The following is a 72,089-nucleotide window of genomic DNA, read 5'->3' on the forward strand; positions in this document are numbered from 1 at the left end:
TATTACCTCCATATACTAGTAAAAGATCCTTAGTCCTTCTCAAGTACTTAAGGATACACTTTACTGCTTTCCAGTGCTCCAAGCCTGGATCCGCCTGATACCTGCTCATGACACTCAGAGCATATGCTATATCAGGCCTAGTACATAGCATGGCATACATGATAGACCCTATTGCTGAGGCATAAGGTGTCATATCCATGTTCGCCCTTTCTTCTGGAGTCTTTGGAGACATACTCGTAGAAAGCGAAATCCCATGTCTCATCGGTATGAGACCTCTCTTGAAATTTTCCATGCCAAACCATTTGATAATTGTTTCTATATACCTGGACTAGAACAAGCCAAGCATCCTCTTAGATCTATCTCTATAGATTCTAATCCCCAAGGTATAGGATGCTTCCCCTAAGTCCTTCATGGAGAAGTGCCTAGATAACCAAGCCTTTACTGTGGATAGCATTCCTACGTCATTCCTAATGATTAGGATGTCATCCACATATAACACCAAAAAGGTGATAATGCTCCAACTTACCTTCTTGTACACACAAGGCTCATCTTTGTTCTTAACGAAGTCATAAGATATGATTGCCTCATCAAATCTTATGTTCCAATTTCGGGAAGCTTGCTTTAGTCCATAAATGGATCTAAGCATCCTACACACCTTATCTGGGCAGTTCTTAGATACGAATCCCTCAGGTTGCATCATATAAACCTCCTTCTCGAGGTTCCCATTGAGGAATGCGGTTTTCATATCCATCTGTCAGATCTCATAATCATAGTGTGCTGCAATAGCTAATAGAATTCTGATGGATTTTAGCATTTCTACGGGTGAGAAGGTTTCGTCGTAGTCAACACCTTGCCTTTAATGATATCCCTTAGCCCCTAGCCTTGCTTTATAGGTCTCTGCCTTTCTATCTACTCCGATTTTTTTCTTAAAGATCCACTTGCAACCGATGGGTACAATACCTTCGGGCGCATCAACTAGGTTCCAAACCTTATTTGAGTATATAGAATCCATCTCAGAATTTATGGCTTCTTGCCACTTCCCAGAGTCTATACTCATAATAGCCTCCTCGTAGGTCTGAGGATCAATATCCTCAACATCCTCTCCTCTAATATGTGCCACATATCTCTCAGGAGGATGGGATATTCTATCAGACTTACGTAAAGTTAAAACTTGTGTATTAGGTATCTGAACAGACTCGGATTGTAGAGTGGTGCTTGAGCTTGGTTCTCCAACCTTGTTCAACTCTATCATGCTCCCACTATCTCCGCCAAGAATGTGTTCCTTCTCAAGGAACACTACTCTCTTAGCTACAAAGACCTTTTGGTCCTCGAGATGATAGAAATAATACCCACAAGTTTCCTTGGGGTATCCTATAAATTTGCATCGCTCTGTCCTCGATTCTAACTTATCGGGGTTGTGTCTTTTAACGTGGGCAGGGCAGCCCCAAATCTTAACAACTTTAAGATCAGGCTTCTTCCCTTTCCATATCTCATATGGTGTAGACACTACCGACTTAGTTGGAACTCTGTTCAGAAGGTAAGCTGCGGTCTCTAGGGCATATCCCTAGAATAAGATGGGTAGGTCAGCGAAACTCATCATGGACCGTACCATATATAATAGCGTACGATTTCTCCTTTCAGATATACCATTGAGCTGAGGTGTATAAGGAGGTGTTCATTGGGATAATATCCCATGGTCCTTGAGGAACTGAGTAAACTTTGTACTTAAGTACTCACCTCCTCGATCTGATCGAAGAGTTTTAATACTCTTTCCAGTCTAATTCTCTACCTCATTCTTATATTCTTTGAATTTCTCAAAGGCCTCGGACTTGTACTTCATTAAGTATACATATCCATACCTTGAGAAAGCATCAGTAAATGTAATGAAGTAGGAGTAACCACCAATGGCATGAGTTGACATGGGTCTACATACATCACTATGTATGAGTTCCAATAGCTCAGTGGCTCTCTCTCCAGTTCCACTAAATGGAGAGTTGGTCAGTTTTCCACGAAGGCAAGGCTCACAAGTTGCATATGACACATAGTCGAATGGATCTAGATATCCATCATTTAGCAACTTTTGAATCCTTCTTTCATGGATGTGACCTAGCCTACAATGCCACCGGTATGCACTGTTCATCTCATCTCGTTTCCTTTTGGACACATTTACATTCATGATATGTGGAGTAGTGTCTAACATAAATAAACCATTATGCAATGTTCTTTTCGTGATGATCTTATTATCTAATAATATCGAACAACAATTGTTCTCAAAAACTAATTTATATCCACTAACTATCAAACATGAAATGGAGATAATATTTTTGATAATAGAAGGAACAAAATAACATGCATCTAATGCAATAAAAGCTCCACTAGGCAGATGTAGGGCGACCTCGCCAATAGCTACTACAGCAACTTTTGCTCCATTACCCATCTTGAGGTCCATCTCGCCTCTCTCTAGTCTCCTAGGCCTTACCAGAACCTGCAACGAATTGTATATATGATAAGCACTACCGGTATCCAATACCCATGTGTTATCATAAGAGTCTGACAAATGAAGAATGATCATGAATGTACTTGAAGCTTCATTAAGCTTTTGTTTTGCCCTTTCTGCAAGGTACTCTTTGTAATTCCTCTTCCAAAGCCCATCTTTGCCACAGTGGAAGCACTGGCCTTTGTCCTTCGCTGGGTCTTTCTTAGCAACTTTTACTTTACCTGGTCTGCCCTTGTCCTTTCCCTTCTTAAGGGACCTTTCTGCTTTCCTTTTCTTTCTGGTCTCACCAGTATAGAGAACTGGCTTCTCTTTCTTAATAGTACTCTCTACCTCCCTCAACATATTGAGGAGCTTTGGGAGAGTCACCTCAAGCTTGTTCATATTAAAATTCATTATGAACTGTGAAAAGGAATCTGGTAGGGACTAAAGCACAATGTCCACACACAAGTTATCCTCTAGGACCATTCCTAGACTTGTGAGTTTCTCTATCCACTCAATCATCTTTAGGACATGGTTCTGAATCGGTGTCCCCTCAATCATCCTAGTGCAGAAGAGGCTCTTGGATATCTCAAATCGGTAAGTCCTTCCCTGTTCCTCAACCAATTTACGGACATGTAGGAGAATGGATATGACATCCATCTTTTCATGTTGTCTCTGTAACTCAGGAGACATAGAGCCCAACATATAACACTAAGCAAGAGTGGAGTCATCAATGTACTTCACGTAGCGAGCGATCTCATCCTCACTTGCCCCTTCTTCGGGCGTAGACATTATTGTTTCAAGGACGTACATGATTTTCTCCGCCGTGAGAATAATTCTCAAGTTACGGAGCCAATCCGTATAATTTGGACCAGTGAAGCGGTTGACAACAAGTATACCACGTAAGGGATTTGAAAGCAACATTTTCTAAAAATAAAGATGTAGCAGAAATGAATAACATGCAGATTTTGCAAGAAATAAACTATCAAGATATGGACTTCTTTCTTAATATACTCCCACTATTCTACTAATGAGTCACGCGACACCCTCAGCACATGAAACGGAAGTCTCCGGCAGACTTCTAGTGGGGATCAGGATCCAATTAGCGTCTTAGTGTAACCTCAAGGGACTCGACCAATCACACTAAGTCTAAAACGTAGGCAACTCTTACCGATCACAACTCCTTGTAATTCCCATCCTGTTCGGCCTCCGAATCACCATAGTCTCGAGGGACTCGACCAACCATGATGCTCGGTTAAGTCAACACCTTCGTTACAAGATGAGTCTGATTTGATGATATACCCTCGAGGGACTCGACTAAGCATACCATGCCCTCAGGTCATCGGTGACATCTCTATGTCGTAAGCAAGATAGGGAATCGCGATATAGGTGAGTCTCGAGGGACTCGACCAACTCAACCTACACCGAGAATCGATTCCTACTTATAACGATGGAAGGCCACGTGGGTCAATCTAATTGCCTCACGTTTACCGACTTAATATTATCTAGAGAGATATTTTTATGATTTGATCTTCTAATATGACATGTCACACATATACATATTTAATATATATCTACATCACATGCAAATATATATACATATCTAGTCGGTGTATAAGCAATCACACCAGATGATCATGGACCACAACCTAATGTGATTAGGCCCGAACCAGTAGGCCTAATCACTCACATCAAGATCTATATGTGCAACGGTGCATCTCCATGCCCTGTGATCGTCCATCTCGTCCTCGTCGGTTCCGTCGACATCTTGATGCATCGCGATCGTCCGTCTCATGGGTCCCGCTATCGCATCCACACTCCCGCTGCGCCTCCTCATGTGATTACAACTTAATCATAGGCATGCAGACCCAACAATAAACGAGAAATATAATGGAGGCTTGCAGACCTCAATAATAATAATCACAAGTACACACATCACACGGTCCATGATCATCCGTCCACACATCATACATCACATGTATAAATAATCATCATCATGTAGAACTACTAGATAATGATAAAAAATAATAATCAACTAAACCTTTTAATTAATTAGTATTTTATGAAATCAGGGATATATTTCTGAATTTATAGGGGTATTTTCATAATTTGGATAAAAGATAGAAACTGAAATTTCTCAAATTTCGAGGGGCAAAACTATCTTTTGCCCAGAAAACCCTAATGCCCTACTCCCCTTTGCTGCTGCCGCCACCCTGCTGGCGGCGGCCTATGCGGCGGGGCGAGGGCGCTGCCCTCGCCTGCAGGGTGGCGCAATGACCGCAAGCGGTGCTGCCCCTGCAGGTTGGCGCCCCTATGGGCGTCATTGCCTCCACGGGCGGTTCTGCCTGCGGGGCAACGCCCACAGGCGGTGCTGTCCCGCCGGGCGGCCGCCCCTACGGGGGGGTTTCGCCCGAGGGAGTAGCGGCGGCAGGCGCCGCTGCCCTGCGGCACCTCACCCCGTGGGAGAAGCGACCGTAGGCACCTCTGCCCGCGGGCTGCCAGCCCCGTCGGCCGCAAGCCTGCTGCAAGCAGGCCGCCGACCGGTTGCTGCAAACGTAGCCCCTATGCTGCCTGCTTGCGGCCACGCTACACGCACGCAGATCGAGGGCAGCAATTGTTGCTGCCCTTTCTCGCATTTGCGTCAACGATTTTGACATCAAAAGTTTCTTCAAAACACAACACACGTAGTTCAAAACCAGTCTATCGCATGAACAACTTGGCTCTGATACCACTGTTGGGACATCTTAGGGGCGACATCAGATGCATAGCGGGAGAACAAGAAAACAAAATCCCTGATGCCCAAAGAGATGTTCGTCGTCATGTGAAGATTGGTGCGTAAAATCCGCGAAACTTAAAACTGTGTATAGAGTAGATTGTTGTTAGGACTCTAGCTAGGAGAGTCCTAATTGAGAGGGACATTCTGTTAGGACTCTAGCTAGGAGAGTCCTAATTGAAAGGGACACTCTGTTAGGGCTAACTAGGAGAGTCCTAATTGAAAGGGACATTCTGTTAGGAGGTTTTTTCTTAGAGAAGAATTAGGAGTTGTAAGGGAATAGGAGTCTTGAGTATGAGTCATATTAGGAGTTGGTTAGAAGTAAGAGTCTTAAGTAGGAGTCCTATTAGGAGTTAGGGTTTAGAAGCCCTATAAATAGCCATGTATTCCTTCTCTTTTCATAAGCAATAGATGAAACTTTTCTGCAGCCTTTGAGCAGCACTTGGAGGGAGGAACCCCTATAGAGTTCCAAGGAGGCCGATCCCCTAAAGAGATCAACCCCAAGTTTAGAATCTGCAAGGGTTCTAACACCTGGTATCAGAGCAGCGTTCTTGGCATCTCGCTGCCCTTCCATTGCCATCCATCAACCCTCCACAACCATCCAAAGCAATTCCCACAATTGCTTAAAAGATCGTCGCCGAATTCCACCATCATCTCCACCACCGCAGATCAACCTTTGATCTCCCCGTGAATTGCAACAGGTTCTGGTTTCCTACCTTACTGCTGCTGCAATTTATTTATCCCTATCCGAAAATCCAAAAAAAAAAAAAAATTCGTTCCTATATTGCTGCAAATTTTCATCGTAAGTTGCTGAAATTTTTCGACAAGAATTCTGCTATCGCAACTTACACCAATTTTCTTGCTGTTACTGTCGAAATTTTCTTGATGGACATCCTTGCTATCATATAAACTGAGATATTGCTGTCAACTCTCTCCTCAAATCTCTTAAATTTTTGTGGAGATTTCGTCGAGAAACCGCTGTTTCTTCGACGATAATTCTGCTCTTACAAGACAACACAATTCTGCAGCAAACTTTCACTGATTTTTATCAAACCTATACATGCCTTTAACTCGTCAACAAAAGAGAGATCTTAACATCACAGATTTAGAGTCATATACTATGGCATCTGAGGACGCAATCAATGCTAAATTTGAAGCCTTTGAGGCACGAATGGAGGATAAGATTCGGACTCTCCTTACCGAATTCAGTTTGGACCGACCACCAAGCCCGAAGAAATCACATCAAGGAGAGAGCTCTAACCAATCACATCATGCCCAAAGAGATGACTTCCAAGAGAGGGGAGGCTCTATGACCGACCCCAACTATTCGCGCATGAGAGTGGACTTCCCTAGATGGGAAGAAGGAGACCCAATTGGTTGGATCTCGCGCGCTGAGCGATATTTTCGGTACCATAAAACTGCGGATGCATCCATGGTGGAAATTGCAGCTATACATCTTGAAGGGGATGCCATACAATGGTTTGACTGGTTTGAACACACTTATGGAGCCCTTTCATGGCGACAATTCAAAGAAGGACTACTGATCCGCTTCGGACCAACTTATTACGAGAACATTGACGGACAACTAGCAAAGATCCGACAAACCTCCACCATTCAGGAGTACCAAACTAGGTTTGAAAGGTTATCTAATCAAACTCATGATTGGTCTGAAAAACAGTTATTGGGGACTTTTATTGAGGGCTTAAAGCCGGAGATTCGGGGAGAAGTTAAGACGCGACAACCATACACGCTTATGGCAGCCATCTCTTTCGCACGACTTCAAGAGGAGCGATTGAACCATGAAGCCCGGAGGACAAGGATCACTCCACGACCTACAATACTAAAGCCCTTAGCCCCCCCTACTATCAATCGAGTCCCTGAACCGAAAAGGTTAACAAGAGAAGAACTTCGGGAGCGATCTGCGAAGGGGTTATGTTGGTATTGCGACGAGCCGTGGAGCCGCGAGCATCGCTGTAAAAAAGGTAGACTTCTTATGATTGAACCAGTAGAAGAAGAGGTCATTGAACATCTAGAAGAGAGCCTTGAACATGAAGAAGAAGATATGGAAGAAGAGCCACAGCCGACCGACATTACGGTACACGCACTAGCCGGCTATTCAAATCCGCAAACGATGAAAGTTGGAGGCCTTCTCAAACAACAGCCGATCACTGTTCTCATCGACACGGGTAGCACTAATAACTTCCTGAATAGTAAGGTTGCTGCTCGGATGGCACTGCATATTGAAGGTTGCAGCAAGTTCGATGTAAAGGTTGCCGACGGTAGAATCCTAAAGTGCGACTAAAGATGCCCGCAGGTGAAACTATTACTGCAAGACCAAGAAATTATCACCGATTTCTTCCTCCTACCAATCGATGACTATGAGGTAGTGCTTGGTATAGAATGACTGACTACACTAGGTGATGTCTCTTGGAACTTTTCTAAATTAATTATGAAATTCTACTGTAAGGGCAAACAGATCATCCTACGCGGGAAGCGCGGAAGCAACGTTACCACTGTTTCGACCCAACGAATAGAGAAAGTTTTACACAAGGTAAATGGTGCCTTTTTGATGCACCTCCAGCAGCAACCAAAGGGGAAGAAAATAGAATTTGAAGATCAAAATCTTGCCCAATTGCTTACTGAATTTGCCAACATATTTGCTGAACCGCGCGGTCTTCCTCCTTCTCGGCATTATGAATTCTTGGTAATGCCTTTTGGACTCACTAATGCTCCTTCAACCTTTCAAAGTCTCATGAATAATATATTTCGGAGCTTTCTTCGTAAATTTGTGCTGGTATTTTTCGATGATATTCTCGTTTACAGCCCTTCTCTTGAGACTCACTTTCAGCATTTACGGATTGTTTTGACGATCCTTCGAGAGAATACTATTTTTGTTAAGCAACCAAAGTGCAGCTTTCTCCAGCAAAAAGTAGAGTACCTTGGGCATATAATATCAGAAGAAGGAGTGGCGGTAGACCCAACAAAAATTGAGGCAATGCAAGGCTGGCCGAAACCTACAAACGTGAAATTACTGCGGGGGATCCTTGGACTAACGGGCTACTACCGAAAATTTGTTAAGGACTATGGGAAGATCAGTGCACCACTCACTTCTTTACTGAAAAAAGATGCTTTCCAATGGCCGGACAAAGCCTCTGCTGCCTTCGACAAACTTAAAGCAGCCATGACAACAACGCCGGTGCTTGCGCTACCGGATTTCAATAAACCCTTCATCATTGAGGCCGACGCATTTGGAGTCAGAATTGGAGCCGTTCTCATGCAAAATGGTCGACCACTCGCATACACTAGCAAGGCATTATCTCCCTCCCATCAAAATATGTCAGTATATGATAAGGAGATGCTTGCCATTGTACACGCAGTAACGAGGTGGAGACCCTACCTGATCGGCCGGCGATTTCAAATTAAAACTGACCATAAAAGCCTCAAGTACTTTTTGGAGCAAAAGATATCATCCCCTGAGCAGCAAAAATGGGTAACCAAACTTCTTGGATTTGATTATGAAATTATTTATAAAAAGGGGAAAGAAAACGTTGTTGCAGATGCACTCTCACGGCTACCTAAACAAGCTAAGGTTTCAGCCATCTCCCTTCCTACCACCGGTCTCCTCGAGGACATTAGGGAAGAATGGAAGAAGGATCCAGAGATCAGCAAGATCATAAAAAAATTGGAGGAGGATCCAAGTGCAATAGCCCACTACACTTGGGATTCGAGGGATTTACGCTACAAAGGTCGCATTGTGCTTATACCTGACTCCCCTTGCATCGCAATCATCTTGCATGAAATGCACTCTATACCTTCAGCAGGGCACTCTGGATTCCTAAGAACCTACAAAAGAGTGAAGCAAAATTTTTATTGGAGAGGGATGAAAAAAATTATTGCTGAATATGTGGCACAATGTGATGTATGTCAACAGCACAAGGGTGAAACTGTGGCAAATCCAGGGAAGCTACAACCACTACCCATACCAGACTCAGTGTGGACTGACATATCCATGGACTTCATTGAAGGGCTGCCATCTTCCAAAGGTAAAAGCACGATTCTCGTGGTGGTTGATCGACTTACGAAATATGCTCATTTTTGTGCTGTGAGAAATCCCTACACTGTTGCTAGTATTGCTCAGATTTTTATAGAAAATATTGTTAAACTGCATGGGATGCCAAGGTCCATCGTAAGTGATCGTGACAGGATCTTCACTAGTAAATTTTGGACCGAGTTATTTCAGTTACAAGGCACCAAACTCAAGATGAGCACAGCATATCATCCACAAACTGACGGCCAAACAGAGGTGGTAAATAGGTGCTTAGAGACGTACCTCCGGTGTTTCGCTAGCGACCGACCGAAAGAGTGGGCAAAATGGCTTCCTTGGGCCGAATGGTGGTATAATACTACATATCATTCATCTACAAAATGTGCCCCTTATGAAGCATTGTATGGTCGACCAGCACCTGTGATTCCAAAGTATATAATTGGCTCGGCCAAGGTAGATCAGGTTGACCAAGAATTGATTGATAGGGACAAACTCTTACAACTGTTAAAAGATAATCTCTCTACCGCTCAAGCCAGAATGAAGCAGCAAGCCGACACACGACGAAGTGAAAGAGAATTTTCAGTGGGAGATTGGGTTTATCTTCGCCTACAACCATACAAGCAACTCTCTATCAATACTCGAGCCTCCATGAAGCTATCCCCACGTTTTTATGGGCCCTATCAGATCACAGAGCGTATTGGAGCCGTGGCATACAGACTTAAATTACCTGAAGATGCCAAAATTCACCCTGTCTTCCACATATCATGCCTAAAGCCCAAGTTGGGAGAACACGAGTCACCCCAGATCCAACTGCCCAACACAACTGAGGATGGAGTTATTCAAGCCCAACCACAGGCCATCCTCGATCGCAGGATCATGATGGGTCGCCGACATCCCTCTACTGAAGTACTAGTGCATTGGAATAATCTACCACTTGAAGACGCCACATGGGAACCATATGAGGAGCTGAAGATCCGATTCCCTGAGTTCATGGAATCTCAGCCTTGAGGACAAGGCTGATTTGAAGAGGGCGGGTCTGTTAGGACTCTAGCTATGAGAGTCCTAATTGAGAGGGACATTCTGTTAGGACTCTAGCTAGGAGAGTCCTAATTGAGAGGGACATTCTGTTAGGACTCTAGCTAGGAGAGTCCTAATTGAGAGGGACACTCTGTTAGTGTTGAATCTCGGATTTTGATGATGTAATCAATTGGTGGGTTATTTGATCTAATCCATATTATTGAGTTAAGTGTGCAGGATTAACTACGATAACCAGAAAACATAAAGCAAGAATACCGGAGTCGAGCTCGATGGACGTTTAAGAGACCGAAGAATCATCGGAGATGCTGCCGGAACCATCCGAGAAGAAATCGGGAATGTGTCGGAAGTTCACCGAAGAAATCGTCGGAGGCTCGCGGAGATCACCAAGAAGGCTCGGCTACTCGTTAAAGTCATCACAAAGATTGGGAGCTTGCAGGGAGTCCGTCGGAAGAAGTTCGTCGGAAAGCTCGCCGGAACAAGACTCGACGTTCGCGGTTAAAAAACTTGCTTAGGATGTTTTTTTTGTGTTATGTAGTTCACCTGTAATTAGGATTAGGATTAAGAAATAATCCTATATCCTGGTTAGGGGCCAACTGGGCCCAAAGTCAGATTTGGTTTGGGCTAAAATTAAGCCAAACCAATGAATTGGAGAGCCAGGCGGTGGCACCGCCTGGCTGGGCGGTGAAACCGCCCAGCACCCGAGTGCTGGGCGGTGACACCTCCTTGGCTGGGCGGTTGCACCGCCCAGCACCCGAGCGCTGGGCGGTGGCACCGCCTGGCTGGGCGGTGGAACCGCCAGCACCGGGAACCCTAAGAGAATTCAAATTTTGGAGCCCAAAATTTGAATCCTCTTGAGGCCTATAAATACCCCTCAAATCTCAGCTGAGGTTACAACTTTTGAGAAGCATTTTGATTGAGAGAAAAGTCTTAGAAAGTCTTAGCAAGTCTTGTTTTCAATTTGCTAGAGAGTTCTCCTCCTTCTTTCTTATTGAAAATTTGTAAGAGGTTGAGCTGCTTGTAAAAGGTTGTAAGAGGGGTGTTTACCCTTCCATTTCAAGAGACTTGCTAGTGGAAGGTGGGAGCCTCATCGAAGAGGGGCCTCGCAAGTGGAGTAGGTCATTTGACCGAACCACTCTAAAAATCGGCGTAATCTCTGGTTTGCTTTTTATTATTGTCAATTACATTACTGCAAATCTTCTTACTGCTTTAGTTCCTTATTACTCTTGCTGCGTAACTTTAAGAACACGCCTTCAAGTTAAATTTCTCAAGTTTCGTTCTTAACGTACGAAAGATTTTATTAAAATCGAAGTTTAATCCGCTGCACTAATTCACCCCCCCCTCTTAGTGCTGCTCCGATCCTAACAGTTAGGACTCTAGCTAGGAGAGTCCTAATTGAAAGGGACACTCTGTTAGGGCTAACTAGGAGAGTCCTAATTGAAAGGGACATTCTGTTAGGAGGTTTTTTCTTAGAGAAGAATTAGGAGTTGTAAGGGAATAGGAGTCTTGAGTATGAGTCATATTAGGAGTTGGTTAGAAGTAAGAGTCTTAAGTAGGAGTCCTATTAGGAGTTAGGGTTTAGAAGCCCTATAAATAGCCATGTATTCCTTCTCTTTTCATAAGCAATAGATGAAACTTTTCTGCAGCCTTTGAGCAGCACTTGGAGGGAGGAACCCCTATAGAGTTCCAAGGAGGCCGATCCCCTAAAGAGATCAACCCCAAGTTTAGAATCTGCAAGGGTTCTAACAATTGTGTTACCTAGGGAGATCGTATATCCTTGTTTCCTTACAGATCTTTAGGAGAGGGTGAAGGAAGTCAAGCGTCCTCCTCTCTAGCGGTGATCCACACAACAGGGCAGCGACGACGCTCCTCAAAACTCTAGGCCTGCTCTGAGGTGGAGAGGGGAAGGAGAATAGAAGAGGCAAGCAAAGGCTCTAGCCTATGAGACTCTGAATCCCTCCTATTTATAGAGGTCCCCTGTCAAACCCTAATGGGTCCTCCTCTAATGGGTATTGGATCTACATCCAATAAGACAAAGGCTCCGTCGGATATCTCATATCCGAACCTCTACTCATCGCAATGCCTACCATATGTGTATGACCCTCTAGGCCCACTATCGAGCTGGTCGTGAGTCATACCTGTCAGAACTCCTTCTAACTCAATGAATTATTATCTCTGTAATAATTCACTTGACTCATCGACTACGGACGTATTAGGCCACTACGCCGTAGTCCCCAAACGATATAGGGGAATCCAATCCATTGGACCTGTCTGTCCTCAGTTATCGTGTACCTATGGTCCCTTATCCATCTAATATCCCAAAGACCGTATATCGAGCATGGTGCTGTCAGACCCATATGGTTTCTACTCGAGTCTCGCTCTAATCGGATTCTCCCGGAGAACTCTTTCTCTCTCAACCCGAATGACCTTGGCCAGGGATTTGTCTGAGCAAGAATACATGGGATATTCCTCTCATGACACCGAGAGTGGATGATCCTCTATCGACACTCAATAGCCCTCGTAAGGTCGACTACCACTCCCAATGACCAGTAGTACTAGATCTGGGACAGCCAAACCTATAAGTCTGGTATCAAAGAGTGGAGCACTCATACAGGACATCCTTGGTGTCTCAAGTCTAAGGACCAGATACACCACTAGGACTACGAAATCACTGTTTGACAATAAGGCATCATTAACCATCCAGCATTCCGTAAGCGGATCAATCAGTGAACTCATTCTCCAATGAGCACCTGTACTGTATCCCTAGTGTCCCTACACGAGCAGCTATGAGACCAGCTGCATTCATCATATGGACGGGTATACAGCACACCAGTCTGTCCGGTTATCACGATGTCCCTTTCGAGTATCCTATGACCGGGATTATTTAGGATATGTGTTTAAAGGTGAATCGTTCTCATTATCGTGATCTCATCACGATCCGATTCTCATTGCACAAATCCAAGGACATCACAATATATATATGCATTTATGCAATAGTTATAAAGTGGTATACGCCAAAATATAATAAGCAAAAAGATTCTGTATCAAGTCATATGTGCCATCACTCACGTGATTGGCTTGCTGGGCACCTATGACTAGCACTTTCTTGATTTTCTCCTTGTCTTCGGAGGAGCTCGATTCATCCTAATTTTTGTTCTTCTTCTTGCATTCAAAGCAAGTAGTTCCATTCTTTTTACTTTTTAATTTTTATTTCATTTGTAGTTTAAGTTCACCATCACTTGAGCTTATGCTCGAGTGGTCTTCAAATGTTCTATATCCCAAATCTTTCATGTCCTTTGGAAGGTTGTTTTGTTCATCATGTTCATCATATACATTGTGCACCATTTCATATGTCATCAACGAACTAATTAGTTCTTCAAGTAATACGTTGTTTAGGGTTTTAGCTTCTTGTATCGCAGTTACTTTTGAATTCCAATTTTTAGAAAGAGAACGCAAAATCTTGTTTACAAGTTCAAAATCCAAAAAACTTCTACCAAGGGCTTTTAAGCCATTGACGACATTCGTAAAATGGGTGTACATGTCTCCAATGGTTTCGTTTGGTTTCATGTGAAATAGTTCAAAATCGTGCATTAAAAAGTTAATTTTTGAATCTTTTAGTCTACTTGTGCCTTCGTGAGTGGTTTTAAGAACATGCCAAATATCGAAAGCCGTTTCGCACATAGAAACCCGATTAAACTCATTTTTGTCTAAAGCACAAAATAAAGCATTCATAGCTCTAGGATTTAAAGAAAACATCTTCTTCTCCAAGTCATTCCAATGGTTCATTGGAAGAGAAGATATTTTAAATCCATTTTCGACTATGTGCCATAAGTTCAAATCCAAAGAAAGCAAGAAAACTCTCATTTGAGTTTTCCAATAAGTGTAATCCGTCCCATTGAAAAAGAGAGAACGAATGAGAGATTGACTCTCTTGAAAGCCGAAATGAGTCATTTCTATTTGGGTGTTAAACCAAATTAGAAAATCGTGGCTCTGATACTAATTATTAGGATCAGGAGTACTAAGAGGAGGGGGGGGGGTGAATTAATGCAGCGGAAAACTTTCGACGATTAAAACTTCGTTCATACATTAAAACCATTTCCGACATAAAACCATTTTTGAAAACTTAACTTGAAAGCGAGTTCGTAAAAGTATTGAAGGCAGTAAGCTATTAAAGAGGTTTGTAGTAAGGTAATAGCAAGAATAAAATGCAAACCAGAGAAGATTGCTATTTATAGTGGTTCGGTCAATTGTGACCTACATCCACTCCTCCGATTCCTCTTCCGTCAAGGCCACCGGCATCCACTAACGATCTTCCTTTACTAGGCGAAGATCAACCTCCTTCTTACACCCCTCTTCTCCTTTTACTAGGTTTAGGAGACAACCCTTACAAGCACTCACTCTCCTCTCTAAACAGAATTCTAACACTTTGAATTTAGAGGAGGGAAATTCTAGAGATTGCAGTAGCGTTTTCTCTCTTTTAATCTCTCTGTGCTTTTATTCTTTAACCAAGGATGAGAGGGGTATTTATAGGCTTCAAGTTGATTTAAACTTGGAGCCTAAAAACATCTCATCCTGGGTTCCCCGGGCACGGGCGGTACCACCGCCTGCGCTAGGCAGTACCACCACTTGCGTTGGGCATTACCACCGCCCAGTGTCAATTTGACTAACACTGTCCTGGGCGGTACCACCACCCAGGTCTGGTGGTACCACCGCTTGGGGCGCAGTGCTGGGCGGTACCACCGCCCAGACTACCGGTACCACCGCCTGACATAGTCTCGAAGATTGTGCCACGACGGTGAGTCTTCTTGGGACACTATTTGGGCTTCTTATTGGGCCCAACATAGTTCTTATATAGGCCTAGCTGGCCTATAATTGGGTTGGCCCAATCTAAGCCCAATTACATGCTAACTACGATTCCTAAGACATATTCTAAGCTAAACTAAGTCTGTAAGTCTATTCTTCTGGCGATCTTCCGACGAACCTCCGACGAACTCTCGGCAATGTTCCAGCGGACTCCTAGCAAGCTCCTAGACTTGCGACGATCCACTTGGCGAGTTCCGACGAGCTTCCTTGGTAAGATTCTAGACTTCTCGGATTTGTTCCCCCAGAACCTCTAACGACCGTCCGAACTTCCGTCAAACTCTCGAACCCCCAACGTGATCATGGTCTTGACTCCGACGCAACTCCTGCTACATATCTTACTTCCATCGTAGTTAATCCTGCACATGTAAAATAAACTTCGATCTAGACAATTAATACTAAGCATTAATCAAGTTGTCCGGTATGTCATTGGTCCCTCGACGCTTCGTCCGATTCTTCAGCGCATCGTCCTCTCTTGTAGCCTATTGCCCAATCGGCCAGTTGACTCCGCAACTTCGATATCCTTGGCGCAATACCTGCTCTTCTTAGCCCAATGCCCGAATCCATGGCCCGAAGCATTCTATCGATACGTCGACCGATCCACCGGCCCGACGTCCAATCTTCTGACATGTTCCTCTAGCCCAACATGATTTTTCCTACTTTAATTATCTCATCCTGATCGAGACATCCTACGTCACTCAAAACGTAAATTAAAACATAAACACAATTATCAATTGGTTTCATCATTAAAATACGAGATTCAACATTTTATACCAATTATACTATTGAATAATATCCTCATCTAGTTGGATGAAAGCTATTTCCACTTTAGAATCTTATAGAGTTTTATGAAAATAAAAAAAAATTTCTGCCATAGAAATTTAGTTAGTCAGATCCCCATCTTCATATCTAGAAAAGTCTACTTTCATGCGAAGGTTGGTATTATCATGCTCTTGGTAGCATCTTCCTATGACTTCAGATCGTTCTAGTTGTTTAATTGTAAAAGCCGAATTTCCATCTTGCTGGTTTTTGTTAAAACTCTAAAGCAAACTTTTTAAAATCATTAAGAGTTTGTTACAGTTTACTCTCAATTTTTGCTTATAGGGCTTTCATAGAATTGTCAATAGTCATTGCATATGATTGTAGATCTGTAATTCCTAAGCTTCATTTTTTATTTCGGGTCAAGGGCATGAGTATTGCTTACTTGCATTGAAGGTGAAGTCACCATTGACAACGTGGGCATTGGGATCTATAACATTATCGAAGAGGGGATTGAGGGAATGTCGAAGACACATCGTAAGAACATTAGGAACACTGTGAAAACATCGAGGACACACCATCGAGGAAGCATCGATGACACACCACCTAGAAAGCACCTGAGGACACTGCACTAATATCAGATGATAAAACCCTAGTGCTTTTATCTAAGAAAATAGATAGAGATTTGATCGCTTCAAGGAGATCAAACTCCTTTTGATCGTTTTGAGAGGATCAATCTTCAAGTTAGCCAAAGGCTTAAAGTTGTATTTGATTATTTGAGATAAAATAGCCAAAGACATTATATATATAGAGTTATTAATCTTTAACCAACTAGGATAAGGATTTCTAACAAAAATAAAAATAGCAATTCCTAATTTACTATATCAAAGGATCCTAACATAATTAGGAAAAACTTAAAAACTTCTATCATAACTAAAAAAACTAAATAAAAAATAAAGATTAATATCAAATCCTTAAAATTAAGGACTCCTAAAATTAAAAAATTCATAAATTTTTTTAATAAATTACTGTTAGATTTTAAGATCAAAACCTGTTTTCACCATTTATCTTTTAAAATGATTTAATGCAAAGACTAATCCCTATAATCTTCTTGATATGGTCGAATGAGACATTACATTCCAAGACAAGAGAGTAATGACACCTTCGGCTTGTTATTGAACTCAACTTATTTGTAAGAGCATCAGCTTTACAAAGACATCGCGTGAGTGTTATGATTACAGCTTCTCTCTATAATAAAGTTCTCCCCTATATAAATAAATCTTTGCAATCATTCCTATGAAGTCGAGAGAGAATTAATTGACATGTACCATATAGTATCATCACTTACGATGGCATGTTTATTATGATTGATTGATTTGATCTGTAGTTGTTGTGCTTGCAAACAGACTTTGTTATTTCTGATCTTAGAAAAAGAGAAAAGGTTGGAAAAAAAAGTGTTATCTAAAAAAGATAGTGAATCTGTTCTTGAGCCTAAGAACAAAACATGTTTGTTTCTAAGTGCATGCAGAAAAACACATTTGATTTTGCTATCGAGCTCCTAATTAAAAATTAAAAAATTAGTCTTGCATGTGAGCAATCTGAAGGAGTCAAGGAACCCAAAAAAATATAATTTATTATGTCAGAGCACTGTAACTTTGGATGATCATATTGTTGAAAATTTACTTGGTGAATTCCCTAAAAAATTCTTCTTTTTTTTTTAATCTTTTCTAGGAGATTTTTGTTTTCATATTTCCCAAGGACATCTCACCTTTTCATAATTTCTAGAATACCCTAATATGACATAACAGCAGCTTTCCTTTTCCGAACAAATAGAATAAATACATTGGTTCATATCATGAACCATTCCATTTTTTATTTATAATATTTTTATTTATAATATTTTTATTTTTATTTTTATTCTTAAACAAATTCCAGGAATACGAACAAGCTGAAAGAGTTGAGGAACCCGAAATTGAATATAATTTATTGGATGAAATTGGTGAAAATTTACTTGCCTGTTTCACTTTATTTCCTGTAGATCCCGAAATGTTATTTAGCTCGTATGACAGTGGTCATGTATTTCCAGAATCAATCTCACATGTCGTTTGGTCTTTAATTTTTTTCCTTTATCTAATTATTTACAAACGTACACCAAAGCTGTCTTTAATGGAAAAGAAAAAGTCTCCCTTTAGAAAATCCAAAGCTTATCATCGGAAAGACCAGAACACTTTTGTCGGACTTCAGGGCAGGAGAGGGCGAGAAGATGGAAGGGATCAGCCATCGTACCTTGCTCGTGAACGGCGTCAACATCCACGTGGCCGAGATGGGCGAAGGCCCCGTGGTCCTCCTCCTCCATGGCTTCCCCGAGCTGTGGTTTTCCTGGCGCCACCAGATCGTCTCCCTCGCCGCCCGCGGCTACCGCGCCGTCGCCCCCGACCTCCGCGGCTTCGGCGACTCCGACGCCCCTCCTTCCAGCTCCGTCTACACCGCCTTCCATGTCGTCGGCGACCTCGTCGCCCTCATCCAGGCCCTCGGCCCTGACCAAGTAATCCTTCCTCTAAAACACCATTCTCTCTATGTATGACGTCTTATGTACATTGATGATGTCGACTTAATCGACACAGGTGTTCGTGGTGGGTCACGACTGGGGGGCGTATATGGCGTGGTGGCTGTGCATCTTGCGACCGGACATGGTGAAAGCGCTGGTGAATCTGAGCGTCGCTTACGCTCCGCGGAATCCCGGTCGGAGACCAGTGGACGCTTGTAGGACAATCTTTGGGGACGACCACTACATCTGCCGCTTCCAGGTAGCTATTCGATATCTTGCCGAACACTCGCTTTATCAAATGGCTACTTCTTAGACGAGACTGGCAATTTACATGGATGCTTACTGCCATCAGTTCTAGCTGCTGAAATCTGTAACTGATGTTGGACATCTAGGATACAAACTTTGTTAATTTTAATCCCTTCAATCCTCTCACTGATATGATTGGTTTCTATAACTGTGATCTTTGGTATACATGTTTCTACTATTATGCCGACCAGCCTTATCTCAGGTATTACTCATTTTGTTTAAAGGATCGGATGTTCAATCACTTTTAAGCGCAGTCTTCGCTGCCATAGATAGGTTGACTCATTCAAGGGTTTGATTAAATTGAATGGTTCTTATATCTGATTATGATATAGGGCGTCCTTCTGTTAGGTCTCTTACCTAAATCCCTGGCCCTTGTGCCTGTAGTAACCAAAAATGTTCATAACTATATTTCTGCCCTTAATTTTTCTTTCAACATTAGGGACCCTTTGGAATATTTTGAAGTCTGTTTGAATTTAAGAGCACCAATTTGTTATGTTATAGATTGAACAAATTGTTTAGCTATTAGGAACCATGTCTGGAGAGTTTAGATTTTTGTTTTGGTGGGTTCTTGTCGTATAACAAGATTTCTGGGAAAAGAAATTTTTTTTCCTGTACATCCTTTTAGTAGGCCATGTATATGAGTGATTGTAAGTCGTCGAAGCATGGTTATGTGATATTAATTTCATTTTTGTATATATATATATATTTAAGTTAGTATTTCCTTCTTATATGCAAACTTGGTCTTCTTTGACAAGGCTACTCACGTTGTAAGCTATTTATATGCCACCAATCATGTTTACCCACACTTGAAACAGGTAACTACAGCATTCTTACACTTTTCATCCTTCTGGCATGATGGTGTATATAGCATATGGCCTAATGGTTTAGAATCCCTTGTTATCTTTCTTCCATCATTAGATATATTAATCTTTTCTCTTAAAATAAGAATTAATGATATAACTCTTTCATGGCTTCATAATGGTTCTGAAGCATCTCTTCTTTCAATCCAACCTTCCATCACGCAGCTTGTCCCTCTTATGTATGAAATTTACATTTCTAGTTGCCAACTCATGAAATGGTTTTTCACAAGGTACAAAGTTTCAGAGTTTCACTAAAACCAACCCAATGCCACCATCAGATGTAGCTTGGGATTGTTAAGGGACCATATCTGGTATCATTGCATAAATGTTACAAGGCAATTATTGTTTAAAGTTTAAGCTTGTAGTTAGTTGATGTAGTTTTTAGTCAAAAGAGTGAGCATGCACCAGTTCTATTTGTTAACCTTGTTTTCTTATCTAGAATGATGTTTGCATAATGATGTATTTCTAGGAACATGGAGCAATGGAAGCTGAAATTGCACAGATTGGTACAACCTTGTTTATGAAAAAGTTCTTGACATACCGCAAGCCAGCAGCTATTAATATACCCAAGGATAAAGGACTTGAAGTTTCCCTTGAAACTCCAGTTACTTTGCCTTCATGGCTTTCAGAAGAAGATATAAACTATTTTGCTAGCAAATTTGAGAAGTCAGGGTTCACTGGAGGATTGAACTACTATCGGTGCCTGAACTTGTAAGTTCCTCTAAATTATCTTTTGAAATATTAGATTATTAGTTTTATCTAATTGACTTATGTTGGGGAAAAATATCGTTGATATTTTTGTTAGCACAACGTGGCCCTAATCTGTATGCGAGAAGTCGTCCAGAATAGAGTACGGTCTCTCCAGACTTATTACCTACACAAAAACTAAGGTCGGGAGCTACTTCCGGAGCCAGTCCCTCCAATACTTAAGTTAGTACGTAGGTCCCTCCTTAATCTGGAGTTAATGGTGTGTTTTTATACGACCTTGAGGAGAAGGAATGTCCCATAAAGATTTTGCGAGGGGCTAGTTCGTAATCAATCTAAGTTGTCCCCTGGGCTTTTGGGAATATTTCTGCAAATATTCCATAGAAGAGGAAGTTCGTAACCGACCCGAGCTATCGCTTGGACTTCCGAGAATATTCCTACGAATATTTCGTAGGGAAGACAACTCGACAACTCGGTAATTGACCCGAGTTGCCGTTTGGACTCCTATCCATGTGGGTAGGAGGGTGTTAGGCTTCCTGAGCCTTTACCTTCCTATAGGCCTTTCGTAGTGTTAACACGACAAATGGTGGCTAACTGATTTTATATTATCTATCATTTGTTTCCCCTCACCCCCCCGCCCCCCGCCCCCCCGAAGGCGTGCTTGGGGGCTTTTGGGGTTCGAAGCGCATCGTTTAGTGGCATGGGAGCATTTAGGATTTCTTCTAATAGATCGAGTTTTTCCAAATTAGGCACCTTGGGGATACTAGGCCTTGCATCTCTGTCGTGGTAGATTTTACTTGGTGCGGGTTAGATTTTTCTCGACTTATGCGCCTCGGGCGTCTCTTGGCTTAATCTTTTCGTTGTAGTGAGTTTTTTTTTTACATAGGTCAAATTTTTTTGACTCACGTCTTGAGCGTACTTCGCCTTGTGCTTTCGTTGTAGTGGGTTTTATTAGTCATATGTGCCCTGCAAGCCAATCACATGAGTAATGATACGTAGTCTTTTTGCTTGTTATTATTATTTAGCATTTTTTTCACTTTATATTATTTGTTGCTTAAATATATTATGATGTACATGGATCTGTGCAATGGGAATCGGATCGTGATGAGATCACGATAATAAGACTGATTCACCTTTAAACACAGATCCTAAATAATCTCGATCATAGGTTACTCGAGAGGGACATCGAGATAACCAGACAAACTGGTGTGCTGTATACCCGTCCATATGATGGATGCAGCTGATCTCATGGCTTCTCGTGTGGGGACACTAGGGATATAGTATAGGTGCTCATTGGAGAATGAGTTTACTGATTGATCCGCGTACGGAATGTTGGATGGTTGATGATGTCTTATTGTCAGACAGCGATTCCGTAGTCCCAGTGGTGTATATGGTCCTTAGACTTGAGACATCAAGGATATCTTGTATGAGTACTCCACTCTTTGATACCGGACTTATAAATCTAGAGGTTCCAGATCTAGCACAACCGATCATCTAGAGCGGTAGCCAACCTTACGGGGATTATTGAGTGTCGATAGAGGATCATCCACTCTTGGTGTCATGAGAGGAATGTCTCATGTGTTCTTGCTCAAACAAATCTCTAGCCAAGGTCATTCGGATTGAGAGAGAAAGAGTTCTCCGAGAGAATCCGATTAGAGCGAGACTCGAGCAGAAACCATATAGGTCTGACAGCACCATGCCCGGTATACAGTCTCTGGGATATTAGATGGTTGAGGGACTATAGGTACACGGTAACTAAGGATAGACAGGTCCAATCAATTGGATTCCCCTGTATAATTTGGGGACTGCAGCGTAGTGGCCTAGTACGTCCGCAGTCGATGAATCGAGTGAATTATTATGGAGATAATAATTCACTGAGCTAGAAGGTGTTCTGATAGGTATGACTCACGGCCAGCTCGATATTGGGTCTAGAGGGTCACACACATATGGTAGGCGTTGCGAAGAGTAGAGGTTCGGATATGAGATATCTGTCAAAGCCTGTATCTTATTAGATATCCAATAAGCTCCTGAATTATTGGATCCTATGGATGAGATCCAATAAGAGTCAATGGGAGATTATTGGATAGAGATCCATTAATCTAAGAGGCTTTGATAGTTGGATGAAGATCAAATACCCAATAGAGCAAGATCCATTAGGGTTAAGTTGATAGGGGACCTCTATAAATAGGAGGGAACCAATGGTTTATAGGCTAGAGCCTTTTTAGTTGTCATCTCCTATTCTCCTCCCCTTCTCAGATAGCAGGCTTGGAGAATCGGGTAACGAAGTTCGAGAGTGTCTCCTACTCATCTTGTCTTAGTCTGAGAAGCATCGTCGTTGTAGGCCTTGGGCGCATATTCCCGAGGAAGTGGAGCTCGAACTCTTTTGTCAGTTGAACGAAGGAGCTAATAGAAAGCGGCTTTAGACGAGCGTACCACTCTTTCGTTGAAGGGAGACCAATAGAAAGCATCGTCGCTGTAGACGTGCTCCATTAGATCAATGGCGCCATCAAAGGTTTCCAATGACGGGAGACCAAAGTTAGTGGGGATCGGCTGGTCCTAAATATCCTGAATAAATAGTGACCTCCGAGAATATTTCTGTGAATATTTCGTAGGGGAGATAGTTCCTAATCGACTCGAGTTACCTCTTGAACTTCTATGAATATTTTTACGAATATTTCACAAGGGAGATCGTTCGTAACAGACCCAAGCTACCTCCTAGACTTTTGGGAATATTCTTATGGATATTCCATAGGTTCAGTAGCTCAGTAGATCGATAACTGACCGGAGCTGTCTTTTGGACTCCTATCAATGTGGGTAGAAGGGTGTTGGGCTTCCTAGGCCTTTATCTTCCTATGGGCCTTCCATGATGTTACCGTGACGAACGGTGGCTAGTTGATTTTATATTCCCTATCGACTTGATTTGTAGATCTATTTATTTTAGTTACATGCTTTTGTTCTTGGTCAAGATTAGTATCTTCCATAGTTAATTAAATTATAGAAAGTATTCATTTATTTTGAGTCTCCATATGCTTGGTTTGAGTATAGAATAAATGGAAAGAAGTATTGATTTATTTTTAATCTTGATATGTTTGGTTTGAGATTCAAACTTGGGAAGATTATAGTCGTTTCGATATATTTTGGTAATCTTAGTTATCTGTGTGCTGTCCTTGTGTTCCAACAAGGAATAAATTTAAATTTGCTTTGGGAGTATTAAAAGTCTTCAAGTATACAGGAAAGATGTTTGATTCAATTTTTATTAATTTTCAGATCATCAAACATTCTGCTTTTCTTAGAGATCTTGCAGTAGTCCCTCCCGTCCCTTTTTCAACTGAATGATTTACCAATCTTTTTCCCTTAATGTTGAACAAAAGAAATTTCATTGCTGCAGAGAAGTATGAACTGGTCTGTTCTCTTAATACGCAATTTTGCAATTTCCAGTTTGTATCTGTTTGTTCATTTATGCCACATTATCATTGATATGAAGGAACTGGGAGCTCTCAGCACCTTGGACTGAGGTCCAAGTAGACGTACCTGTGAAGTTTATTATTGGAGATCTTGATTTAACTTACCACACGCCAGGCATCCAAGACTACATACACAAGGGTGGCTTCAAAAGTGCGGTTCCATTTCTTGAAGATGTTGTTGTGATGGAAGGAGTCGGTCACTTCATCAACCAGGAGAGGCCACACGAGGTTTCTGATCTCATTTATGACTTCATCCACAAGTTCTAGGTAGGTGTAGTCGTATGCAAAGCACCATGAATAAATGGCTCGATGGTGAAAAAGATTACGTGGTAAAAGAATCGACCCTAGTTGAGATTTAGGGATTTTACTGTATGAATAGATAGTTATTTTTTGTGTTCAACTAAAAACACATTGTTTTTAATTAATCTTTTAAAATATTGATAATTGTCACATTTCTTTTGATTAGATTAAAAAGGCGTTCTCAATATTTTTATATTTTGAGTGTGGGCCTTGGAAATTTTTAACAGATAAAAGCCAATCCCAATCTAAAAAAAGATCAACGAACAAAAGAGGATTGACAATCACCAATACCAATTGGAACCTTGCTATAAAGTTAACAAGTCCTATATTTCTTTTTTTAATGGATTGCGAATAAAAACTTCTTTTAGAAAATTTACTTTTAAAAAAAAGTTCTAAGAGAACAAAAATAAAACTGGAACCACCAAAATTTTTTATTGATAATAGGAAAAGAACAAAAAAAATAATGGGATTTATCCAAAGAGCCTCATTTTATCATGGATAAAAGGATTACAATGTGAGAAAGCAAGCTGTGATAAAAAAGATGGGTAATGTGTGAATTGCCAATATGTTTGAAAATTTCTTTCAAGTCTTTTTCATGTTCATAAGGTTTATGATATACACAAGTAATGTAATTTTGTCAGAGATTTTTATTTAGAAAATATCAATTTTGTAGGAGATTTTTATTTAGAAAATATCCCACCGAGACCCGATCAACCTACTGTTCGACTATTTTAATTTCAGATCTGAAGACTCTGCATAGATCCCAAAGTTTAATAGTCTACCGATCTCTATTAGTCTTTAACACTTTAGCAGCCCCATTGGTGTATCCCGACTTTTTAGAGCAAGCTAGAACGTGCACATAATGCAAACCGATACTTTGAGTCATGATTTTTATGTTTAAGGAAAATTAATAGTAGATAATTAGCCAATGACAGTTCGATTTGTCATCACTAGGTGGCAACAATTTGAGGTCTTTTAGGTAACAAATGCCTAATTAACCTAGTGATGTGGTGGGATATGGCTCTCATTTATCATATTTGGAATGGGTAAAAAAATAGAGAAAAATATTTAATCACATTAGCAATCGAGTTCAATAATTAAGGCAAACTTATTAAACCCAAATCAGACGGGAATCTGGTCAGACCCTACCATTTAGTGGTGCCCATATTCAATGTGTCAAAAAATGGCTAAAGAAATCCTCAAAATAAATAGCTTCACTGTTTTCAGTAAAAAAAAAGTGTAACAAGTGCACCCATGCACGGGAGAATCTTAAACTCCGTAGGCTATTAAGTTTGTTACGTTGTTTCAGAGTGATGATGTAATTGAATCTTTAGTAGATCGACTTGCGTGAACTCTGATGGAACCACCAGGTTTTGCAGGTAGAATCTCTAAGTGGAAAAATAAGACAACAATATAAACTTAGTTACACTAATCTTCATAAGATTCATAAATCTTATGGGGACAAAAATTACCTAATGCCAAATCTGAAGCATCCTATTTTGCCATTCTGATGCTTCTAAGAACATCAATGTGTCATACTAGCAATTTTTGCAATAAAAAAGACTCAAAAATTGATCCAAGAATGCTGAAACCTTGAAAGACTGAAAAGAAAAATCAGCCGCAATTTTTTTTCCATTTAAAATCAAATTATTTAAAATTTTCACACAATACACTACCCACGAAAAATAAATCTACACAACTCAAAAACTCACGAAAAATAAATCTACACAACCCAAAAACACAACTATTTGCGTCCTAGGATTCAAGATGAAAACAGTCTGCACAATCTACATACACAAAACCCCTTTACCATGAAATCTCACAAATCCACTTGAAAATCAACAATGTTAATGAAAATCAATGCTAAATAAGTGAAAACGGGAAAAAGACAAACTAGGGTTATAAGTGAAAAGAAGATGAACCTGAGAGATTCTTCAAGAGATTCAATCAACTCAGAAGACTGCAGAAAGATGATTTAAGGAGAGAGGAGCCGACAGATAATAATTAAATGACCTCTTACCTCTTTACTCCTTGAATTGGCAAAACCTTCTAATTTAATTCTCTTAACTAGCCTAAAACTCTCAACCAAATTGGACCAACCCCAAACTTCAATAAGGTGGAAAACAGATGCACCTCATAAAAAATATGAATGCTCTGGGGGCAGAACCAAAAACAGAGGCATTGTTTAGGAAGCAGTAATAAGCACAAGCGTTTTTGGGATACTTGCCTTCTTTAATATAATATTCCATGACTTCTTATTTGGCTATTTTAACTTCTAACGGTATTGTATTATTCTCTATATACACCAAATTTAGGCACCACTTCTAGTAAATTCTGGAACACAACATTTCACTGAATCAATGTTTCAGTTTCCAGGATCAAGATGAGAAGCTTAACTGGTACTACATATAACACAGATTAAGGTTTTATACAATAATAACTAAGATTGTGAGACCTACAGCAGGATGGCCCACCAAAAACAAGAATGAAATAGTCAGCATTTACTGCTGTAAGACATTAAAAAACTATTTACGATTTATTAATTTTATATTGAGACAGAATGAAACGACTCCAACATACCCATGTATTGCCCTAATATGCCAATACCGAAGCTCAAACAAGCTGCACAATGGCTGTGACCCGTAAAGCTCCAGCATGGAGAAGATCAGCCAGCTCATCAAATAGTAATGCAGTGCGCCAACCCCATCCTTTCGGAGCTTTAGGCAGTAATGTCCCTGCTTGCTTAAAGCTTCCAAACACCATGACTTCCCTCTTTGAGGGGCATATTAACTGCAATAAATAACCATAGCATGATCTGGTCTTTTTTTTCTTCACACAAGTGAAATAGATAAGAGTATACACTAAAGCTACCTGATATCGAGCTGTGACCTTCTCACGAGAGTCGACATACATATGCACCTGCAAAAGAGAAGAACAAGAAAAAGATGGCTACCAAGTCTAAAGCTCTATCTTTTGCCCCAGAAAAACTGACCTTTCTGAGAGAATCTGTAAGCTCAGCCTTCCGTCGGTGGAGAAACAATCCTGAATAGTAGAGGATCCATGTTAATCCGAGTTAATACCATTTAATTATGTCTCTCTGATACCAATATATTTTAGAATGAACCAATTGGTTGATGGAAAGTTTACCAAGTGTGCGGCGTCCTTGAGGATCCTCATCGTTGAAAGCCTGGACACTTACCTATAACAATGTAACCTTCCTTAGAAATTACATGGCAAGGATACTTCTAGAGATAACAAAATGTAAAGGCATGTACCTTCCACAGAGACCCAGCATAAAATACTTCAGAAGAGTGCTTCACTTGACCATCACCAAGTCTGTCAACATCTTCAAATTCTACCCTGACAATTAAGTTGACAGATTGTCAACAAGGGGAAAAAATAATTATCAAATTGTATAGACAATCATTAAGAAAATGTTAATTTTGAAAATTGAGAATGAAATTAATGTCATGCAAAAATAGTCTGATGATACTATGTTATTATTTTCCAGATAGGAAATAATCATTTGCAACACCAAGATATTTGGTTGGGATTTGAAATCTTGAGCAGTCCAATAAACAGCAAAGAAATGCATTGAGAGCAGACTACACGGGTAATATTCCATGGGCCTAATAGCAGAACTGTATCTTAAAGTTGCCTAGTGTTAGGAAGTGACATCAAGTTCAAGCCAATCCTATTGGTTTCTGAAAAACTATGGACCATAACTGTACCCTATGAACACATAAGGGTTTCTTTGTCCAAATTAGAGAATAGGTTACACTTAAGATCAGAACCACACAGGGACATAGAAGTCAACATCCTCTAAATAAAAGGGTTATCAGTTACTTTGATGTCACTGCATAAATCAGATGCACTGCAGTTTGAAGCAACAATGGATTGTATGCAACAAGGAACTATCTAATGTACTAGTGATTTTAAACAATCCAGATAAATCATCAAATTAAGGAGAATAGTTGAGTGTTAACCCAAAGCGAAATGGAGGAAAATGGCGTAATGGAGTTTTTAGGTCCAAGGATATCGATGAGCCCTCACAACTTTCCCATTCAAGTCCAAGAGTCTGCTCCCGCGATTCTAACATCTGTGACGAAATGCCACATGCACCAGGGTGAGATCCTGCAGCAGCAAACCTGTTCTGTATTTCTGCTTCACACATTCTTCCTCTTTGTTCTGCATGGATATGAACAAGATTGTTTCCTTGGACAAGACCAACTAAAGCTGTTAAACCATCACTTGGTACATCACCATTCAAATCAATTCGTGCTTCTGATTCATCATTGCCAAGTGTCTGCTGTGGATTTCTATTGCCAAGTACTGTCGGAACACGAGAAAATACATAACGTGTTGGAGGCCAAGCTGCACCATGCTCATATGTTGTTCCTCGCCCAATGCCTGCAAGCCCATCAATTGTTCCCCTCACAGGGACACGAACAGGCCCAAATAAGCCACTTCCATCACCCTGGGCATTTGCAAGGTATATATTTCCGTTGGTGCTAGAACTATTGTTTCGGTCATGTTCTTGCCTGTAATAACCAACTGGACCTCCTCCATGTGAATATCCATAAGCCTGTCTACAAGCACATGCACTGCTTGTCAAGCAACAGTTTTTGCAAGCATCAGCCACAATTGCTTGAACCCTGTGACACAGGAGCATCTGAAATGATAGACACAGATCTTAGACATCATATCCCATAACATCTATAGGTAGCAATCAAAAAAAGAATGAAAACTGTTATTAATAGGAACAATGGTGAAAGTTTATAGCTACTGACTTGCAGCCAAAGGCCATCATTTACAGCTTTGCAGGGAAATCCCAAGTCTTCTAGTTGCCTTCTAACACTTAAAAGTGCCTCAAAGGACATGTTACAGTAGAGAAGAGAACCCCCTTCAAATATTTTCATGAAGGCATCAAACTCTTCATCACGTAAAGAGGAGACCTCAGCATTTGTGACCTGTCTCCTACCTACTACTCGGCCACCCCATATGGGCACATTGGACCTACCCCAGTCATTCCGTGCTGTCTCATTACCAGTTAGGCTCATCAAGGACTCTCTTGATTGGTCCCTAGCAAGCCAAAGATTATTATTTAAATTGTAACAAGGGCTTTCCCCGGATGGTCCTTCCATAGCAATCTCCTTTCTGGCAGTTTCAACACTATTCCCCATGTCCATATATGAACAGGATGGCCTTGTTGAATTCATATCAGCTAAAGATGTAGGGGAGGCAGGTTGCCTCAATTTGGAGTACCTTGAATCCTGCACTGGGTTAGAGCCACTGTTTTGTCTCACTTGTACTTGTTTAGAAGAAGGTAACACTGTGTGGAAATCTACTACATAATCTGCCAACTCAACCAATATATTATGAGCAGCTTTATGTCCTTCTAAATTTCCTTGTATGTTCAATTGTTGTAATTCAGACTCCGTTGGTTGTTTACTGCAGCTACTATCAATCAAGTTCTTAGCCCTGTGTCCAGCAGAATCTGTAGAACCTGTCTCAATACTGGAGCTTCTTTGTGTGGAATGTTCTGTCTCTGATATGGCACCTCTTGCAAGTAGTGTGTATAGTGCCAGTTCAAACCTTGGTATTAGATAATAATAACAAGCCTTAGGCTAAACTTACGTCAATTATGAAAGACGATTGCAGGGAATAGAATGTGATGTACCGTTTCTCCTCATTAGGTATCCACAGTTCATCAGATGTAAGCAGCGCATGCAGAGTTTGTAAAGAAAGTTTAGGTAGCACCTATTTGAAGATGTCATTTATGAACCAAAATTAGATCATGTAGCTAGATAAGAAAACATTGCATAATACAAACATGAAAAAGCAAGTAAGAGAACCAGCACATGACAACATATTGACACCAAGACACAGGCATGCGAGAATATACCACAAATACTAGGAAGAAAAGTGGGGAGAAAAAGCAGCACTATTGATAAATTGATTAAAATTGAATGAATATTATTCTAGAACAGTGATTTCAATAGACGCTCGGACACTTGCCTAGGCGCTCGGGCGAGGCGAGGCGAGGCCCGAGCGCCTCGCTTTATATCCGGGCGCCTCGCTTCAAAGAGGCGTCACCTAGGCGCTTGCCCGAGCCCAAGTGCCGAGCGCTTCGAGCAAGCGCCTAGGTTAAACCAAGCGACTCAACCAGATTTTTAGGTCAGGTTGGTCTCCGATGCTTTAGTTGGTTCAATCGAACCAACTAAATCACCGATATCAGGCTCCCTCACGCGATTTCCCCGACTTCCCCAACCCTAACACTCGCGATTTTACCGCTGAGATTTCTTCTCTGTTGTCGCTGCTCTCTACTGTCGCTGCCACTGTCGCTACTCTCTGTTGTCGCTGCTCGCCGCTGCCACAATCGCTGCTCACCGCTGTTGTCGTCGCTCGCCGCTGCTGTCGCCGCTCTCGCTCCCGCTGCCACTCGCAGCTCCCGCTCCCACTCCTGCTGTCGCTAGCCACTCCCGCTATCGCCGCTGCTTGCCGCTGCCACACTCGCCGCTCCCGCTATGGCTGTCGCCGCTCCCGTTGTCGCTCGCCGCCCCCGCTACCGCTCACAGCTCTCGCTCCCACTCCCGCTATCGCTCGCCGCTCCCACTGTCGCTACCACTTGCTGCTCCCGCTATGGCTGTCGCGTGCTATCGTTGTCTTTGCCTCAGCGGCCTCGGTCTTCTCACACTCTTCTCACTATACTGTTAACAATATATTAACAGTATACTGCTAACTGTATACTAATAATAGTATTTTTATTTATTAGATTAATAATATATTATTTGAATTTTAATACTATTAATTTTTATTTATTTAATAGTATATTTTTTATTTAAAAAATAAAAAAAATACTATTATGATTTATTTATTTATTATGATTTTATACCCGATTTTCTTAATTTAATAGCATATTTTTATTTAAATAATTATATATATTAATTATATTATATATTTTTATATTTTAGTGCCTCGCTTCGCTCGAGCGAGCGCCTAACGCCTCGGGAGTTTTTGGACCTTGGTACCTTTTGGCGCCTAGCGCTTTTTAAATCGCTGTTCTAAAACAATATGCTATTGGACTATGACCACAAGTAATATCCTTCTTTGCAATATCTGATGTTGACAACTCTTCTTTTGAGGTTGGTCCACAAAAACTGATCACCTTTCAGAACATCCCAGAGTAGCTAGAACTACATAGACAAGCAAGGGCAAAATATAGTGATCTATGTGCATTAAAACCTGATCAAGACTTATACTATCATAACCTTGCAAATCTTATGACCAGTACGAGTCCCACACATGGTGCAATAGGCTAGGCTATCCTCAAGTCATGCTGCCTTGTATAAGGCCCACACATGTTATCATATTCTTACCTTTAAGCAAGTAAACCAGTTGAACTAAACTTTTGTGATTTTTGCCATTACCCATCTTTGGATATCTATACAAAAAACAAAGCTTTTGTAGCTCAGCTGCATACTGCATAGAATGTATCTCTTTTCCATGTTAATTATGCATTACATTGTAATTTCAATGACCGCTTGGGTGGTGACATTTCAATTATTTGTTCATTACATTTGATTCCAATTATATTGCTCCAACTCTGGTTATGGAAAATGAAGCAAATAATGCAATCACATTGTCCACATAAATTTTTTAAAACTACATTTATAATAACAGACCCATATACACTTTATTTCTCACTGAAATATGATGAGAACCCATGATTTCATCTATTAATTATCATATATGATTGTTCAATCAGAAGTTTGGTGGTCATGGGATAATAAAAGTAAACCACCAAAATTGAAAATATTGGCAATCCTACAAAGAGGAAAGAACAAACTGTTCTGAACCAAGATAAGTTTTCAAGCCTCCAAGGGGTACCAAAAAGTGACTTCAATCTCTTATCTATGTAGTTCAAGCAACTATGACATTCACTAGCATAGCTAGTGTTGAAGGCAATTTTTTTCAGAAAAGAATCGATATCAATGTGATGTATGAAATCTCAACTTATCAAAAAGTGGAGGCTGATATCAACATGAGATTTTGGTAGTGTTATCTTTTTCTGAGATTTGGCGATCTTGTCTCATCTCCATCAGAGATACAATTCTGGTACTTTCTTGGAAAGTCTGACTTACTAAGTCAAGGTGTTTTGCTCTCAGCAAGGGGATAAAATAAGAACAAGAAAAGAGGGCAGATGGTATCAGAAACTTGGTGAGAGAAGAGAAAAGTACACGACAGAAAGATCATACCAGAGGAAGAGGAGGAAACAATGACAAGTAAATGGATGCTTGTCATCCTCTTCTTCCCTTCTTCCTCATCCCCTGTCTCCATCTCCATTTATCGGTCCTTGAGCAAGGTTTACTTGCCTAGTTGTAATGTGTAGAAGTATAGACATGCCTTGACCAAAAAATCCTAAACTACTATGGTCACTCCTAAGATGTCTAGCTTATACAAAGAAATTTATCTCTAATCTTTCTATTTACAATGCATCCTTCCTCTAAATCAAGAATGCACCATTTGTTTGGGACAAACCATTTAAAATGCTTTTGAAAGCATTAAGTAGTATACATTTGTATCCAATTGGAACTGGTAACTAATACCAACATGGAAGCATTGAAAAACTCATATAAGCAAAAAATCTCAGATATCCTTGATCATGAGACATATAATTGTCACTATAAATAAGAACCATGATGCCAACAGTAGTAATTAGTATTGACATAATAGAACTAAGTAGATCGATCAAGTATCTGGACTGTAAGGAAAAATCATTATTGATGGTCCAAGACCATAGATATTGATAGATAGAACTTCCATGTCTTTGTTGAATAGATAAATTGGCTGAAAACCACATAAATATACTTAACAGTAAAACACTAGGAAAATCTACACCACCCCCCAGTGCTTGCATTCATGAGCTTCAGAATATCCAGATTTGCCAATCACCTTAAGATTGATCAGTAATATTTCATTACCTATGGTCCAAGGGCCAATGGTAAATAGCAGAAGCCTTTTAAAAGACATCGTCAAAGCTCCCTATAAAAGATAGTCAACAATAAATAAAAGGAATTGGCACCAAAAGCTTTGAGAAGCTCTTTGGGTTTATAGAGCAACCTATCAAACACCAACACAATCTACAACATATTCATCCTAAATCTTACTTACGGGCCTAAATGTAAATTTTATATTTTTGAGCAAGGTTCGCCATACCGATGTGTACCGCCCGGTACGGGCGGTACGTACCGGTCCGAGAGGCGACCGGTACGCGGACCGCCCTCTACCGGGCGGTACACCAAAAAAAGCCTGTATCGGGCGGTAACGGTCGAAATTTCGACCGTTACCGCCCGGTACCATTCGGTAACGGTCGATTTCGACCGTTACCGCCCGATACCACTCGGTAACGGTCGAAATCGACCGTTACCACACTGTAGCAGTGCTACAGTGCTCCAACGGTCAAATTGACCGTTGTAGCCATTTCTCCTCCTATTTAAACTAATCTTCTCTCCCCTATTTCATTATACACTCTTAAACTCTCTCTTAAACATTTCTTTTCTCTCATAAACTCTATAAAACAACGATTTGTGAATTCAATCGAGGTAAATTTGGGAAGATTAAGAGGAAGAACTTTCTAATCAAGAGGAATGAGTCAAACTGCTCGAGGAACTACCGATACCCAACGGTCACACTCGTCCGCCCAACGTGCAAAGGCAAAGGGGAAGGCAATAGCATCAGTTGCATCGTTGGAAAGAATCGAGTCGGGCGACGAGACACCTTCACAATCACATTCTCTTTCTCGTTCGGTCCAGAGACATGACAGCAACACGGACAGCAGTGCCTCAACAGATGATGGCGGTGATACCGGGCAGTCGTTGGTCTCGTCTGCACAACTTGAGAGTGGTGAATGGACTGAGGAGCAATATTTTACACATGCCACTCAAGATTCAGATCATGGAACTCGACAAGGTACTGGTCAAGTTTATGCGCGGAAGGGAAAGGAGAAGGGGAAGGGGAAGGCAGTGGATGAATATGAACAAATGCGACAGAGCATACATGATATAGACACAGAAAGAGACTCATCGTATTCACAGCCATCGTATTATGAAGAATCATATGAGCAACAACAGTATGGTGATAGTTGGTCATCCTTCTCTGAGCAACAACATGATACAGAACAACACCAATATATGCCTCAAGAGCTGCCTCGGACAAATATGATTTATGACGATCAATCTACGATCAGTACCACATTGATGCATCAATGGCATACGGTGTATCAATACACTATGTCATGGGATCAATTTCATGATTGGGTCCAACAAACGTATCATATTGATATGTATCGGATCGAGGACCCCGATCCACCACCCGTGGAGGCTCGTCGTTCGTTTTGGTGGTAGAATTAACAATCAGGTATATCTAGATATATGATTATTTAATTCATTTGAATTTTAGAGTTTATATTGTAACAAAATAGTCTAACAATTCAACTGATTTTTCTATAGATATTTCAATCTATAACGAGCTGAAATACGAACCTCGAGCAAGACTACCTCAAAGCCCAAAAAAGATATGTGATGTTATTTTTACCAAATTTACATTGATTTTGCTAAACTTATATTATTACTATATTTATTTGTAACTTGAAAACTCTATCCTAACTTTTTTTTTAATTTTCAGGTATTTTCGGAGGGAAAAATCAGTGAAATCAGGTGTACCGAGCGGTACACCTCGGTATACCGCTCGGTACGCCGTACCGTACCGTACCGAGCCAGCGTCGAAACGCCGGTACGGTACGGTTCGGCGAACCTTGTTTTTGAGGACTTCTATGCAAAACAAATCCTAGGGTTTTGAAGACCTAATATATAATATCCTCTTAGGGGTTGTCTCCACCCCACTTGAGAGGAACTAAACCCTGGAAGGATCATGCATTTGCGACCGAGAAGACTAGGAGATCAAGTTCTTAGTTGCATGGATTGATCTAAGTAAACTTTCGAATCCTTATATTCTATCTTGTTAATGGAGCATGAGGATCATATGATCTACTACAGCTTGATGATCTTCATCTTATTTAATGAATCAAAGAGTCAAAGAATTTTCTGGTTGAATTATATTATAGATGAGATATTTGGATGTATTGCATTCATGAACCATGATTCAAGTTTTTCTTTACTTATCTTTACCAAGAGTTAAGATTTATAATTACTGGATTGTAAGATAAATTCCAAGTTTACATAATAGATTTAAGAGATGAGACTGAACAAAATAATAAAATAAAATAAAAGAGTGCTGCAGCATATGGCAAGGCTGTCAGCGCTCAGCAAAACCCCCTTTGGTGGGGGAGGGGGATGGGGGGATGAGGGATCTCAAATTAGGCTTGCTGCAGCAGCATTGAGAGGATGTGAGTTGCTGCAGCATAGAGAGAGAACTGAGTGAAGAAGAGAGAGTGGGAAGCAAAGGACATAGGAGAAAGTAAGGGTGGTGCACAGGAGAGCGTGCAGCCATGCAATGAACAGAAGAGAAAGGCTTAGAGAAGAAAAAAAAAAATTGTTACAAAATATTTGAAGGATTAATAGCAGTGATTTAAAAAGGCGCTCGGGCGCTCGCCTAGGCGCTCGGGCGAGGCGAGGCGAGGCCCGAGCACCTCGCTTCACTTCCAGGCGGCGTGCTTCAAAGAGGCACCGCTTGGGCGCTCGCCCGAGCCCAGGCGCTGGGCGCTTCGGGCAAGCGCTTGGGTAAAACCAGGCGACCGAACTAGCGTTTTAGGTCTGGTTCGATCTCCGATGTTTTAGTTGGTTCAATTGAACCAACTAAAGCACCGATATCAGCTGTCGCTGCCCAACCTTAACCCTACTCGTTGCCACTGCTCCCGCTCCCGCTCCCGCTGCCACTGTCAGTGTCGCTGCTCACCGCTGCCGTTGCTCGCCACTATCGCCGCTCCCGCTGCCGTTGCCTCCTTACACTCCCGCTTCCACTCCCGCTACCGCTGCCACTTCCTCTTTTCTCAGTCAGCACCCCCTTACTCTCCTCTTCCTTCTTCTCCTTATGTATTATGTTAACAGTATACAGTATATTGTTAACAGTATACTAATAATAGTATTTGTATTTATTAGATTAATAATATATTATTTTGATTTTGTATCTTAGATTTTCTTAATTTAATAACATATTTTTATTTAAAATTTTAAATAATTATATTTATTAATTATATTATATATTTTTATATTTTAGCACCTCGCTTCGTTCGGGCGAGCGCCTAGCGCCTCGGGCGTTTTTGGACCTTGGCGCCTAGTACTTTTTAAATCACTGATTAATAGGAAGGATGCACATGACTTATGAGGTTTAGTTCTTGGTGATGTTAATCATATTAGCAATTTAGAATTTCACACTTGTACATGATTATTAACTGGTCCTCCTTATGTTATTTAGGAATGGAAGAAGGATCTTAGTCATTGTGTTATCTTGATTTTCTACAACTAAGGTAAGTATTCGAATGACTCCGTCTAGCCTCTTTTCGAAGTAATGACATATATAATAGTCACTTATATGGTTTTTGGTTGGTTTATAAAATATTTTATTATTCAGAAAGAATCACATACATATTATGTGTTTGCAATATGTGAAAAAAACATATGCCTTAGAAATATTATTTGAAGTAATTATTGGCCTGCAAATTATTTTATGGTTTCAAATATTACAAACTCCTTTACAAAATCATTTCTGAAAAATACTAAATGATTCTGTGAGATGTTTTATAAAGAACTATATAAATGTTTGACATGATATATGATGTCTTAGTTGTCTATTTATTATGGCTATGATCTGGACCCTACCAATGCGGGTTAAACATGGGTATTTATTAATTTCTTTTGGGCTCTAATAAAAGGATAAATGTGTTACCTACATCATGGGGTCAAACATGATTCTCCACCTTGTCATTGGTATATAGCGTGGCTATAGCCATCATTGCTAAAACGACATTTGTTATAATCTATGCTCTTAGCTATGTATATATTGTCCTTTGAAAAAATAATAATAACAATAGCATTAAAGATAAGTTACTCTGAAAATGTTATTTAAATCTTATGTGTTGAAGGTGTAAGACTTCTTTGCAAGATATATGAAGTTATGTTATGACTCTGTGGAAAACAAAAAAAAAGTTTGATGCCCTTTCTTTTGTTTAAAGGTAAATGATTGGTTGCAAAATTATTTTAAAGTTTTAATAAAAGCATCCTTTTTATATATCAATTTTGTTAGTGTGCAAGTTGAAACTTACTAGGCTATGGATTGCTCATACCTATGGTTTTAATTTTTTTTCAAATACTAAGGAGTAGATCACACATGGACTAGCTTAGAAGATCAATGTATGTGTCTCAGTGTAGTCAAAAGCACTAAGCGCCAAAAGGCATCATGGTCCCAAAATACTCGAGGTGTTAGGTACTCCCATAGGCACTCGCTCGAGCAAAGCAAGACGCTCCCAAATATTATAATTTAAAAATTATATATCATTATTAATAAAAATAAACTAAAACTAAAATAACACATCAAACTTGCATTCATTTATAGTACCAAACTACATTGTCCATATTCAATAACAAAATAAAACAAGATGTGCAACTTTCACTACAACAATAGCAATAATAATCAACATTTTACTTACTACAGCAAAGGCGACAGCTGCTGTTCACTACAGCAGGCAGCTGCGGTTCTCAACTAATCCAGTGCAGCGATTTCAATAGGCGCTCGGGCGAGGCGAGGCGAGGCGAGGCGAGGCGAGGCCCAAGCACCTCGCTTCATGTCCAGGCGTCTCGCTTCAAAGAGGCGCCGCCTCGCCTCGCCCGAGCGCCTCGCTTCATGTCCAGGCATCTAGCTTCAAAGAGGCGCCACTTGGGCGCTCGCCCGAGCCTAGGTGTCAAGCACTCTACGAGCGCCCGGGTTAAACCAGGTGACCGAACCAATGTTTTATGTCTGGTTTGGTCTCCGATGCTTTAGTTGGTTCAATCAAACCAATTAAAACACTGATATCAGCCTCCCAGCATCCCTCTCGTGACTTCCCCAACCCTAACCCTGCTCGCGATTCTATCGCTGCCATTTCCTCTCTACTGCCACTGCCTCTCTCCGTTGTCATTGCTTCTCTTTGCTATCGTTGCTCTCCGATGCCATTGCCACTGTCGCTGCTTATTGTTGTCACTGCTCGCCGCCGCTCGCCACTCCCGCTCCTGCTGTCGCTGCTCACTGCTATCGCTGCTGCTTCTCTCAATCAGCAGCCTCAGTCTTACTGTTACACTGTGCCCCCGCTACCACTACCGCTGCTCGCCACTATCGTCGCTCCCACTCCCGTTGCCACTACTGTTACTCTTACTCCCTCTTCTCACATCGACTCGATAGTATACTGTTAACAGTATATTAAAAGTATACTCTTAACTGTATATTAGTAACAATATTTTTTTATTTATTAGATTAATAATATATTATTTTAATTTTAATACTGCTAATTTTTATTTATTTGAAATTATTGTTTTTGTTTTGAATTTTTGGATTTTTTGTTAATGTGATATTATGATTTTGTAAGATTTTTTAATTTAATATCATATTTTTATTTAAATAATTATATTTATTAATTATATTATATATTTTTATATTTTAGCGCCTCGCTTCGCTCGGATGAGCGTTTAGCGCCTCGAGAGTTTTTGGACCTTGGCGTCTTTTAGGGCCTAATACTTTTTAAATCACTAATCTAGTGCATAATGATGTGCAACTTTACATGCACAAAGTTGTATCTTATGCATGCACAGTACCTCCTAATGTTGTTGGAACAACATCAGGTGTCCAATGAATTCATACAACCTAATGCATAGACCCACATTATATGGGAATGCTCAAATGATATTACCACTAAAAGCTTTCCACCCAATCAACAATAAGCAACAAGCACTCATTGCATGCATACTAGATTCTTGTAAAACCAAATTCCAAACCGATTACCATTGATCGGATAGAAAACATAACCTCTAAAAGTTTCATAGAAAAAATTCCAAAACTACTCGAGCATAAAAACATCCAAAGAAACAATTCCAAATACTCCAAATTTGACACATCAAAAATGAGGGAAGAGCAAGGAACGTAGGACGGTAGGATGGCAGCGGTGAATGGGGAAGAGAGGGAAGTGGGAAGAGCGAGTGGGGAAGGGCGGGGGAGACGAGGGGCTGTGGTGAACGTAGGAGGGTTGCAACGGTGAACTTAGGAGGGCTGTGGTGAACAAGGCAGAGGTAGGAGTGAGGAGAGAGGAGGGAGATATATCTAGAGGGAGGGGAAGACACTACCTTAGTCGTCGAAGGAAGACCCACCGCTGTTGCTAGAGGAAGACGTCGTGACTGTCGCTGGAGGAAGACACCGCCACTACTAGTGTCATTCGTCGATGGGAGTAACTCCACCGTTGTGAGAAACGTAGTGAGGAAAGGACTTCAGCGTTAGGGCACTCGCAGGTGGTGGTATCTACGATAAATACCTAGTTCAATCACACCATATGAGTATTTTGGTTCAATTCAGGCTTGACCTAGCCTGAGTTGAACCAAGCGAGCATCCGACCCTCCCAACACCTAGGCCTATGCGAGCGCTTAGGCCATGCTTGAGTCAAGTTAAATTTTCTATGTAAATATACAATTAAGGCTAGGCAAGCTTGATGCTCTTGATGAATTAAGGCTAGCTTAGCTGCAGATAAAAAACTTCGAACTACATCGACCTCAAATATTTGAAGCTTACAAGAAGCTAACTTAGGGCCACACCTTTGAAAAGGGAGAATTGGTCCTTCTAATAAAATGTGGAATCATTGCAAATGAAAATATAAGGGGAAATTTTGATCCAATTTGGAAAGATCGTTATATCATTGAGGTCTATGAAAAAGGGGCCTATAAATTGGTAGACATGCATGGAAACCATCCAATACTTCCTATGATTGGTTGCTTACTAAAAGTATAATATGCATAAAGAACTGCCATAAAAAGAAAAGATTGAGGACATATAACATTCTAAAGTTAGATGAGCAAAAAATGTGCCATCTTCTAACCTCATGAAAATTCAGAATAACATTAGGGGTAATAATGTCAAATCCCAAGTCTCGTTTATGGGTCAACCCCACGTGCATAATTGAGTCTTGCTGCAAAGAAACTCTTGAGGTTCCACAGGAAAAAGTTAGGTACATTGTGATTTGTGAAAGAAAACCCACTTGGACCTTATCACATCGTAAGGTTAACAAATCCAATACAATTCTTGATATGTATGCCAACAGATGTTAAGGCCTTTAGATTCCCCTCCATTAATTATATATTATGCATGAAGTAAAGTCCAAAATCTTATGCTATGGTATATGGTCAAGTATACCTCAAAGTATTCTTATTACGAGTAGTTTTACAAGAAAAAAATGAGCCTTAGGAGCCTAGATAGCCATCTAGGTGTTATATATAAGGAATTTACTGTAAATTAAAAAAAAGTAAAAGGAATGAAAGGGAACAATTATGGAACTGCTTGCAGTTTAAAAAAACTCAGTTTAATGTGCTGTCATGGTTCAAAAAGTCATAACTCTTCAGGATACCTAAATGGGTCTTTTAGCATCCTTTCAATATCTATATAAACTCCTCTATATTGAAGAGTAAAACACAAGAAATTCTAGTGCAAACAAAGAACTGAATTTTTCTTTCTCTTTATTTTCTGGTTAAGTTATGATTCTTCAAGTAATCAAGAAGTGCAGTCTTGATTATTTCGGTTAATAGGCATTGTATCCTGGAGATAGAATTTTCGTGAAACCATTTGCATCATAGTGGAGAAATCATTTATCTTGAAAACAGTTTCCTAGAAACGCCTTGTCTAATTCTGTTTTACTCAAGTTTTACTTAGATCTGTGTCTTTACTACAACAATTTCAAGATAGATAAGTCACAATGGATTCTGCATTAATCAAGGCACAGATTCATGATGTGGAAAGGCTTGAATGGTTTAGTGGTGCAAAGTACAAATGCTGGATTTATAAAAATCTTCTAATTGTTGACAATCGCCAAGGTGGCTTATGTGGACGTGGATCAAACTGAATAACAGAAGAAGAAAACTTTGGACTGCACTTAAACGCAGGTATGTTAATGAAGATGCTGGTAATAAATCTTTTTTGATCAACAAGCACATAGTTTATAAAACGAATAATTCAAAGCCTGCTATGAAATGTGCTGATGCTGGAGAACCAATCTCTGAATCATTTCCAAGTGTCTACCATCATTGGGAAACTTCCAACTTCATGGAAGGAATATCAAAATAAGTTGAAACATGAGAAAAAAATCTGTTTATCTAGATGAGTTGTTACAACACATTCAGATTGAGGCAGAAGCAAGAAGAAGATACGTTTTAACTAATTGTAATAAAAATGATGGTATTCATAATGTTGACGCGTCAGCATCAAAGGCTCCAAAGGGGAAGCAAGGGTCTTTAAAAAAAAGGAAGCATTCTTCATTCCAAAAGAATGAAAATAAAAATGATAACAAGAAGAGCAAGTTTGGCCCCTGTTTTGTTTGTGGAAAACCTGGACATACAGCCAAGGTTTGTTGTTTTTGGAAAGGAATTAACAAGGAAGAAACTAATCTGGTAGAAAGTGATTTTTTGTTGTCCTTACTGAAGTTTGTATGGTCAATTCCGATGAAAATTGGTGGCTGGATTCCGGAGTAACATGTCATGTAATTCATTATAAGAATCTATTTGAAACTTATTAAGTGTTGAATGGTTCTAAAACTGTCTATATGGGAAATTCATCTACTAGTGCAGTTTTAGGCAAGGGAACACCACGACTCTCTCTTACTTCTGGTAAAGTGTTTACTCTTTGAGATGTCTATCACATTCCTAGCATGAGGAAGAGTCTTGTATCAATTAATAGGCTTGATGAAAATGGTTTTAAGATTACCATAGCATCACAAAAAGTTATTATCTCTAAAAAAGGAACTTTTGCTGGGAAAGGCTATGTAAAAGCTAATATGTACTTGTTGAAAATTAATGATAATATTACCAGTTCAATTTACATTGTTGAGCATGATTCTTAGTCTCTTTGGCATTACAGACTAGGACATATTGGTATAAATGCAACGCATGATGTCTTATGATTTAGTTCCTAAGCAAGATTCGCAATTTCGGTCCGTAATGTTGTACCGACCAATAGTTGATACAGTACATACCGAGGTGTACCAACGGTACGTTGGGACATACCAATGGTACACCCAAAAAAGCATCGAAAATAGCTCCAAAAATACCTAAAAAATAGAAAATAAAAAGTTAGATTAGGATTTTTAAGTTAAAAATAAATATAAATTTAATATAATATTAGCAAAAATAATCTAAATTAAGAAAGAATAATGACACATCTTTTTCGGGCTTTAGGGAATAGCTTTGTTGTACGTTCCAAACCATCCTTCTGTTAATATTGAATTATCTACAAAGAAATGATTTGAATTGTTAGATTATGGTACGTTACGAACCATCCTCGTCGAGTTTCATGATTTGAATCTTAGGTGACATGTGACCATCAACTCCCCTGCGTTGTCGCCATCATCAATTGAGGCATTGTTGTCCACATCGCAGCCATGTCTCTGGATTGAGCGGGTTGAATGCGATTGAGAAGGTGTTTCGTCGCCTGACTCAATTCTTTCCAACAGTGTGGCTGATGCTACTGCCTTCCCCTTTATCTTTGTCTTTGCATACTAGGCGTACGACTGTCACAGTTAGGTGTCTCGAGTTCCTCGAACAGTCTAACTCGAAGTTATTTGGCTCTTCCGCCACGTTCTAACCGAGGGGAATCTTCCTCTTAATCCTCCCAAATTTGATCCAATCCTCGAATCGTAACCTTGTTTAGGAGAGTGAAAATCTGAGAATGAGAGTAAGACGTGAGTGAGAATAAGTTTAAGAGACTTGAGGAGATTGAGAGAGTAATGAGTTGAAAGAGGGGGGAAACCCTTTCCTATGGTTCAAACAATTAATTTGACCGTTTGAAATAGGGTGATCTCAGCCCTTGAACGATAACGATTGGATTTCGACCATTATTGCCCGGTACAGACCCCATATCGCCTGATACGGGGTCAAACTATGGTACTGCTCGGTAGAGGGCGATCTGCATACCGGTCCCCTATCAGACCAGTACGTACCGCCCATACCAAGCGATACAAGTCGGTACGGCAAACCCTGTTCCAAGTCTAAGAATATTCTATCAATGAATACTTGTGTATGTTGTGCACAATCTAAGATAACTAAACCCTCTTTTAAATTTGTTACTAGAACATCATCCTTGCTAGAACTTATTCATACTAATGTTTGTGAGAACAAGGAAAGTCTAACTAGAGGAGGAAAATATTATTTTGTTACATTTATTGATGACTTTTCAAATTTTACGTATGTCTATTTGTTAAGAACAAAGGATGAGGTTTTTGATAAATTCAAAATCTTTATGGAAGAAATTGAAAATAAAAGCAGCAAAAAGATTAATAGAATAAGATCTGATAGAGGAGGAGAATATCTCTCAAAAGAGATGATTTCATTTTGTGAACAAAATGGTATCATCTGAGAACTTTCTACACCTAACACTCCATCTCAAAATGGAGTACCAAAAAGAAAAAATAGATCTTTGCTAGAAATGGTTAGTGTTATGATAATTCATGCTAAATTACCTAAGAGTTATTGGGGAGAAGCACTTCTTACTGCATGTAATATATTTATTTGAAATAAGAAACCTAGTATTAATTATTTTAAAGTGTGGGGTTATATTGCATATGCTTTAGATGCTGCTTTGAAAAGATCTAAGTTAGGAAGTTAAACTGTTAAATCTATTTTCTTGGGTTATTCTGTGCATAGTGAAGTAAATAGATTTTTGAGTCTTTGTTCAAATAGAGTATTTGAGTATTTGAATCTGCACATGCTATTTTCTTTGAACACTTAACAATTAAAGATGCAGACAAGTTAGAATTAGAAAAGGATTTATCAAATGAGTTAAATTCGTATTCTGATCATGCTTCTAGTTCTAATACTGATGTATATCTATTTCTGTTGATCATAATAATTTGCATGATATGGATATGATTAATAATATTGTGAGAAGAAATGATGAACCTAATCTAAAGAGACAAAAGATGTAGAATTGAAAAGAATTTTGGTCCTGATATGAATACATTATCTTATAGAAGAGGATCCTAAATCTTTTCAAGAAGCAATGTCTTTACCGAATGCTAATATGTGGAAAAGGGCAATGGATGATGAGATTAAATCTATACATGATAACATTACATGGACCCTAGTAGAACTTCCTCCAAACACTAAACCTATTAGTTGCAAGTGTGTTTTGAGAAAGAAACTCAAAACTGATGGAACAATTGATAAATATAAAGCAAAATTAGTACCTAAAGGTTTTAGTCAAAAAGAGGAAGTCAATTATTTTGAAACTTTTTCTCCCGTAACAAAATTTACATCCATTAGAATTATGTTTGTCATTGCATCTAGGTATAATCTTGAAGTGCATCAAATGGGTGTAAAAACTGCATTTTTAAATGGTGACTTTGAAAAAGAAATTTACATCAACCAACATGAAGGTTATATTGTTAAAGGTCATGAGAATAAAGTATGTAAATTGAATAAATCATTTAAAAACTTAAACAAGCACCTAGACAATGGTATAAGAAATTTAAAAAGGAAATTAAGAAATTTGGTTTAAGAGCAGTAAAGTAGAAAGTTGTGTATTTACTAAAGTCACTGCAGAATATAAAGTACTCATTACTTTTTATGTTGATGACTTGCTTATTTTTGGTACTAATATAAATTAAATAGATAAAACTAAGAGAATCTTGAGACAAGCTTTTGACATGAAGGACTTACGTCCTGTCGATGTCATATTGGGGATCAAGGCTCTCGAAAGAGGAAGGGAATTTGTTTTAACACAATCTCACTATATAGAAAAGACGTTAAGAAAGTTCAATCATTTTGATTGTCAACCTTGTAAAACACACCCTCATGTAAAACTAGTTCAAAACAAGGGAACAGCAATAATTAAGGAGAATATGCCAAGATTATTGGAAGCATCATGTACGTTATGAATCACACAAGACCAGATCTTGCATGTGCAATCGGCATATTGAGCACATTCACTAGTAACCCAAGTGAACAGCATTGGAAAGGGTTAAGTAGAGTATTGAGATACTTGAAAAATAGTATAAATTATGGATTGCATTACAAATGTACAACTTCTGTACTTGAGTGTTACAGTGATGCAAATTGAGCATCCAATAGATCAAACTCTAGATCTACTAGTGGTTGGTTGTTCACTTTAGGTGGAACAATTGTTGCTTGGTCATCCAAGAAACAAAATTGTGTTACTTTATCTTCCATGGAATCAGAGTATATTGCAATGTCAATTGCAAGTAAAGAGATTGTTTGGTTTAAGAGAATCTTAAGAAGTATTCCTTATTAAATCTACCTAGTAACACTGTATTGTGACAACCAAGCTGCAATCCAAAATACAAAGAACAAAAGGATAACAGATAGAAGTAAATATATTGCTATAACTTTGTTCAGAGACTTGTGAAAAAAGGAAAGTTAGTGTTATAATACTTGCCACCGAAACAAATACTAGCATACCCTTTGACAAAGCCTTTATTAGGCGATAAAATTACTAAAAATATGAGAGGTATAAGACTGTTATCAATAAAAGAAATATCCTGATTGAAACCAACTCTATTTCTATAATATCACTCGATAGTGGAAATCAAGTTACAAGAGTTTAAAAGGCAATTTATTCAGAGATATTTGAGAAATGGAAACGATGATACATATCAAATGCATTGTTTAAGAAATAGTGGGGGGTATACTATTTTGTTAAAGTCCTATATCTGGTTAATGCACTATTTACCACAACAAAAGGTTGGACAATAAAGTCCTTAATAGACATAGCTATGTAGAGTGAGTTGTAGGCACTTTTGATGAGTCTACCTTTGCCAGTAGAGAAGAGGTTCTTTCTTACGGATCACACCGGTAAGACCCCACGAGTACTAGCTAAGCCAGGATTCAATGCAAGGCCCATTAAAGTGCTGCCATATGTAGACTTCAGAACTCATATATAGTGTGAATATGGTTCCTTATGTCCCATTTTCAATCCAAAGTTTAAGATTAGTCTACTTATGGATATACAAACATTATATACATCCCAGAGTTTACATTTTGATTTGTAATTTTATGATTATATTTTTATTATATGTAAATTAATGGGGGATTGTTATATATAAGGAATTTACTATAAATAAAAAAAGAAAAAGGAATAAAAGGGAATAATTATGGAAACTGCTTGCCATTTAAAAAAACTCAGTTTAATGTGTTATAATGGTTCAAAAAGTCATAACTCTTCAGGATAATTGAAAGGGTCTTTTAGCATCCTTTCAATGTATATATAAACTCCTCTATATTGAAGAGTAAAACATAAGAAAATTCTAGTGCAAACAAAGTACTGAATTTTTCTTTCTCTTTATTTTCTAGTTGAGTTATGATTCTTCAAGTAATCAAGAAGTCTTGATTATTTCGGGTAATAGGCATTGTATCCTGGAGATAGAATTTCCATGAAGTCATCTGCATCGTAGTGGGAAAATTATCTATCTTGAAGACAGTTTCCTAGAAACGCCTTGCCTAATTCTATTTTATTCAAGTTTTACTCAGATCTGTGTCTTTAATACAACACTAGGTTCCTCTATCTAGGCACTCTGAGAGATTGCTTGGGCTTTGTGCATAGAATGTGCTAAGAGTCTAGGAGGTAAGCATAGCTAAATGGCCTAGGTAGACCACCTAAACAACTACTTACAACAACATAGGACTATGTAGTGATAATTACTACATAACTTGAATCTTTGATCAGAATCAAATTATGAGATAAAAAATAAATCCATACTCCACTGCTTAAGTTTTATTTTTCGTTACCATTGAGGGATTCTTGTAACATATAATAGAAAATAGAAACTAATAATTAAGGTTCACTCTATAATAAAATGACAAACATACAAAATTGCTCTTCAGTTGGCCTCTCATTTGCTAGGCCCATCTATCTCAATCTAATATAATCATGAAACTAAGGGAACAAAGATCTAATACAAATTAGTTTTATCCTTTTATGTTAAACCACCCAATGCCACCAAGAAACACTTGTAGTATAAAAAAAGATTATGTGGGTTTCTTCTTTTTCTTTATCCCTTTTAATCAGTTCTCTACTTGGTTCTCATATATGCATTTGCTGTAAAAGATCTCCTTGGTCCTGTTCATCAAATAGTTAATGGAGAAATAATAGGACTACACACAAGCAGGTGAAGCTAAAGAAAGAATACTTGTAGAGGACATCATTCAGCAAACTCAAGAAAGTTCATCTTAAATCCATTTTTTAGCCAAATACAACAGTTTCAAGATTTAGATCCTAGAAACCTACTTCTGAACCATCTTGATTGAAAATGTAAAGAACGGTTCCTTATATCTACCAACCTAATTACCTTTGTAGGATAGGTATCAAAAGATATCTATAAATTTTTATATGCCCGTAGAAGAGTTGGATATAAAATGTTAGCCACAAGAAGAGCAAACAGCAGAACACGTATGATGCACAGTAAAGAGTATGTATTAAACTAAAACCATCTGTTCCTAACCTCTATCAATTCCTTGGTGGCACTTTGACAAAGGTATCCCCAGCATGCATTACTAACACGCTCTCCATGCATACCATAGTCATGGCTCTCTGCAAAGACCTGACTCACAGAGAATGCAATTTAAAATTGGATGAAATCGGAATCTGGTTTCATTAGAAGAAGGAAACTCAAATACAGTAGGGTTCAGAACTCACCTGGTATGCTAAAAAGTTTGAAGTTGAAAGTTCAGAAATGATAAAATCTGTGCAAATGGCACAAAGATCCTGAAAGTAAAGCCACATAAATCTCAAAGGAAAAAAAAATAAAATAAAAACTAGGGAGATTCAAACCCACAGAATGATACTTCACAGAACCTGTAGGTCTAAAAAAGAAGCAACTGCAAGAACACGGAAAGCATTGCTGTCATCAAGCTTCGGATAATGCCCGTAGAGATATGCTAAACCGACTGCAATTGCATCTGGATCAACATTAGCATCATCAATATTCAAGACCACAGTAGGCTCACCAGCTTCCTTCCAAGGACCATGAAGCATATTCCTACATGAGATCAGGTCAGTGCAACAAGAAAGAGGAAAGAAAATCACAGCATGTAGTGAGCAAATTATAGCTCCAGATGTTATCAAGGAATCCATAAGGTTATTGACAATAAAGATCATCATTTCATATTCTTCTTAACAACCAAGAGATTGATCGGTTAAAATACCTGTGGATTCAAAGTAGCAAGTTCAGAAATAAGCATAATCAGTTACATGACCATTAAGCTGCACAATTGACCTACGTGTTGCTCTCAAATTACGAGAGGAAGAAGCTATAATCAATATAATTTATGTATGCTAAAGGAATACCAAGTTGCATATGATCAAACCAAGAGAAACCTACAAATAAATGCAATAAAAAATTGCAGAAAAAGACTCTCCCAACTAGTATGTTAATTTCCAAAAAAACCCATATATTTTCTTCCTGCCGCACTCGAAGTCCCATAAATCAAGAAACGCCTATTCTACAATGGAACAAAATTGCACCTGAAATAAGAACTACGGGAAAGAATTAACCGGTGGAGTCGGTAGGTGGAGCCCATCGCCTGCACCACTACATCGGAGAATGCACCCGAATTGAACCCCTCCATCTGGATGTGGTCACAGAGGGAAGCAAGGTTACAATCCAAAGCGCGAAGCTCCCCACTGCTCCGATCATTATCAGGCGGTTGGGACTGGAGGCGGGCCAGCGGCGGAGACGGCGGCTGTTGGGATGGCTGCGTGGACGGCGGCGGGACAATGGCCATCTCGGAGGGCGGAAACCGTGGAGGAGGCAACTCGGCCTAGAGCAAACCGGCGGAGGGGCACCGTCGATCGCAACCAAGCCGCCTGCCGCTGCAACCGCCTAATCTTGTGGAGAGATGGGAAGAGCCATTGAGGCGATCTCTATCTGTGCCTCTGATTAGGGTTTCGAGTGCCGGGGAGGGAAGGGCGGGGTTTTATTTGGATTAGGGAAGAGAGATCGGATTTTCACATGGAGACGGAAAGAAAAGGATGGAGGGTTGCCAAAAGGGTCGAAAAAGAGAAACTTTTGGTCTTATAGTATTGTTGTTGACAATGGATCGTGATCCTAACTTGGAGTGGCTTGAACGCCAAGACTGTGCGAAGATACGGGTGTGAGAGCATTGTGAGAGCATTCATTCTTCCATATGGGAGCTCTTACACATATCTATCCTTACATATCTTGGAAATAGCATATTTACCCAAAACTTTTGATATGTCGTACCAAAAATATTAAGATCTTTCCAGCATGTTCACATGTACCTCTCTAATTAATAATTTTCTAACTACAATTAGTATTAGATAATTGTGATTGTATATGTGGCCCATTCTCACATTGTCATCAGTCGAACTGAGATTTGATAGTGATCCTTTACATCGTGGCACGATGAGTTGGCACGGTTTGGTTCGATCCCGGGTGCACAAGATTATCCACCTCTGGTAGGTCGGGTTTGAGCTCTGGCTTCTGAGTCAGAGGCTCCCTAGGGCTGATTGCCTACTCCTTAGGCTCCGATCCCTACACACAGGTCGGGGTCGAGAAGGGGCTCCCAACTTTGATCCCTCCGAAGATCTTGTTAATGTTGAGTAGCCAGAGAGGAACCTCTTTTCTCTGACCCCTCGAGGGGTTTTTATCTTCCCCTCAAGGGGACCGATCGTACCTGGGCTATTTATTACCGTCGGCGCTGTACTCGATTTAGCACCATCCCAATCTTTACGGGTCGGGGTGCATTCTACGGGCACCATCCTGCCCTTTGCAGGACAGCGTGGTATTTGGTGAGTGTCATCCTAGCCTTTTGTTGGGCAACGTTGTACTCACTCGACACCGTCCCGGCTTTTGTGGGACGGCATTATGCACGGTCGGCGTCGTCTCGACCTTTTGCTGGGCGGCGCTGTACTCGGTCGGCGACATCCTAGCTTTTGTAGGATGACGCTGTGCATGGCCAGTGCCGTCCAGGCCTTTTGTTGGGTGGCACCGTACTTGGCGAGTGCTGTGCTGGGTTGGCACCGTCTCAGCCTTTGCGGGATGGCGCTATGCCAACCCGACCTTTACGGGTCAGCGCGGTACCCGCTCGGTGTCGTCCCGACCTTTATAGGATTTATGTTGACTGAGGCGTGTTGTCCTATATGCTGATGTGGTCATGAATAGCGGTAGGTTTCCAACATGTGTCATATCATTCTCTCTCTCTCCCCCCCCCCCCCACAAAGCGGCTTGCACCGGGCTACTTTACGAGGGCCCAAGCACAAAGCGCGATTCGGTCTCGTAAGTTGGGTCTATCGTGTGGTGGCTGATCGGTCGTGGATAGGGCGTGTTGGAAAAGGTCGTCGGGATTATGGCTGGTCGAGCGGCATTGTTCATCGTGGGGCACGGTGATGCAGCTAGAGCCGGTATGCATCTTGATTTGGGTTGACACGATCGGGATTGCCATGTCCGAGGGGTACAACTTGGATGTGATTAATGCGGCTGAGTAGCATGACTCAGGGGCTGTATGACTGATGCGACCGAGTGGCATGACTCGGGCGCTATATGACTGATGTGACCAAGTGGTGTGACTTGGGCACTGTATGACTGATGAGGCCGAGCGGCATGACTCGGGCATAGCATGACTGATGCGGTCGAGTGGTGTGACTCGGGCACTGTATGACTGATGCGGCCAAGTGGCATGACTCGGGGATTGTATGACTGATGCGATCGAGTGGCATGACTCGGGCACTGTAGGACTGATGCGACCCGAGTGGCATGACTCGAGCGCAGCATGATTGATGCGGCCGAGCGACGTGACTCGGGGACTATATGATTGATGCGGTCGAGTGGCTTGACTCGACCATTGTATGACTGATGTAGTCGAGTGGCATGATTCAGGCGCAGCATGATTGATGTGACCGAGTGGCATGACTCGAGGACTATATGACTGATGCGACCAAGTGGCATGACTCGGGCGCTATATGACTGATGCGGCTGAGTGGCATGATTCGGGCGTAGCATGATTGATGCGACCAAGTGGTGTGACTCGAGGACTGTATGACTGATGTAGTCGAGTGGCGTGACTCGGGTGCTATATGACTGATGCGGCCGAGTAGTGTGACTTGGGTGCTGTATGATTGATGCGACCGAGTGGCATGACTCGTGCGCTATATGACTAATGTGGCCGAGTGGCACGACTCGGGCGCAACATGACTTATGCGGCCGAGTGGCGTGACTCGGGCACTGCTAGTCATAGGTGCCCAGCAAGCCAATCACGTGAGTGATGGCACGTGTGACTTGATACAGAATCTTTTTGCTTATTATATTTTTGGCGTATATCACTTTATAACTATTGCATAAATGCATATGTATAGTGATGTCCTTGGATTTGTGCAATGGGAATCGGATCGTGATGAGATCACGATAATGAGATCGATTCACCTTTAAACACATATCCTAAATAATCCCGGTCATAGGTTACTCGAGAGGGACATCGTGATAACCGGATAGACTGGTGTGCTGTATACCCGTCCATATGATGGATGCAGCTGGTCTCATAGCTGCTCGTGTAGGGACACTAGGGATACAGTACAGGTGCTCATTGGAGAATGAGTTCACTGATTGATCCGCTTATGGAATGCTGGATGGTTGATGATGCCTTATTGTCAGACAGCGATTCCGTAGTCCTAGTGGTGTATCTGGTCCTTAGACTTGAGACACCAAGGATGTCCTGTATGAGTGCTCCACTCTTTGATACCAGACTTATAGGTTTGGCTGTTCCCAGATCTAGTACAGCTGGTCATTGGGAGTGGTAGTCGACCTTACGAGGGCTATTGAGTGTCAATAGAGGATCATCCACTCTCGGCGTCATGAGAGGAATATCCTATGTGTTCTTGCTCAGACAAATCCCTGGCCAGGGTCATTCGGGTTGAGAGAGAAAGAGTTCTCCGGGAGAATCCGATTAGAGCGAGACTCGAGTAGAAACCGTATGGGTCTGACAACACCATGCTTGATATACGGTCTCTGGGATATTAGATGGATGAGGGACTATAGATACATGGTAACTGAGGACAGACAGGTCCAATGGATTGGATTCCCCTGTATCGTCTGGGGACTACGGCGTAGTGGCCTAGTACTTCCGTAGTCGATGAGTCGAGTGAATTATTACAGAGATAATAATTCACTTAGTTAGAAGGAGTTCTGACAGGTATGACTCACGGCCAGCTCGATATTGGGCCTAGAGGGTCACACACATATGGTAGGCATTGCGATGAGTAGAGGTTCGGATATGAGATATCCGACGGAGCCCTTGTCTTATTGGATGCAGATCCAATACCCACTAGGGAAAAGGACCCATTAGGGTTTTGACACGGGATCTCTATAAATAGGAGGGATTCACAGCCTCATAGGCTAGAGTCTTTGCTTGCCTTTCCTATTCTCCTCTCCCTCTCCACCTCAGAGTAGGCCTGGAGTTTTGAGGAGCGTCGTCGCAACCCTGCTGTGTGGATCACCGCTAGAGAGGAGGACGCTTGACCTCCTTCACCCTCTCCTGAGGATCTGCAAGGAAACAGGGATATACGATCTCCCTAGGTAACACAATCTCTATACGCAGTTTTGTGTTTTGCGGATTTTACGCACCAATCTTCGCACGACGACGAACATCTTTTTGGGAATCGGGGATTTTTGTTTTCTTGTTCTTCCGCTGCGCATATGATGTCGCCCCCCATGATTTCCCAACAGTGGTATCAGAGCCAGGTTGTTCGTGCGAATGATTGGTTTTGAACTGCGTGTGTTATGTTTAGGAAGAATATTGACGCAAAAGCGAGAAAGGGCAGCAACAGTTGCTGCCCTCAATCTGCGTGCGTGAAGCGCAGTCGAAGGCGGGCAGCGCAGGGGCTGCGTCTGCAGCAGCCGGCCGGCGGCCTGCTTGCAGCAGGCTTGCTGCCGGCGGGGCTGGCAGCCCGCGGGCAGAGGCGTCGTAGGGCAGCGGTGCCTGCCGCCGAAGGGCAGCGGCGTCTGCCGCCGCAGGGCAGCGACGCCTACCATTGTTGCTCCCGCGGGCGGAACTCCCCCCACAAGGGCGGCCGCCCGGCGGGACAGCACCGCTTGCGGAGGCAGCGACGCCCGAAGGGGGAGCCCACCTGCAGCGGCAACGCCGCCTGCGGGCGTGCCGCCTGCAGGCGAGGGCAGCGCCCTCGCCCCGCCGCACAGGCCGCCGCCAGCAGGGTGGCGGCGGCGGCGCAGCAGCGAAAAGGGGAAAGGGTATTAGGGTTTTCTGCGCAAAAGACAGTTTTGCCCCTCGGAATTTGAGAAATTCCAGTTTCTGTCTTTTGTCCAAATTACGAAAATACCCTTAGGAATTGAGAAATTCCCTATATATCCCTGATTTCAGAAAATATTAATTAATTAAAAGGTTTAGTTGATTATTATTTTTATTATCTAGTAGTCCTACATAATGACGATTATTTATACATGTGATGTATGATGAGTGGACGGATGATCATGGACCGTGTGATGTGTGTACTTGTGATTATTATTATTGAGGTCTGCGAACCTCCATTATATTTCTCGTTTATTGTCGGGCCTGCGTGCCTATGATTAAGTTGTAATCACATGAGGAGGCGCAGCGGGAGCGTGGAAGCCATAGCGGGACCCACGAGACGGACGATCGTGATGCATGAAGATGCATCAAGATGTCGACGGAACCGACGAGGATGAGATGGACGATCACAGGGCATGGAGATGCACCGTTGCACACATAGATCTTGATGTGAGTGATTAGGCCTACTGGCTCAGGCCTAATCATATTAGGTTGTGGTCCATGATCATCTGGTGTGATTGCTTATACACATACTAGATATGTATATATATTTGCATGCGATGTAGATATATATTAAATATATGTGTGACATGTCATATTAAGAGACCAAATCATAGAAACATCTCTCGATAATATTAAGTCGGTAAACGTGAGGCAATTAGATTGACCCACGTGGCCTTCCATCGTTATGAGTAGGAACCGAATCCCGGTGTAGGTTGAGTTGGTCGAGTCCCTCGAGACTCACCTATATCGTGATTCGCTATCTTGCTTACGACATAGAGATGTCACCGGTGACCTGAGGGCATGATATGCTTGGTCGAGTCCCTCGAGGGTATATCATCAAATCAGACTCATCTTGTAACGAAGGTGTTGACTTAACCGAGCATCATGGTTGGTCGAGTCCCTCGAGGCCATGGTGATTCGGAGGCCGAACAGGACGGGAATCACAAGGAGTTGTGATCGGCAAGAGTTGTCTACCTTTTAGGCTTAGTGTGATTGGTCGAGTCTCTCGAGGTTACACTAAGACGCTGATTGGATCCTGATCCCCACTAGAAGTCTGCCGGAGACTTCCGTTTCACGTGTTGAGGGTGTCGCGTGACTCGTTAGTAAAATAGTGGGAGCATATTAAGATAGAAGTCCATATCTTGATTGTTTATTTCTTGCAAAATCTGCATGTTATTCATTTTTGCTACATCTTTATTTTCAGAAAATGTCGCTTTCAAATCCCTTACGTGGCATACTTGATGTCAACCGCCTCACTGGTCCAAATTATACGGATTGGCTCCGTAACTTGAGAATTGTTCTCACAGCGGAGAAAATCGTGTACGTCCTTGATACAGTGATGCCTACGCCCGAAGAAGGGGCAAGCGAGGATGAGATCGCTCGCTACGTGAAGTACATTGATGACTCCACTCTTGCTCAGTGCTATATGTTGGGCTCTATGACTCTAGAGTTACAGAGACAACATGAAAAGATGGATGCTAGATCCATTCTCCTACATGTCCACAAATTGTTTGAGGAACAGGGAAGGACTCAACGATATGAGATATCCAAGAGCCTTTTCCGCGCTAGGATGACTGAGGGGACACCGGTTCAGAACCATGTCCTAAAGATGATTGAGTGGATAGAGAAACTCACAAGTCTAGGAATGGTCCTAGAGGATAACTTGTGTGTGGACATTGTGCTTCAGTCCCTACCAGATTCCTTTTCACAGTTCATGATGAATTTTAATATGAACAAGCTTGAGGTGACTCTTCTAGAGCTCCTCAATATGTTGAGGGAGGCAGAGAGTACTGTTAAGAAAGAGAAGCCAGTTCTCTACACTGGTGAGACCAGAAAGAAAAGGAAAGCAGAAAGGTCCCTTAAGAAGGGAAAGGGCAAGGGAAAACCAGGTAAAGCAAAGGTTGCTAAGAAAGACCCAGCAAAGGACAAAGGCCAGTGCTTCCACTGTGGTAAAGATGGGCATTGGAAGAGAAACTGCAAAGAGTACCTTGCAGAAAGGGCGAAACAAAAGCTTGATGAAGCTTCAGGTACATTCATGATCAGTCTCCATTTGTCAGACTCTTATGATAACACATGGGTATTGGATACCGGTAGTGCTTATCATATATGCAATTCGTTGCAGGTTCTGGCAAGGCCTAGGAGACTAGAGAGAGGCGAGATGGACCTCAAGATGGGTAATGGAGCAAAAGTTGCTGTTTTAGCTGTTGGCGAGGTCGCCCTACATCTGCCTAGTGGAGCTTTTATTGCATTAGATGCATGTTATTTTGTTCCTTCTATTATCAAAAACATTATCTCCATTTCATGTTTAACAGTTAGTGGATATAAATTTGTTTTTGAGAACAATGGTTGTTCGATATTATTAGATGATAAGATCATCACGAAAGGAACATTGCATAATGGTTTATTTATGTTAGACACCACTCCACATATCATGAATATAAATATGTCCAAAAGGAAACGAGATGAGTTGAACAGTGCATACCTGTGGCATTGTAGGCTAGGTCACATCCATGAAAGAAGGATTCAAAAGTTGCTAAATGATGGATATCTAGATCCATTCGACTATGTGTCATATGCAACTTGTGAGCCTTGCATTCGTGGAAAACTGACCAACTCTCCATTTAGTGGAACTGGAGAGAGAGCCACTGAGTTGTTGGAACTCATACATAGTGATGTATGTGGACCCATGTCAACTCATGCCATTGGAGGTTACTCCTACTTCATTACATTTACTAATGATTTCTCAAGGTATGGATATGTGTACTTAATGAAGTACAAGTCCGAGGCCTTTGAGAAATTCAGAGAGTATAAGAATGAGGTGGAGAACCAAACTGGAAAGAGTATCAAAACTCTTCGATCAGATCGAGGAGGTGAGTACTTAAGTACAGAGTTTACTCACTTCCTCAAGGACCATGGGATATTATCCCAATGGACACCTCCTTATACACCTCAGCTCAATGGTGTCTCTGAAAGGAGAAATCGTACATTATTATACATGGTACGGTCCATGATGAGTTTCGCTGACCTACCCATCTCATTCTGGGGATATGCCCTAGAAACCGCAGCTTACCTTCTGAACAAAGTTCCAACTAAGTCGGTGGTGTCTACACCATATGAGATATGGAAAGGGAAGAAGCCTGATCTTAAAGTAGTTAAGATTTGGGGCTGCTCTGCCCATGTTAAAAGACACAACCCCGATAAGTTAGAATCAAGGACAGAGCGATGCATATTTGTGGGATACCCCAAGGAAACTTGTGGGTATTACTTCTATCATCTCGAGGACCAAAAGGTCTTTGTAGCTAAGAGAGCAGTGTTCCTTGAGAAGGAACATGTTCTTGGCGGAGACAGTGGGAGAATGATAGAGTTGAGCGAAGTTAGAGAACCAAGCTCAAGCACCACTCTACAGCCCGAGTCTGTTCAGGTACCTAATACACAAGTTTCAACTTTACACAGGTCTGATAGAGTATCTCATCCTCCTGAGAGATATGTGGGATATATTAGAGGAGAGGATGCTGAGGATATTGATCCTCAGACCTACGAGGAGGCTATTATGAGTATAGACTCCGGGAAGTGGCAAGAAGCCATGAATTCTGAGATGGATTCTATGTACTCCAATAAGGTTTGGAACCTAGTTGATGCGCTCGAAGGTATTGTACCCATCGGTTGCAAGTGGATCTTTAAGAAAAAAGATCGGAGTAGATGGAAAGGTAGAGACCTATAAAGCAAGGCTAGTGGCTAAAGGGTATCGTCAAAGGCAAGGTGTTGACTACGACGAAACCTTCTCACCCGTAGCAATGCTAAAATCCATCAGAATTCTATTGGCTATTGCAGTACACTATGATTATGAGATCTGGCAGATGGATGTGAAAACCGCATTCCTCAATGGGAACCTCGAGGAGGAGGTGTATATGATGCAACTTGAGGGATTCGTGTCCAAGAACTGCCCAGATAAAGTGTGTAGGTTGCTTAAATCCATTTATGGACTAAAGCAAGCTTCCCGAAGTTGGAACATAAGATTTGATGAGTCAATCAGATCTTATGACTTCGTTAAGAACGAAGATGAGCCTTGTGTATACAGAAAGGTAAGTGGGAGAGCTATCACCTTTTTGGTGTTATATGTGGATGACATCCTCATCATTGGGAATGACGTAGGAATGGTATCCACAGTAAAGACTTCGTTATCTAGACACTTCTCCATAAAGGACTTAGGAGAAGCATCTTATATCTTGGGGATTAGAATCTATAGAGATAGATCCAAAAGGATGCTTGGCTTGTCCCAGTCCAGGTACATAGAAACTATTGTCAAAAGGTTTGGCATGGAAAATTCCAAAGGGCAAACATGAATATGATACCTTATGCCTCAGCAATAGGGTCTATCATGTATGCCATACTATGTACAAGACCTGATATAGCGCATGCTCTGAGTGTCACGAGCAGGTATCAGGCGGATCCAGGCTTGGAGCACTGGAAAGCAGTAAAGTGTATCCTTAAGTACTTGAGAAGCACTTAAGATCTTTTACTAGTATATGGAGGTAATAGCCTTAAGGTTGAAGGCTACACTGACTCAAGTTTTTAGTCTGATGTCGATGATAACAAGTCGAATTCAGGGTATGTGTACACCTTGAATGGAGGAGCAGTGTGCTGGAAGAGTTCCAAGCAAGATACCACTGCTGACTCGACCATAGAGGCGGAGTACATTGCCGCATTAGATGCAGCAAAGGAGGGAGTCTGGGTGAAGAAGTTCATCACAGATTTGGGAGTCGATACAGATAGCGACAAGTCGACTTCCTTATATTGCGACAACTATGGGGTGATTACTCAAATAAGGGAACCCGGGTCTCATCAGAAGTGTTCTAAGGAGGTTCTAGCTTATAAGAGAGATCGTAACCCGAGGAGATGTAGTAGTGGAAAGAGTTCCATCCGAAGATAACATTGCAGATCCACTGACAAAGCCGTTGTCTCATTTTGTCTTTGAGCGTCACAGGAGTCTGATGGGGATCAGACACATAGGTGATTGGCTTTAGGTCAAGTGGGAGATTGCTAGTCATAGGTGCCCAGCAAGCCAATCACGTGAGTGATGGCACGTGTGACTTGATACAGAATCTTTTTGCTTATTATATTTTTGGCGTATATCACTTTATAACTATTGCATAAATGCATATGTATAGTGATGTCCTTGGATTTGTGCAATGGGAATCGGATCGTGATGAGATCACGATAATGAGATCGATTCACCTTTAAACACATATCCTAAATAATCCCGGTCATAGGTTACTCGAGAGGGACATCGTGATAACCGGATAGACTGGTGTGCTGTATACCCGTCCATATGATGGATGCAGCTGGTCTCATAGCTGCTCGTGTAGGGACACTAGGGATACAGTACAGGTGCTCATTGGAGAATGAGTTCACTGATTGATCCGCTTATGGAATGCTGGATGGTTGATGATGCCTTATTGTCAGACAGCGATTCCGTAGTCCTAGTGGTGTATCTGGTCCTTAGACTTGAGACACCAAGGATGTCCTGTATGAGTGCTCCACTCTTTGATACCAGACTTATAGGTTTGGCTGTTCCCAGATCTAGTACAGCTGGTCATTGGGAGTGGTAGTCGACCTTACGAGGGCTATTGAGTGTCAATAGAGGATCATCCACTCTCGGCGTCATGAGAGGAATATCCTATGTGTTCTTGCTCAGACAAATCCCTGGCCAGGGTCATTCGGGTTGAGAGAGAAAGAGTTCTCCGGGAGAATCCGATTAGAGCGAGACTCGAGTAGAAACCGTATGGGTCTGACAACACCATGCTCGATATACGGTCTCTGGGATATTAGATGGATGAGGGACTATAGGTACATGGTAACTGAGGACAGACAGGTCCAATGAATTGGATTCCCCTGTATCGTCTGGGGACTACGGCGTAGTGGCCTAGTACTTCCGTAGTCGATGAGTCGAGTGAATTATTACAGAGATAATAATTCACTTAGTTAGAAGGAGTTCTGACAGGTATGACTCACGGCCAGCTCGATATTGGGCCTAGAGGGTCACACACATATGGTAGGCATTGCGATGAGTAGAGGTTCGGATATGAGATATCCGACGGAGCCCTTGTCTTATTGGATGCAGATCCAATACCCACTAGGGAAAAGGACCCATTAGGGTTTTGACACGGGATCTCTATAAATAGGAGGGATTCACAGCCTCATAGGCTAGAGTCTTTGCTTGCCTTTCCTATTCTCCTCTCCCTCTCCACCTCAGAGTAGGCCTGGAGTTTTGAGGAGCGTCGTCGCAACCCTGCTGTGTGGATCACCGCTAGAGAGGAGGACGCTTGACCTCCTTCACCCTCTCCTGAGGATCTGCAAGGAAACAGGGATATACGATCTCCCTAGGTAACACAATCTCTATATGCAGTTTTGTGTTTTGCGGATTTTGCGCACCAATCTTCGCACGACGACGAACATCTTTTTGGGAATCGGGGATTTTTGTTTTCTTGTTCTTCCGCTGCGCATATGATGTCGCCCCCCATGATTTCCTAACAGGCACTGTATAACTGATGTGGTCGAGTGGCGCGACTCGCCACGTCAGTTTGTGTGGGAAATCTTCGTCCTTCGATGACTCCTGCCTTGGTGGGAAGTATTTGCATTTGGTGGGAAGTTTCTACGTTCTGGCGAGAAGTTTCCTGTGTTTGGCAAGAAGTTTCCTGCATTTGGCGGGAAATTTCCCATCGGGGGAGGCAGGGGGAATCTCGCTGCTTGTCTCAGAAGTTGCGCAACTCCAGTCTTTTAAGGCGAGGGAAGTGATTGCTGACCTTCTAGGGGAGGCGAAGGGTTGCCTCGGTTGGCGGGGCTTCACCCTATGAATTCCCCTCCCTCTCTTCTTATCTGTTTGCTTGTTTATCTTACTTTTGGCTGAGTTCGTTCTTGTGCTCCGGGTTCTCACTCCTCATCTTTTCCTTGGTCGGTAGACACCTCAGGTCGGTCGAGATGTCCACCTCCTCTTCCTCTTCCTCTTTCTCTTCTTCCTCTTCCTTTGTTAGGTTGATGTCCAAGGTGATAGTGTCGACTTCAAGTAGTGGTCCCTCATCGAGGGCGTCCCCTGTGAGTGAGAGAGTGGTTCAGGCTCTAGAGGTCATGAAGTCCCAGCATGATTCTAACTCGATTGTGACCGCGGAGTGGCTGGGCCGCGTTAGGGGTCACTACAGTATCCCGAGTGAGTATGAGTTGCACGCTCCTCAGTTTGGGCAAAGGGCCTATGACCTATTTTCGGGTGGGTTCGGACTGACCCTTGATGCCCTCGAGGCTAGGCTTAGGTTCCCTTTGCACCTGGTGATCGAGGGCTGCCTCTCCTGGTGGCATATCTCACCATCACATATGGCTTCCAACTCTTGGAGGTACATGGTGGCCTTCCTCGGGGAGTGTCGAGGGGCGGCTATCACCCCAACCCACTCTCTTTTCCTGTCCTACTTTCGCTTATCGAAGGGATTGGGCAACTATTTTTTGTCCTCCCGCGGGGGCTTTAGGGTGAGCGGAGCGCCTTCTAACAACAAAGGGTAGAAGAGCCGCGTTTTCTTTGTTAGTTGCAGTCAGGGGTGGAGGTTTAGCCTTAGATGGTCGACTCGTGTAATCAACAACAGCTGTCCCGAGTTGTCTAACGATGAACGTGAGTAGCTAGAGTGGCTGAAGGGGATTCTTGCCGCCTCACAGGACATTAGGGACATGACCGAGGAGTGATTGGTCGAGGTCGGCCTTAGTCCGACACTCCGGGGTACGGCTCGGGCCAATCCCCTTTTACTAGTCGCCTTAGCATCATTGTACGTTACTGATCCCCCTATTTTGGGCAGATATGATGGACCTCAAGAAACTACGGGGGGATGCCACATGCTTCTACAGCTCCCCAATCTGATCCTCCCACTACGCAACCCGTAGGAGATCCGAGCCGATCAGGGGGTTCGGAGCCCGATCGCCTGTGCAAGAGGCCAAAGACTGCCACGCCGAAGATGTTTGCGTCTGTCGTGGCTCGGGAAGCTGCTAGCCGCGCTTGCAGTCGCCCAGGGGGGCGGCCCCGGGATCTCGCCCCGTAGGAGGTTGCTGGGAGCTCGTATGGCAAGGAGTGAGCTGGGAAGTCAAAGTCGGGCAAAGGGGCCCATCCAGCCATGGTGCGAGATCTTTGCCGCACCTGAGCCTACTCCAAGGATGAGCCCTTCCAGGCTCTCTCTGTGGGTGGGCTGCCCGAGGGCGAGGCGTCCGACGCTCTGGTGGCACAGTGGCCGGGTCTCACCCTCGACGACTGGGTCTAGATGGACGGCATGGCGTCCGCGACTTATGCCCGAGGTGCTCTCATTCCAGACATCACCAGGCAATTGTATGGTTCACCTTCTGAAGTGCTAATTGAGAAGGCTGCCAAGTCTCTGGTCTGGGTATGACAATAACAATTTTTTTTTTCCTTCGCCCCTTGCTCGACCTCCTTTGCTTATGTCTAGTCATTTCTTTATGCAGAACCTACACTACTACACAACGCTAGTGGACTGCATTTAGGATGCTGGTCTGATAATCAGCAGCGTAGGGGATAGGAATGCCGAGCTCCATGGCCAGGTCAAGGAGTTGAAGGCCGGGGCGGGGCCAGAGGTGATGGCAGCTACCTGGAGGGCGAGGTTGCACGGTTAAGGTCGGAGCTTGAGGGCATTGGGCAGCAACAAGCAAGTCTCCGTGAGTAGTTGAAGGAGTCCCGCGATTGGGTCCGCTCGATAGAGAGCGAACTGCTGGGCCTATCTCGAAGCTTGGAAGAGGCCCATTTGTCAGCGACGAAGGCCGAGGAGGCTTTGGTGGAGGAAACCCGAGTGGCTCCTGCAAAGACCAAAAGGGCGATCGAAGAGTATAAGGAGTCCCTCAGGTTTCAGCTCAGGATGCAACGGTTGGGGCAGGTGTCGTATGAGTATGGATACCGAGTCACAGTGTCACAATTTCAGGATCGATTTCCTGACCTCTACTTTGACGTTGATCCCTTCTCGTGTCACCCCGAGGACGAAGACGTTGAGATGCCTGTGGTGGTTCCTTTTGATGACTCCGTGGATACCCCTGGGGCCTGAGTGGCGTCTCCCTTCTTTCTTTTTTGGCGTCATTCATAGCTATTTCATTTTGTATGCTGCGATCGACTGGGTGATGTAAAAGGTCCATTTTATTAATGAAAATTTTCCTTGCTATTCTCATGCATCTTTTCTTCTTTTTACCATCAGCAGGGCTCTTGCTTGACAATCCTTTCAAATGTAAAACTTCTTTAGATTCGATATATGCCATGTCCTAGGTACCGACAAGCCTTCTTGTGTCGTCAAGCGATAAGTGTCATCTCGGATTACCTCAGTTACTTGGTAGGGACCTTCCCAGCTTGGAGCTAACTTGTCTCGGGAGTGCGTTGGGTCACTGACCTCGGCCTTTCGTAAGACCAAGTCGCCAAGTCTGATCGACCGAGGGCACACTCTTCGGTTGTAGAGTCTTACAACGACATTTTTATAAGAGAGGGCATGGAGATGTGCATGGGCTCTCCATTCCTCGATGAGATCTAAGCCGACCCAAAGCCCACTTTCCGAAGTGGCACCGTCGAAGTTCTCGACCCAGGGGGTCGGGAAGACCACTTCAGGCGGAAGCATTGCCTCGACACCAAATGAAAAGCTAAAAGGTGACTCTCCCGTGGTGGCCTTTGGTGTTGTTCGGGAGGCCCATAGTATGCTCAGAAGCTCGTCAACCAAGGTGCCCCGAACTCCTGTAACCCCTTCTTCAGGCCATTCACTATCGCCCGGTTAGTTACCTCGGCCAAGCCGTTAGTCTGCGGGTGGGTCACCGAGCTAAACCTCAGCTGTATTCCATAGTCCAAGCAAAATCTTTTGAATCTTTTGTTGTTGAATTGAGTGTCATTGTCGGTGATAATATCTTTAGGGATGCTGAAATGAGTAATGATGTTTCTCCATATGAATCATTCTGCTTGCTTCTCGGTGATGGATGCTAGCGGCTCGGCCTCCAACCACTTGGTAAAGTAATCAACTCTAACGATGAAGAATTTTCTCTATCCCGAGGTCGTTGGGAAAGGGCCGAGGAGGTCCATTCCCCATTGCACGAAGGGCCAAGCGCTGTCTAGGGGGGTCAGGGGAATCGTGGGTTGATGATGTGCCCGCGCATGCTTTTGACATTACACACACCGTTGTACGTAGGCCATAGCGTCCCGACGCATGGTCGGCCAGTAGTATCCTTGTCGGAGGATTTTAAAGGCTAGGTTCCAACCGCTAATATGCTCCCCACAGATTCCTTCATGAACCTCGGCTAACACCATCTAGGCTTTCATGGGGTTTAAACAGCGTAGGAGCAGTTGGGTGAATGATCTTCGATAGAGTTGGTCATTCATCTCGCAATACCATGCCTGTGTGTAATGGAGTCGTCGGGAGGTCGTTCTATTGGCTGGCAGCATCATGTTTTTTTGTAGCGGAGGATTTCTTCGACCCAGGTCGAGGGCACCTCTGTGGTGGCTACCTCTTCGATCGTAATAGTTCAGTGAGGAAGTCATTCAACCTCTGGTGGCGGTTCAGTGTCTATACTCGAGGCGAGTCTTGCTAAGGCGTCGGCTTGCGTGTTCTGTGTCCGCGACACCCTTACTATGGTGAAGCCTCAGAAGCAGCTAATGAGTCTCTTTGCCTCCGACAGATATTTCGTCATGGTGGCATCCCAAGCCATGTAGTCTCCATTGATATGGCCGACCACTAGCTGAGAGTCAATAAAAACTTGGACGTCTTTGACTTGTAGTTCGAGGGCCAACTTGAGGCCAGATAGGAGCACTTCATATTCAGCTTCGTTGTTGGTGGCTTTGAACCCGAAGCGGAGTGCATGCCTGAATGTCCGGCCATCGAGGCTTTCAAGGATGAGACCAGCCCCACCTCCCTTTGCATTCGCCGAGCCGTCGATGTGCAGGTTCCACCATTGCTCGATATACTCGTTGTCGCTGCTGCCCGGGGGGGTCAATTCTGAGATGAAGTCGGCTACAGCTTGAGCCTTGATGGTTGTTCTCAGGACATATTGCATGTCGAACTCCCCGAGCTCGACCGACCACTTGAGCATTCGTCCGGACATGTTAAACTTGGACAATATCTACTGCAATGGCTAGTCAGTTATTAATTTGATAGGGTGGGCCTGAAAGTAGGGTCTTAACTTTCTTGCCATCTGTACGAGTGCTAAGGCCAATCTTTCCATCGGTTGATATCTTACCTCCGGCCCGCCGAGGACGTGGCTCAGATAGTAGATCGGTTGTTGTACTACGGAGTCGTCTCGGGTCAAGACAAAACTAATGGCATGCTCGGAAGCTGCCAGGTGGAGGTTGAGTGGTTCTCCCAGAGAGACCATAGCAAGTCGAGGTAGGCATGCCAGGTGCTCCTTTAGTCAGCTAAAGGCCTCTTAACATTCTGAGGTCCATTCGAAGTCCTTTGGGTTCTTTAGGATTCGGAAGAAGGGGAGACACTTGTCCCCTGATCGAGACAAGAACCGAGCCAGGGAGGTGAGCCTCCCCGTAAAATGTTGGACCTCCTTTACCGACCGGGGGGGTTCCATGTTAATGATAGCTTGAACCTTTTTTGAGTTGGTGTCAATTCCCCTTTGGTGGATTATGAATCCGAGGAACTTTCCCGAGCTGACTTTAAAGACGCATTTGTCGGGATTTAGGCACATGCTGCATTTCCGCAACATCTTGAATGTCTCGGTGAGATCCGTTAGGTGGCTTTGGGCGGATTTGCTTTTGACGATCATGTCGTTGACGTATACTTCCATGTTCCTACTGATCTGGTGGGCAAACGTCTTGTTCATCATCCTTTGGTAAGTTGTCCCTACGTTCTTCAACCCGAATGGCATGACTTTGTAGAAGTACACTCCTCGATTTGTGATGAATGCCGTATGTTCCTAGTCTTCGGGGGCCATCTTGATTTGGTTGTACCCCAAGAATGTGTCCAGGAACATGAGGAGCTCGTGCCCAGAAGTTGAGTCGACTAGTTGGTCGATCCTCGGTAGTGGGTAGCAGTCCTTCGGGCATGCTCGATTCAAGTCGGTGTAGTCAATACACATCCTCCAATTTTCATTTGGCTTTTTAACGATGACTACATTTGATAGCCACCATGGGTATTTCACTTCAGCAATGAATCCCGCTGCCAGGAGTCGCTCTATTTCATCGTCAACTGCCTTTTGATGGTCACACGCTAGCTTTCGAGGTCATTGCTTCACGGGCCACGCTTGGGCACTGATATTCAAGTGGTGTTGTGCGACTGCTCGGTTGATCCCAGGCATGTCCGTTGGTGACCAAGCGAAGATGTCGACATTTTCAACTAGTAGGTTGACGAACTATTCTCTTTCCTCCTCTGGTAATCCTGACCTAACCCTAATGACCCTGTTGGGTCAGTCGTGGTGCAACAGGACTTTCTGGGTGTGTTCAGTCAGTTCGGGTCACTGCGTGGGCTTGGCATCGTTCCGAGGATCAATGATAGGATGTTCGTGTCTTGGCCTTTTTAGGAATGCGACGACCGCCAGGTAGCATTGTTGGGACTCCTGAGGGTCGCTCCTTGCTTCCCCGACTCCTTCTCGTGTCGAGAATTTTTTCGCTCGATGATATGTGGAGATGACTGCTCTGAATTTGTTGAGGGTTGGGCAGCCCAGGATAGTGTTATACGTCGAGGGGAGTTCCACCACCATAAAGGTTACCATAACCATCTTGACCTGTGGGACCTCACCCAAGGTGACTGGTATGGTGGTTGTGCCAAGGGATAATACAGAATCCCCTGTAAATCCGATGAGTGTCGATTGACTCGGGGTGAGGTCTTTTATGGTCAGGCCGAGTTTTTGGAAGGCATCAAAGTATAGGATATCGACAGAGCTCCCGGTATCCACCATGATCCTTTTAACCCGAGCATTGGCGATCCTGGCCGAGATGACCAACGCGTCATCGTGCTCCAGGTATTTGGTTTCTCCCATTGGGAAGGTGATATCGGGTGCTTCTCTATGGTTGCTCAAGCATAAGCTTTCCGTCCTGCCATGCTATCTCCCCCTGTCGTCGGACTGTCGCTGATCACGTCAATCTATTTTTCGATCGGCCCGGAGGGGCGGGGAGACGCTTCATGTGGCCTTCTAATATAGTGCCCCAGGTACCCCCGGTGTATGAGCTCTTCGATTTGATTCTTGAGGTCACGACATTCCTCGGTATCATGGCTATGATCATGATGGAACTGATAGTACTTCGAATGGTCCCTGAGCTCGCGGGGTGCCTTCATCGGGTTCGGGGCTTTTAGGAGCCCTCTCTCCCTGATTTGTAGGAATATCTTGGTCCTGGAGGCGTTCAAAGGTGGGAGCCTTGGGAGCATCCCATCAGGTCGGTTAGTTCTCCTTCGTGGTGGTGTCGGGAGCTACCCTCGAGTCAGTTTTGGTCATGTCCTTTTGTTCTCCTCCCATTTTCCCGCCACCAATGCTTCGGCAGCTACATATTGGTTGGCTCGTTGAAGCATTTCGGGAATGGCCATAGGGGGCCATTCAACCAACTACCAAAAGAACCTGGAGGGTCGGAGTCCTATTAGAAAAGCTTGCATTATCAAGAAAGGGTGAGTGTCGAGCAGCCCCCGGATTTTAGTAGCAAAATGTGTTACAAAATGAGCAAGTGACTTGTCATCCTTTTGGCTGAGACTGAGGAGCAAGGCCGCGGATGGCCTCGGTTGCACACTGGCCATGAAGTTGAGCTCGAACTCTTTGACAAGTTGGTTAAAAGAGGCGATTGAGGCCAGTCTAAGATGGCTATACCACATCCGGACTGAGCCTCGGAGTGAGGTGGGGAACGCCCTGCACATAAGGGTGTCAAAAGTACCGTATAGAGCCATTTGGGCCCTAAAGGCTGCGACGTACTCGGTTGGGTCAGAGCCACCATCGTAGGCTTCGAGAATAGAGGGGCAGAAGCTCGGAAGGATCAGCTCGTCCTAAACCACGGGTGTGAAAGGTAATGCTCCTGACGAGGCCTCGCCAAGTTCCTCTTTGGATTTGTAGAACTCGTGTTGAACTTCGTCAAGGCGCCGATTCACCGAGCGTAGTTGTGCCCGAAGGGAGTCCGCTGAGTCGGATGATAGGGTGTCAGTGTAATATGCCTCACTTTTGAAAATTTATTAATAAGGATTTATATGTAAATTGGAGGACCTATATGTAAATATAGAAATTTCAAGGACTAAACTTTAAGTTGCAAAAAGAAAAAAATAAAGAAAATTGAAAATTTCGGTTTTATCCGACCGCCTCCCACGATCTCTGAAACAGAGAGAGGAGCTGTGGGGCGTGGGGAGAAGAAGAAGAGAAGTAGAGGGAGAAGAGAAGAAAAGAAGAAGAAGAGGGAAAAGAAGAGAGAAAGAAGGGGGAGAAGAAGAAGAAGAAGAAGATAGGAGGATAGCTGCGGCAAGGCTGCAGCGAGGAGGTGTGTGACGTTGGGGAGGAAAAGGGAAGAGGAGAAGAAGAGAAGGAGAAGAAGAGGGAAAAGAGAGGGAAGAGAGAGAGGAGCGAGAGGTGGCAGCAGCTAGGGCTGCAGCACCTCTATTTCCTGCAGGTGGAAACCGAGGAGAGGTGTGGGGCGTTCGAAGAGGAGAAGAAGAAGAAGAGGAAGAGAAGAAGAAGAGGAAGCAGGAGAAGACGTTGTGATACCTCTATTTCCTGCAGAGGAAACAGAGGAGAGGGTGTGTGTGACGCCGAGGAGGTGGAGGGAAGAAGAAGAGGAGACGAAGAGAAGGGAAAGGAGGAGCTGTGGCTGCGGCGGTGGCAGCTGCAGCTGGAAGAGAAGGAGAGGAAGAGAAGGTGAGGAAGAAGAGAAGAAGAAGAAAGGAAGGAGAAGGAAGAAGGAGAAGAAGAGGGAAAAGAGAGGGAAGAGGGAGAGGAACGAGAGGTGGCAGCAGCTAGGGCTGCAGCACCTCTGTTTCCTGCAGGTGGAAATAGAGGAGAGGTGTGGGGCGTTCGAAGAGGAGAAGAAGAAGAAGAGGAAGAGAAGAAGAAGAGGAAGCAGGAGAAGAGGTTGTGATACCTCTGTTTCCTGCAGAGGTAACAGAGGAGAGGGTGTGTGTGACGCCGGGGAGGAGGAGGGAAGAAGAAGAGGAGAAGAAGAGAAGGGAAAGGTGGAGCTGCGGCTGCAGCTGGAAGAGAAGGAGAGGAAGAGAAGGTGAGGAAGAAGAGAAGAATAAGAAAGGAAGGAGAAGGAAGAGGAGAAGGGAAAGAAGCAGCTGCGGCTGCGGCTGTGGCAGGGAAAGAGGAAGAGGAAGGAAGAAGGGAAGGAGAGGAAGAAGAGTAGGGGAAGAAGGGGCTATGGCTGTGGCGATGGCAGCTGCAGCTGGAAGAGAAGAAGGAGAGGAAGATAAGCAGGCGAGGAAGAAGAGGCTGCGGTTGTGGTGGCTGTGGCCATGGCTGCGACTGCGATTGCGGCAGTTGCAGTTGGGAAAGAAAAGAAAGGAAAGGGGGAAAAAGGGGCTGTGGGCGTGATTATGGCTGCAGTGGTGATGGCTGCATCTACGGCAGCTGTGTTTGGGAAAGAAAAAGTAAGAACGAGAGAAGGGAGGAAGGAAGTAGTGCAGTGGAAGGGGCTGCGATTGTGACAACAGCTACAGTCGTGGCTACGACTGTGGTAGTGGCAGCGGCGATGGCTACGACAGCTGCGTTTGAGAAAGAAAACGAAGGAATGAGAGTAAGAGAGAGCAGGTGACTATGCCTCGATGTTCGACACGTGGTGTAGTTACGAAGAAAGAAAGAAAATGAGTGCACAAAACGAAACAAGGAGGGGACGGAGGAAAAGTAGAAAAAGGATTCGAGCGTACACCTTCTTCGAATCTTTGGATCAAAACCTTCAAAAGGCAAGTTTCCCGATCGTTTCTCCTATAATTGCTCTAATTTTTCTTATTGCAAGTGTTCTGATCATTTCTATTGCAAGCTTTTTAATCTTTTCTCTTGCAAGTGTTCTGATCCTTCCTATTGTAAGCTTTCTAATCTTTCCTATTGCAAGTGTCCTGATCTTTCCTTACTGTAATTTTATCTCTACATTTGCTTTGAATATGAGGAATTTTAAATTGTTCTAGCCTTGCATTATATATATCTCCTATTTAGATGTAACGATTCGAATCTGTGCAACTTTTGAGATTCTGACTTTTTGATACCGAGCTGCCTATAAGTCTTTGTTGGAAACTATAATTTGTTCAAAACTGATTTCATTGGAAACTAGACTCGTAGATCTTTCTTTTGATATATGGATTGAAAGATTTGGAATCCAAACACCTGCCCAGTTATCTATTGAATCTGACATTATGAATTCTACCAAACAGAGATTTTGTTCTGTGACCCTTGTTTACCAAATTATTTGTAACTCTCTTTGTTAGACAGTTCAATTCATATGAAGCTTGTTTTATCTGGAAGTAGATTGAAATATCTTTCCAATGATATATTTCTGAGTAAATTGGAGCACGATTGATAGTTTGAATCATTTGTTCAATGTGCCTCTTGAATTCTGCCAAAAATCGAGCTTTGGTCGATTTCACATATTCTAGTTTCATTCCTTTAGAAATGGATTTCATGTAACCTTCTTATTTGAATTGAGCTATATATGATTGCTTGGAATCCTTGTATACTCTTGCTTTCATTTCCTTTCAAATCTGAATACATTTGTAAAAGATTATGTTTGCATCATATTGACTCATAAAGGCACATGTACATTTCATTGTTCCGCATGTGCTTCCGATATATCCCAATTTATTGTTCACAATACCCTTTTGTACTCTGGTGTTTGTGGAATTATTTGGACCTTTGCCAGAAATGGTAAAGGGTATGTGCTTAGAGCCCGTGATGCTCTAGATTATGTTTGGTGGTCATTCAGAAATGGATGGACTATATTATGTTTGGAATCCCACTTCACAATCTATCTGTTTGATATGAAATTCAGAGCCGACCTAGCACTTGGGCAGGGTGAGAGGGCTCGAGTAGGAAAGGGCTACCCGTGGATGGAGTCGAGAACTCATCACGGTGTGGAGCCACCACTGAGTTAAACCTCACATGCACTATGCTAGGGTACGACGTCTGAGCTTCTGTTTCGTATTTTGTATTGATATGCTCCAATTGCTCTATGCTCCATTTGCTATGAACCAAATATGTTTTAAATGACATGACACATATGATTTTGTATCTAATGAGATGGTATCCTTGAAAATTCTTGTATTCTGCCTTGCATTATGATACCTTACTTGTTTGAAATCATTCCTTTTGTTCTGAATATGCTTTGTCACTTGCTGAGCTATTTTTAGCTCACTCCGTTATATAAATCTTTCAGGTCAAGTTGTCACTCTTTGAGATGTTTTGAATTGGGCTGAGGCAGTGGAGAGCTATTAATTATGGGCAAGTCTTGTTGGTTATTATGTTATTATTGTATAAACATATTTTGTATATAATGAAATGTTGTTGATGAACCGAAATGGATATACCTTGTAAAAGTATTAGACGATCTCTCTTATGTGGAATTTCAGAATGTTAAGTCTAGTTTACGATGATATGAACTTGTGGTAAATGGTTGGAGTTTTGATTTTATAAATTACTTAGCTTTTGAATTTATAAATGTTGTTCATGTTTGTTTAGTTGGCTTGGGTTACCATAAATGTGAATTATCGAGAGATGTGATATATGATTATAAACTGCACAGGTTTTATAGATGTGAATTTGATAGAATGTTTTTCAGTGTCCTCAAATGTTGGTTTGGATCCTGGATTAGTTTTTGATGAAAATTTTAATATCATGGATATTTTTGAGGGGCGTGACAGTCAGGCTTGAGGCTATCGATGCGGGGGCGTCGAAGGCTTCATGCGTCGTGCACGGGTATCGGCCTCGGGCTTAGTAGCAGTTCGGATGATGCATCCACGGTCGCCGTCGTGCGTTATTGGGGGGCCGAGAGTGATGGAGGGGAATATACGGGTTGTGCGGGAGCCGGGTCGACAACTCCTGCTGTGACGTCAGTAGGAGCATCGGGAGCTGTCCGGGATGTAAGACGAGGGGAACGATGGTCTGCATCATTCCCGCTAGGACTTGAACTTGGTGTGCCAGGTTGAGAAACACCTCCGCAGAGACGGAAAGTTGAGTAGCGATTGCTCCCGGAGGCGATAACCTCGGGTCAGTGAACAGCCTCTAGTAGCATCCCGGGGTTGCTATGTGGGCTTCCTACTCGAGGGGAGGTGGGTGTTGCTCCCCAAGCCCGGGAGTCGAGTGGGTCGGGGGGTGGTTGTCACCCGAGCATTCAGTCAGGTGACCGAGTTGAGGTTGATCCTATATCATTGGGCCCTCCTTGTAGAGCCAAACTGATAGTGATCCTTTACACCATGGCAGAGCGAGCTAGCACAGTTTGATTCAGTCCCGGATGCACAAGATCATCCACCTCTAGTGGGTTGGG

At 42.4% G+C, this 72,089-nt stretch overlaps 2 protein-coding genes across 3 annotated transcripts; one reads left to right on the plus strand and one right to left on the minus strand.

The window, feature by feature from the left end:
- The first annotated feature begins 18,134 nt into the window (after positions 1-18,134).
- LOC135630945 (uncharacterized) lies at positions 18,135-24,332 on the plus strand. Its single transcript, XM_065138275.1, has 4 exons — positions 18,135-18,493; positions 18,573-18,755; positions 20,132-20,373; positions 23,852-24,332. Exons 1-4 carry the CDS (start codon positions 18,212-18,214, stop codon positions 24,096-24,098), a joined length of 954 nt encoding a protein of 317 aa, XP_064994347.1. The 5' UTR covers positions 18,135-18,211; the 3' UTR covers positions 24,099-24,332.
- Positions 24,333-26,515: 2,183 nt separating this feature from the next.
- On the minus strand, positions 26,516-49,473 carry LOC135631785 (uncharacterized). 2 transcript variants are annotated; one of them, XM_065139666.1, is made up of 12 exons: positions 48,876-49,473; positions 48,177-48,360; positions 48,018-48,086; positions 47,824-47,922; positions 29,812-29,891; positions 28,922-29,726; positions 28,118-28,803; positions 27,407-27,491; positions 27,279-27,330; positions 27,124-27,173; positions 27,003-27,050; positions 26,516-26,921 (listed from the first exon to the last, which is right to left on the minus strand). In XM_065139666.1, the coding sequence occupies exons 1-12, from the start codon at positions 49,103-49,105 to the stop codon at positions 26,745-26,747; spliced, it is 2,565 nt and encodes an 854-aa protein (XP_064995738.1). In that variant the 5' UTR covers positions 49,106-49,473; the 3' UTR covers positions 26,516-26,744. The 2 variants fall into 2 exon arrangements, with proteins under 2 accessions (XP_064995738.1, XP_064995737.1); XM_065139665.1 differs by having other exon boundaries at positions 48,846-49,473.
- Positions 49,474-72,089: the final 22,616 nt, after the last annotated feature.

This window comes from Musa acuminata, chromosome BXJ3-2 (assembly GCF_036884655.1).
Source record: "Musa acuminata AAA Group cultivar baxijiao chromosome BXJ3-2, Cavendish_Baxijiao_AAA, whole genome shotgun sequence".
Classification (NCBI taxonomy): domain Eukaryota; kingdom Viridiplantae; phylum Streptophyta; class Magnoliopsida; order Zingiberales; family Musaceae; genus Musa; species Musa acuminata.

Coding starts and splice junctions, on each gene's coding strand:
- LOC135631785 (XM_065139665.1), bottom strand. CDS start 49,105: ATGGCCATTGTCCCGCCGCCGTCCACGCAGCCATCCCAACAGCCGCCG. Junction 29,727..29,811: donor ATACCTAATGAGGAGAAACG/GTACATCACATT, acceptor TCTAATACCAAG/GTTTGAACTGGCACTATACA. Junction 27,051..27,123: donor TTACAGATTCTCTCAGAAAG/GTCAGTTTTTCT, acceptor TCTCTTTTGCAG/GTGCATATGTATGTCGACTC.
- LOC135630945 (XM_065138275.1), top strand. CDS start 18,212: ATGGAAGGGATCAGCCATCGTACCTTGCTCGTGAACGGCGTCAACATC. Junction 18,756..20,131: donor ACTACATCTGCCGCTTCCAG/GTAGCTATTCGA, acceptor ATGTATTTCTAG/GAACATGGAGCAATGGAAGC. Junction 20,374..23,851: donor TACTATCGGTGCCTGAACTT/GTAAGTTCCTCT, acceptor ATTGATATGAAG/GAACTGGGAGCTCTCAGCAC.